This window comes from Magnolia sinica, chromosome 14 (genome assembly GCF_029962835.1).
Source record: "Magnolia sinica isolate HGM2019 chromosome 14, MsV1, whole genome shotgun sequence".
Classification (NCBI taxonomy): domain Eukaryota; kingdom Viridiplantae; phylum Streptophyta; class Magnoliopsida; order Magnoliales; family Magnoliaceae; genus Magnolia; species Magnolia sinica.
The window spans coordinates 69,674,875-69,746,963 of NC_080586.1; the positions used below are offsets into that span (position 1 = coordinate 69,674,875).

The 72,089-nt window shown below is 40.2% G+C and overlaps 2 long non-coding RNA genes and 1 other non-coding gene across 3 annotated transcripts; 2 read left to right on the forward strand and 1 right to left on the reverse strand.

Annotated features, from left to right (window-relative positions):
- The first annotated feature begins 25,768 nt into the window (after positions 1-25,768).
- Positions 25,769-26,869, forward strand: LOC131225803 (uncharacterized). Its single transcript, XR_009161549.1, has 5 exons — positions 25,769-25,896; positions 26,008-26,154; positions 26,281-26,382; positions 26,488-26,545; positions 26,629-26,869. It is a non-coding gene; the product is annotated as an uncharacterized LOC131225803 (long non-coding RNA).
- A 1,098-nt stretch (positions 26,870-27,967) lies between these two features.
- LOC131225516 (uncharacterized) lies at positions 27,968-31,630 on the forward strand. Its single transcript, XR_009161379.1, has 2 exons — positions 27,968-28,144; positions 31,243-31,630. It is a non-coding gene; the product is annotated as an uncharacterized LOC131225516 (long non-coding RNA).
- Positions 31,631-46,597: 14,967 nt separating this feature from the next.
- LOC131226493 (small nucleolar RNA R71) lies at positions 46,598-46,704 on the reverse strand. Its single transcript, XR_009161872.1, has one exon. It is a non-coding gene; the product is annotated as a small nucleolar RNA R71 (small nucleolar RNA).
- Between the last annotated feature and the right edge of the window lie 25,385 nt (positions 46,705-72,089).

Consider the following 72,089-nt stretch of genomic DNA (forward strand, 5'->3'; position numbering starts at 1 on the left):
TAAGATTGGAATATATAACTCAAAATCAAATGCAAAAAGCTAAATTAAAGATAATATTAAATGAGCACTAAATAGCTTAAGAATATCCCAAACTTATCTCTCAGAGTGGTGTCTTGATTTTGCTTGAATGACTTATCAAAATCTGAAAATCGTGCTTTATTTATAAGTGAAAAAACTGTTAACTTGACTAGCCCAGATGTCAGCTCGACTGGTCGAAGGACTAACAAACTTTTAAAATTTCAGGCGCGATAAGATAAGATAGGTCCACGACTGGTCGAGTGTCTAGCACGACCAGTCAAGCCATGCACTCGACTGGTCGAGTGAGACCCTGAAAGGTTGCTGGAGTTTGAGTCGAGCCTACTCGACTGGTCGAGTGAGACCCTGAAAGGTTGCTGGAGTTTGAGTCGAGCCTACTCGACTGGTCGAGCAGTCTCCAAGACTGGTCGAGGATTCAACAGAAAATCTGAAAAATTCATAACAAACCTTGGACTGGTCAAGAAAATTCTTAGACTGGTTGAGCCAGTACATGGACTATTCGAACATAAGCTAGGACTAGTCGAGAAAAAAGTCTATAAAATTATTATATTATGACCCAAAATAAGAATGTAATCAATATGACCTAACCTAGGGTTAATCTAGGGTCATTCATACCTTATAGGTGAGACTTGAACATTGAAACATCGTTCGCTTCGGTTGATAGTTTATCATGAAGTACTTGAAGGTTGTCATTTATTTTTGAAGATGTGCTTGAAGTAGTGACCTTGTGACTTTGAGTTTCACCTTTGAAGATATGAGCTTAAACTAGAGAAGATTACATGAGCTTTGAATTCCAAAGTAAAGCACATTGTCTTGATATAGTTGAAGCTTGAAAGCTTAATCTAGCACTTGATGTTGTACTTGAAGTTCTTGATGTAGAGACTCTTGCTCTTGTACTTGAATGTAGGCAAGGATGATATACAGTTGAGCTACACAAGATACATATTCCAAGAGGTTTTGGCACTACAAAATTTGACAAATCTAGGAGCAATATAAGACAACATTCTCATAACTGTAGCTACCGAAGGTGCCGGAGCAAGAATCGCTGCTTCTATAGATTACCTCTCTTTTGGAGGAGAGGATGGTCTGGGTAAATTTGAAACCATATTGGCGAAAGACGATGCTTCGGTCATAGTGCTTGATGCTAGGGTAGTTGGAGTTGTGACATCAGCGGACTCTATTTGGAAAACTATCCCACGAGCTACTCTGCTACTCTTCATAGGAAGTTTGAGGGGCTCCCCCACTTTCTTAACAGAATGCTTACCGGAAGCAGAAGCCAGAAGGGCAGTTTGAATCACATTTGTGGGAGCCGGAAGAGTCTTTGGAAATGCTACAACGTTGGTCAGGGAATTTGAAGGTGCCGCACATAGGAGAGGAGAATAGTTGCTGCAAAATGATAAAGTCAAGTCAGCCCAAGCTATATCATCATACTCTCCATAGTCCAAAGGTTCTTCTTCTTTGTCAGCACCCATAGCAGTGTCTGGGAGGATGTTTTCTAGTGGGATCTCTTCATTAATTTCAGTAGCTACGCCAACTCCATCATCTTCGCCTATGTCCACCTCTCCTTCTTCCGCTATTTCCTTTTCTTCGAACTCTCTTGCATTTGCAATGTGAGCTCACCCTCTTCTTTTGAGTCACTAGAGGATGACCCCCGATTAGTGGAAGCAGAGTTGCCAGAAGAGGATTTTGTCTTCCCCTTCTGTGGATTATGAAGGCGATGATGATTCCAGAGAGGATTCTTCAATAACCACTTGCTTTCCTTTCTGTATTAATTGCTTCTTTCTAGTAGAAGCAGGGTCTTCTGCAGTAGTGGTCATCGGGGACATAGAAGATCTCGCCCACGTCTGTGATCTGGTCATGGGTGATGAAGAATCTTTATGAGGAGGAGGTGGTGGAGCAGATGAAGGCACTTCTCGGGGTTCTGAAGGCCCGATGACCTCTGGAGTGGGGGTAAGGTCTATAGAAGTAAGAATATGGGGTGTTTCGGTAGCATTCGTGGGAGCATTTTCTCTGTTTGTAGGCTTTCTCTGGGACTTGAAGTGTGTTAATGGAAACTCGTGGGCGATCCAACCTTCAAGAGTGTTGGTGGGTTTGGCTTCGCGAATGTGCTCCTCCACATAAATTCTTATGTAAGCTTCAACGGGGGCAGGAGCACGGTCGTGTTCAACAATGTAGCCTATCCCTTCTATCATATCGCGTTTTCTGACTCGAGGAACAGAAATCCATATTGGTGAATCTACTTGCAGACATCGACGAATGAGAAATGCTTGGTGCGCCCACCATCGCATCCATGAGTAAGTCATGTGGAAAAAATAGCCAAAGCCTAGAATAATGAATTTTGAATTGATTCGGGCCGCAAGTAGTTGCCTCCAGATCAAGCCCTAGTTGTAGGGCTCAACACGGTAACTTCGCATGTTGCGAGTCACTTCTTAGGAATGCTCGGGAATAGTCTAGTCATATACGAACTATTGCACAAACCGATTTGGGTAGTATGGCTCCCTCCAAAACTCACTACCCTCTCACAGAGGTAGGTTGTTGGACCGAATTGATATAAAGAAGGCTTGCTTAGCCGGAGGGAGGTTGTAATCATCAACAGCTTCATGATCTATGATGTATTGAGCAAACGAGAACTGGTAGAAGTCAATAGCATTTGTTGACTCAATGGTATCGATCACCCATTCGTACATTCGTTTCGGCATTATTCTCCGTTGATAATGACATAAGGGGAGTCATGAGGGATGTACGTAGGCTTTTTCCGGATCGTCGTATGTTCACGGGAAGTATACACCCAGCCATCCCGAAAAATAATGCCATGGGGTGAATGTTGAACTAGCTCCGACAGATGGATTTTGACAGTGTGTAGGAGCATCTCTAAAGGCTCGATATAATGAACAAAGTACGGGAGGTGCTAGTGAATATTTTTGTCATTCTGCCAATCCTCCTACAACGACGTATACGGATGGTCTAATAGCATCCACCCACTTAGAACTTGGTAACACAACTACACTCAGCCAATATGCCAAGAAGGCTGCTAACTCGCCTTTGGATGAGAATTCTGATGGGTTCCTTACCCTGTGACAGACGTTTTCCAATTCATCTAAGTGGCTATTCTTAAACCTGTCAGAGGAAGAAAGGTATGAATGAGAACAATGTTAGTAAGTGCGTAAAATTACAATGAAAGGAAAGGGAATGTACCGCAGCTCTTGAGAGAAATGAGCTAGCCAAAGGAGATGTTGAATCTTTTCGGTATCGGGGAATTTAGACATCTCTTTGAAAAGTTCAACTGAAACATCCGACACCAATGCTTGTCTTTTGGAAGAGGAAAAGTGAGAGAATTCCTCGTTGGTGGGAACATACTCGTCGTATAAGCGACCTATTATGGGAAGGCCCGCCTGTCACGCCCAAAACTCGGAGACCGGGCTCACAAAATTCCCGATCGCCGAATCCGGCGCCGACAGCCTCTGTAGAACCCCATTCTCGGCTCCCAGCGCCCATTCGCCAGGTTCCGATCCTGGGATGCTACAAGGAGGATTTTCAACTTCAGTTTGATTCGTAATAAGCATAACCAAAGGCATAACCCACAAACAACAACCAAAAACTCCATCACATTTCCACTATAATAAAAAACTTTACAAGTACAATGAGCATAAGGGAAATACAATGAAGATAGACAAAAAGAGCTCCTAAAGATCAGCCACGCGTCCAAGCCTCAGCGCTGCTGCGATCCAACGTCACTTGCACGCAACGGTCGTGCATAAGCTTATAGAAAGCTTAGAGGGCGGTGAAAGTGTATGCTCAAGGTGATAATGTAGTTATGCAGTATCAGAGTAATGCGGAACATGCTGATGAATGCTAAGAATCCCATTAGCCGTACCAAGGCCATGCGGTGCAAAGAATGATGTCGGCCATACCAAGGCCATGCAATGTGAAATGCAAGTCAAGCATACAAATCCTCATCTAAGTCCACACGTCAATACGGCTCAAATCTGGAATATCACCGGGGTCTAGTACACTCCAAGCCAGATTGCCGCCCCATCGCGCGCAATAAGGTGAGTGGAAAAGACCTCACTATCCGCCTGCCAATATCGGGCTCGGCTCGTCAATAGCGGACCCATTCCTCGAGCTGGTCAGACTCAGCCTAGCATTGCCCCCTACTCTCGGGCGGGTAAGGCCGCACCCCCTTCCAACCGACCACGACACAGTGGAAAGCGCAACCGTCTGGTAATCGGCACTCGGCCTCATGCATCCACTCGGCCTAGACGTTGAGCAACCTCCTGGTACCATAAGGGTTTAGGGACTTTCACCCAGGGATATCTATCGCACCCCATGTAGAACAGTATTTCCGGTATCCAATCTTGCCAACCACGATACGTCTGTGGAGGCTACGGCCCTGATGTCGCTAGGGCGTATAGTAACCATATCACACAATGCGAATGCATGAATCACACTATCCAGTCATACAACAATCCTGCGCGTATCTTGCGCTCATGTAGGGCAACACCCCCTGTACGGGAGCCCCTAAACAATCTGCCCAAAGGCATATGCTATGATCAGTCATTTCTCATATCAAGCATACGTATGATGCATATGATCATGAATCACGGAATTAAACATGCTATATAGAATGGATGACATGCATAACGAAGGTGGGCCTAGACGACCTGCACATAACACGCATGGGCCCAACAATGGGCCCTAGGGAAAGGTATAATGCGGACATTTAACCAACATTATACTTGCAATGTGGACGTCAAACCAACATTGCTCCCAAGGCATAGCCTGTCATAAACATTATTACCCATTGCAATGGACCTTTGGTATATCCCATTGGGCCTTCAATACATCAAATGGGCCGTATCATATGGGCCTATATTCATTAAGCGGGCCGCACCAATGGGCCTTATGTACATTGCAATGGCTATAACCCGTGGGCTTTAGAACGTATCAAATAGGCCTAAGCTTATGGGCCTTACACGTGTCAAATGGGCCTCGACAGTTGGGCTCCATATGTACATCAAATGGGCCTACTCACCTGGGCCTTATATGTATCAAATGGGCCTCGCCAATTGGGCCCCATATGCACATCAAATGGGCCTCAACTCATTGGCCCCATTACATCTTAATGGGCCTCGACCCATGGGCCCCTAATACATTAAATGGGCCTCGACCCATGGGCCTTATATATACATCAAAGTGGGCCTCAACCATGGGTCACAAGTACTGAGGTGGGCCTCCCACCATCAATAAATTATATATAATATAATATATATACACACATATATATATGTAACATATAATATTATATATAATATAATATTATATATAAATATATATATACACACACCAGCACACACACGCACCCACACACACACGCACACACACACAGTGGGCTCCACCGTCCAGGCGGACGGTGGAGGTAAAACACTTACATCACTGTGGGCTCCATGTGGGGCCCACCATAATGTTTATATTCCATCCGGACCGTTGATAAGGTCCAGCAGACCTAGATGAAGGGTGAAAATAAATTTCACCCTGATCCAAAACTTCTGTGGGCCCAAAAAGGGTTCCAACGGTAGAGTCCAATTCACACTGTTTCCTTTGATGTGGGCCGCCCGAGTCTTGGATCAGCCTGATTTTTGGGGTGGGCCCATGTCAGATAGTGGCCCACCCGATGAACGGTTTAGATATCATATAAACATCAAGGTGGGGCCCACGGCTACAGCCGTGGGTGGCTGACGCTCGCCCGCTCGCCCGAGCGCTGGTGCGCAGGCAGCGTCCCTGCTGCCGTCTGACACAGCAGCGTCAGCTGCTGTGTTGCCCCCTTTTTTTTTATTTATGAAAATCCAAGGATTTTATAGGTGGGGTCCGCATCCAGTGAATCCACGCCGTCCAGTGTTCTTCCATGGCCCACCACGAGCAAAACAAGTCCAATATTGGACATATTCCAGTGTATAACCAATCAGGGAAGTTTTCAATGGTGAAAACCACCATTTGCTATGGTATGGCCCGCCTGAAGGTCTGATGGATCCCATCTTTCAGGTCAACGCCTAAAAAGGGCTTAGGGAAGGAATGGATGGTGTGGATTTAATACATACATCAAGGTGGGGCCTACATGAGTGGACAACCCCCATTGGCAAGCTAATATTTATATTTTTCCCAAAACGTCCAGCGTCCCTGGACGCTAGACCCTTGTAAATATATTAGGGGTGGGCCCTGCTTAGGTGGGCCACCTCATGGAGAATGGTGTGGATACTACACACGAAGTGGGCCCCACTTGTAGGTGATTTGGATGGAATACATACCCTATGGTGGGGTCCATTCAAGTGGGCCACACAACCTCATCATCATACAACAAAATAAAATAAAATAAAATAAAAATAAAATAAAAAAAAGGAGAGAGATAGAGAGTGAGACCGTGTGATGGAGGGACCCCGGCACTATGGGCCCTCCCTTGCACTAAATCATACATCAAGTGGGTCCCATTACATGTGGGCCTATTAAATTAAAATTCAACGGTAGAGATCCCTTCTCCACTAAATCAGACGGTCTAGATGACCCTAAATATGCAAGAAAGTAAACATCATGATGGGGTCCATGGAGAATGGCCCCATCATGGAATGATCATGATGATCCAAGTGGGCCATTGGCCACATCATAGGGTCCAAAGTGAGATCCGAACCATTGATCGGTTGGCCTCACTTGGCCCATCTTAAAAACGTCAAAAACTATCCTATCCAAACACCCACCGCTTGATCTTCTTGCTCCCTTGGCTTCCTTAGTTCCTTGTGCTCCTCTTTGATGGAGGAAGATGAGAAATGGATGGTTGAGATGAGAGATGAAGGGGTGGGAAAGGTGGGCCTCACAAATGAAATTTTCTCACCATGGGAGGACCATACGTATGGGACTTGCTATGGGAGAGTATGGAATGAGAGAGAGACTTGTAAGGGAGAGAGAGAGAGAGAGAGAGAGAGAGAGAGATGGAGTGATGGAGTGATGGGGGATGGTTTGGGTTGAAAAATTGTAAAAGGAGGTATGGTTGATGTTGAAAATGGGAAAAAGAGGAGTGGTGAGGTGGAAAGAGGGTAGACTTTTGAAAAAGGTGGAGATGGGTTGTTGTACTTAAGGTATGGGATGCTTTAATGGTTGATTGATGGGACTAATTGTAGAGATTTCCTCGAAATCCGCAACGCGCGGTGTTTCTTCGGAATAAACGCTGATCGGCATCTTCTAGCCTGGGTATCGGTTCGGTGCGCAAGTCACGGCGTTGGAACCGCGGCGACGACGCGGTCGCTATGATATAACTTTCGGACCAAGCCGACGTCGGTGCGCGGGACCTGGCTTAGGATCGTGCGCAAACACCGAATACGGTGCGAAGGTTGCCGGAATTTGACCGGAAGGACCGCGGAAGCTAATGGAACAATACGGATTAGGACACGGGGCTTACACCGCCATTCTATAAAGGTCCCACAAGGTGATATTGACTTCACCAAGAGGTAGATGGAAAGAATTCATGGTAGGGAACCAGTAACTAAGAAACCCCTTATAGACCATATGATCTTTGTAGAAATATTCAGAAGTAGCCTCAATTGCCCCATAAAGGCCAACCTCCATCAGCGTTGTAGAATGTTTGGTGAGAATGGCCTTGGCCCAGTAGGTATAATACTTGCGAGATGTTAGGAAGCCGCGCGTGCGGAATTCTTCAGTCCCCCATAATAACCTTCTATCCCTGAAGCGTTGCCGTATTGTCTCATGGAAAACTGTAGAAAACAGTGCATGAGGACTATAGCATGGAATCAGAAATCGCATTGGATGCATTTCGCCAACTTGTTGCTTCGATCCTCTCTCTGAAAGAATACCTCCAACATTCTAGGTTCTCGTATCGACCACTTGGGAGTATACATCATGCGGCTTTGTGTCGTTCGATCCATCTATTCACTTCGAAGAATAGACTGATGTCGTCGAATGTTTAGTGGGATCGTTATTAATTCATTCTTGAGAGAGCTGTTGAATTTTATGTAGCCGTCTTGAGCCTTGACAGTGTCCTAAGTATTCGAGAGCTTCCTCTTCTTATGCTCTTAGATCTTCTCTTGAAGTTCTTGCTTTTTCGATTTCTTCCGCTTCTTTTGCGAAAGTGTTGGTGGCGGTGTATCTTCTCTTGCCGGGGATCGGATGATATCAGTATGCAAATTGGCTGTTAACTTCAGTCAGGCTTCCCAATCAACCTCCCGACCTTACTTTGGAGGTCCAGATATTTCGCTAGAAATGATTGCCTGACAACTTGGCTAAGATAATGTTTTGATTTTGCTAGAGAAGTTAAGAATAGGCAAGACTGGTTCCTTTATATACGCAGGCTGTTTTGTGGTTACTTTGACTCATTTTCATTGAGGTTCTTCACATGCTGGAGGGAAAGAAATGGCTACTTGGGTTATAGATGAAGGTACAGGGGCTATAGGAGCTGGCGAGGGTTCAGGAGTTTGAGAAGAGTTAGGGAGATTTGCATGGGAAGGTTGATCTGTCGACGCTTCTATAAGGCGAAAGGTCCTCTTAGTACAGGCCATGGTTGAAGAATTTAGAGAAATTGGCTGAGTCTGGAAAAAGTTAAAAATTTTGACAGAGTTTCAGAACAGAAGTTTTTAGCACTAAGTGCTGCAGACTTGCCCGGACGAGTTGCACGCGCAAGTTGCATGGAGAAGTTGCGCGCAAGAGGGATTCGCCAGGAGAGAAATTCTTGAAGTGAAGAATGATTAGGTGGGCTGATATTTAAAGCCCAGTGGCGCTGACAGCGAGTTGCACGGGTGGGAGTTGCGCGGATCCGCGCAACTCAGGTTCTACAAGGAGAAGTTGATTCTTCAAGTTGACATAGAGAAATCAAATTTAGGATCAAGGGGGCATCTGTTGGGGTATAAAATTCGGTTAAGGAGAGAAGCTTCAATGAGGAAAGTTGGTGAAAGAAGTGAAAGATAGGTGAGTTGCACGGGACCCGAGTTGCGTGGGAACCATGTTGTGGGAAGAGGTGAGTTGCACGGGTTCACGGCACAAGATTCGAGGGACAGATTAAGAATATGAAGTGGGGTCCACAACATAGGATTCGAGGGATCACACATGCGAAAGCCTATAAATACCCCCCTACTCCCCTCATTTGAAGGATCGGATGCTTAGAATACCAGTGCCTCTGACAGGTACTGGAGACAGAGAGAAGGAGAGAGGGTGTAAAGCGCAGAAGGAGCGGACCACGCCACTCCTGACGAGTTACGCGGGTATTCTTTGAGGCACCATCATGCTACACTTTTTCAAGTTTTCGGGCCGGTTCAAGTTTTCAAAAGGATTCTGGCACTCCTCCATCATGTCAATGACGAAAGAAGTGAATGGAAAGCCCACACAACTCATCTTCTCTGGACATATGACTGATATAAGCCGAAATGCAGCCAAAATTTATATTTAAGCCGATTCGATACTTGTATTTTTGTATTTTCTAAGAAATTCTGTATCGGAATCGAGATATCAAAAGGATGTAATGAATTCAGAATGAATGAAATTGATGATTATTCTCGTTGTGCTATCTTTTGTTAATATTAAGCGAGATAATTCCCCAAATCAAATGCTTTTTATTTCTGGTCTAAACATCCATCCAATTGTGTATGGAGAAGAGTGCTTTTTTTATTTTTAGATGCAGCTTTTCCACTATTATTTTCGATACAACATTCTCACCGCTACTGACTTGGATGACCGCATTACAGACTTTTTGGTTGATAGTGCACCTCGTTCGAAAGATCTTTTGTCACCGTAAATATCTTTACATTTGGCATATACAATATCTTTCTCATGATCAAAGTGGTAGCCTTCAATTCACCTCCAGAAGTGCTCTACGAAAATCGGGATTATGTCGTGCAACGATCACGGATGGTTGAACATCGCCTTGTGCTTAGGGCGGAATTAGCACATTCACAATAAGGTCGAGGGTTACTTGCAACCCTTGCATGGTCAACTGTCTCTCCTAGTGAAAATCTTCCATTCTTTTCAATAAATAATGAATCCTTGGATCACCGTCTATATGATTTTGATTGTTGACTTTAATGTTTTTCGACTAAGATTATCGACTTTGATGTTTTTTGATAAAGATGGTCGAGTTCGACCAAGACGACTGGATTCGATGTTTTTCGAACAAGACGGTTGAATTTGATGTTTTTCGACTAAGATGGCCGAATTCGACCAAGACAACCGAATTTGATGTTTTTCGACCATAATGGCCGAGTTCAACCAAGACGGTCAAATTGGATGTTTTTCGACTGAGATGGTCGAATTTAATATTTTTGCCCAATCAAGCAGTTGCATTATTATGCCAAACAACGAACCAACATCGATGTCACCTTTTTTGCCCAAAGGTGAAGTGACATGGGGGCAATGTTGTACCCTATTTCTAACAGTTCTTAAAATAACCAATGAGGAAATGACACATGTCATTGCACGAGAAAGAAATAGTATGCGGAAGATCTTCATAGATCTTTGGAGCATGTTTTGCGAAAGTATAGTTGGTGTTGAGTTAAATGAAACACATCATCTGATGATGAGACACAACCAAGAAGCTCAAGGGACAAAGTCTTCAAGAGAAGATGAATGGTCAGAAGGACACGTGTAGGGAAGAGGTGGAAAGATCTAAAAGATTGACGTGACAACGATTCAGCTATCATAACAACTGAAGTAAAAAAAAAAAAAAAAAAAAGAAGAAGAAGAAGAAGAAGAAGAAACGGATACAGATTATCTGTGTAAAAGATACGCTTATAAATAGAAAGAGAAAATCAACAGAATAAATCGTCTCTTACCAACCAAATAAACCAATCACTTTATCTTTTCTTATTATATATGTCTTTATTTCATGAATAACGATAATCTTTAGTAGTAATCTTTAGCTGTAATGTAAGTCTATACTTTTATGTTGGACTATTTTAATACAAACAGTTATTTACTAAGAAAGGCACTTTACAATTTTGCCCTGAAGTTGATTGTGAGTATTCCCTTTATCTATGATTACTTCTAATTGCTTTGTATATCAAAAAATCTTTTCACAGTAAGGCAATCATATTTGAAGGAAGAACTCCACCCAGTTACAAGCTCTCCGACCAATGGACAATTGCATGATTATTTTATAATAATCTTTTCCGAGTGGCTGAGTAGGTGACCGATCTTCCTATTCTATCGTTTCTGGCTATTTTATACACGGGGACAAAGTTGTTTAGTTTGAATCTAGCCACATAATTAGTTTTGACATGGACGCACACACCACACGTGGCAAAATAAAAAAAATTGGCCATGACTAGTGTCCAAACATGACGAAATCAGATTGCACTAATGAGTTACTCAGTAAGCTTTTATCTTACTGAGTAAATTCAGTTGGGCCACCGTGAATGTATACTGTTTATCCAATCCGTCCATCCATTGTTTTATCTAATTTTAGACGTTGAGCCAAGAATTGAAGCATATCCAAAGCTCAAGTGGACCGTACCACGGGAAACAGTGAGAATAATGATTTTGACCGTTGAAACCTTTCTTGTGCCCAAAGTGATCTTTATTTGTCATCCAACATGTTCATAAGATCACAAAGATCTGGATGAAGTGAAAACAATAATATTAGCTTGATCGAAAACTTCCGTGGCACCTCAGAATTTTTCAACAGTAGACACTCAATTCGCACTATTTCCTGTGGTGTGGTCCACTTGATTTTTGGATATACTTTATTTTTGGGGTTGAGACCTGATATTAAATGTTAAAATGGATGGACGGGGTGGATCAAATACATAAATCACGGTGGATCCCACAGAGTTTACTCAGTGCGCAATCCGCTTCCAAACATGACAGAATCCACCGATCATACAATCAGGACAGTCGACGTTAGGATATCCAGTTGATGTGATTTCCAGGCTGTACCCACTCTTCCAATTACCCTAGAATTTATTCCTCTTTCCACAGCAAGAAAGGAGGAAAGAAAAAGGGCTGGACGGTTGTCATGATCAACCACCTTCTGAGAAAGATCATGCTATTCAAGGGTCATGACCAACTTCATTTCTTCATCTCCCAAAAGGGCGTTCTTTTCACCTCATAAATTTCTGAGGGCAGTTACAAATAGTAAAATTTCAGTGAGCTGCACCCATTATAAAAGCACTGTACGAACTCTCTCATCTACTTCATATAAATGACACCTATTGTCCCATGGCACGCATGTACCTCATTCCCAACAATTCACACCCTGGGCCCCACATGAATGGGACGTGTGAAAAAGCAACAGAAGAGATGATCCTAGCCCTCTGACAGCTGCCATCCTACGGATAGCCCAGTTGAGAAATGACCAATGGTTCAGATCCACAGGCAAATGTCCCATCAGCCACATGGTTAGAATCATCGGCATCAATTCAGCCAGTGGGTCCATTGATTTGGACGGTTCGGAATGTGGGTAGTAAAATACAACTGCATTGACTACATCCACCCGGTCCGTCTGTATTGAAAACTCATATAAGCGCATGATCGATAAAGGGAAGCAGATCCAAATATCAGATGTACCATTGTACAGGAACAATAGTAATTGACCATTAAAAACTTCCCGTGGGCCACAAAGGCTTTGGATGATATTTGTGTGGTCTCTTCATACAGACCTTTGTGTAACCTTTTCAACAGGTTGCATGGCAAATGAACATTCTGGTGGGACCCATTAAGTTTTTAATGGTGGGGATTCAATCACGACTATTTCCTGTGGTGTGGTCCAGCTAAGATTTGGGCATGCTTCATTTTTGGGATCATACACTTAAGTGAGGTTTGAAAATGGTTGGACGGTGTGGATTAAAGGCCCATACATCACCGTGAGCCCCACAGACAGGGTCTCACCTACTTCCGTGGATCCGGGGTCTCACCTAATCCCTCCCCACCATTTACACCATTCTATTTACAAAATTGTACTAACCCAATTCAAAAAGCTTTTTCGAAAGTGGTTGTAAATATCAAGCAAATGTGGCATCAATCTGATGATTAGGATCATCTGATCGATTGTGTCAGAGGGACCATTGATTTCCACGATTCGGATTGTGGGTGGTTAAATACAACTTGCACTAGATGCCACTATTTACACCCTACGAGTACTTTAAATACAAAAGTATATTAACTATGTTCATCCCTATTTTCTCCCAATTCCTACCAAAGTCAATCAGAATGGGTTTCTTGTAACATGGATGGAATTTTGTGATGTGTTTGGAGGTTTTTGGGATATACTAAGATGATTCTACGATAATATGGATGTTGCCCATTGAGCTATCTCATGTCATTCATCGAGTGATGAGTGATCATGCCAAGGAAGCAATTTAGAAATAAAGAGGGTTAAGTAGTTTTATAACAACCATAGGTGGGAAGACTTTACATGGCCGAGTAAAGACTATAAATAACAAATGATTTCAGCAAACTAAATTGTCTCGTACTAGCCCAATCAAACTAAATCTACCTTTCAATTATCCATTCAATTATCTGCCATTTATATTCCTTAGTGTAATCCCTTACTTTTTGTCTGTCAATTATATTCCATAGTATAATTCTTTACTTTTCTCTGTTATTTATATTCCTTATTGTAATCGGTAGCATTAATTAAGTAGCTATTAACTTTAACTGCAATTTAGATTTACCCTCATAAATTGAATTCAGTTAGAGCATCAATCAAAGTTCTCTATCTAGGAAAGTGTTTTGTAGCTACTTTCCGCGACCGACTGTAAGATTCCATTCTTTTTTCCTTTATCTGTATTGAAAAAGTCCTTTCGTACGAAAGAATACTGTGTACAACATTATCATAGGATGAACCCTACCCTCTAACTATCGCCTGATCATTTTAACATACTATATGAGTGGCTGAATAGGCGATCGATCTTATTCAATCTTAGTCACATACTATGTATCTGCCTATCTAGGCGCTTAGGGTCGTAGCTGTTCGGTTTGAATTGAGCCGCACATTCAATTCTGGCATGCTCGCATTTATCATGTGGTCGAATCTGTAAATCTAACCACAACAGGTTTTTGCCACGCTCGGTGGGACCTAAAAAAACTACCTGTTGTCAGAAATATTCATTGAGCACCAATCGAGCGAACCACAACATGTTTTTGGCATATCCAGTGGGACCCTATCTTTAGCTTATCGGCATGACATTACCAATTGAAAATATGAATATGAGTAATCGAATTGCTGGAGTCAAACCCTTCACACCGACCGCACTACCTCCAGCCGAGGACGTGCCTGTTCAAGAGGTCCCTGAAATGGTAAATTTGAATAGTAGTTTGACACTCAATACTGGAAATCAGGAAGAGGCCTCGACCTCTCGGACCATCTCTCCTGAAGAGATAATGGTCTCACTCCAAAATGTACAACTGAGTATTCAACACGTTCAAGAATATGGAATAGCTTAGGCGAAGTTTGCGGAGTTGGCACATGCCCAGGCCGAGAATTTTTATATCCAAACTAAGAATGCTAGCAGATACATGTCTAGCCAGACCGAGGCCATGCATCGGTTGATGGCCATGATCACCAAAAGAGTACCTGCGACAATGCAGTATAACACCGAGGGAAGTTCTATTGATAACGCGACATAGCGACCATCTATGCCTCTCCTGCGGCGGAACCACATCCAATTTCAATTTAGGAAGTGCGGAATGTTTCTCTATCCATCGAGTTCAGGCGACTAGAGCAAGAAGCTAGGAATTTTGTTCCTGAGATTCGAAGTTAGGATTTACAGATTAAGCCATATACCAAATGGATTGGCTGACATCACCCGTTGCCGATGAATTATCGACCGGATTTTGCTCTATTTTTTTATGATCCCAGTCAATCGACAATCGAGCATGTTGGTCAATTCACTATGCAGTGTGGTGAGCTGGTTAATAATGACTATTATAAGATGTAATTATTCGGTCATTCAATGACGATAGTGGCCTTTACATAGTATTCCAATTTATTGTCAAACTCAATCCATACTTGGTAAGAGATGGAAGAAAATTTTCATGCTCAATTCTATTCTAAGGACGTGAAAATGACCATGGACGATCTTGCATGTTTTCGATAGTTACTAGGAAAAATTTGCGAGAGTTACATTGCCCGGTTCAAGAGAGCGAAGAGCCGGTGTAAGGTCATCATAACTAAGGTTGTAGCATCCTGAAGTTTTGCTAATTTTGAATTTAAAAAATAAATAAATAAACCTTAAAATCTTTTGATATAACTAGCTTACATTGTCATTTAATGACCCTTAACACTCAAGGTAAGCTTATACACAAGCGATACCAGTAAAGAACTATACAAATTCGATTAATCAACCGTAGGAAGCCAACGAATCCATCCGATCACTTAAACCTTGAATATATCCTCGTGATTTGTTTATTTAGGACTCAAATCTAACCGACGTATCACCGACTAATCAAGACAACCGCAATTAAATAAAGACATGCCAAAAGCCAAGACAAGTAAGGGTCGGATCAAACCAAACTGACCTAATTACTCCTTTAGCCTAAGAACCAACAATTTAGAGTGATTATGACTAAATCATCATTTTCATTAATTACAAATAGGTAATACTATAAATTTAGCTAATATACATCTTAATCATCACGCATAAGAAATCTCGTTATCTAATCTATTCGAAAAATGCTCTGATTATCCGAATAAGCTCTAGCTAAACCCAAAACTATAAAAAGTGTTCGTCTTAGCGGGCTTGACGTCCATCATGGGACATTGAGCTGAGATTACGTCTCAAATTGCTCAACTTGGACTCATAAGGTCAGTGCATGAGATATGTGAATACCTTTAGAGTTTGTTAGGAACTCAATTTAAATGTCCATTTTCACTCTCAGCCTAATTTGTGGCTTATGAACTGTTAGATCGTGACTAAATTTAGGGAACCAACCTAAGTTAATAGCCTACATATATCCATATAACCGTGGCTCTGATCGACCGTCGGTTACCATTGAACTAACTTCTAATCATACACATCAATCGATGCATCCAAATAGCAAGCCGATCATATCCATACGTAGGTCATCACTAGGGCCAACTATCCTACGGTGTATGTCGAGCCCTATACCCCATAGTGGACCCCAAAGGTTGGAAACACTATACCATAAGGCTAATATAATGAGAACTTAACCCTTAGGGCCATTTCCACCATTTCTAGTGTTATAAATAGTGTATTTGAGAGCAACCTTTACTCCAATCTGAATTTTTTCTAGAAAGAATGAGAGAAAAGAGTATAGGAAAAGAAAGTGATGGAGATTGGCGTCTCCTTCACCAAATCCTTCCAAATGAAGCCCTAACTTCGACTATTCTCGTCCACCGAATCTACTTCACTTGTGATTGAGATGTAAGAAATAAACCTTGTTTCCCAACCTAAGTTTTTCTAGATTGAATTGCATAGATATTAATTAATTTCTTTAAAATTGGTGTAGGAATCATTTTCCCCAAAATCTTAACCCTAGGAGCTTAAAGATTAGAAATTCATTCTTAAGGTGTAAATCATTATTCATAGGTTGTCATTTATCGACCCTCGAGGGTCTCAATTAATGATTTATTGTTTGTAAATAGCTTAGCGTGCGCTAACATGTTCACATTTCGATTTACCCAATATGTGTTATTGATTGTTTATGGATACTCACATGTTTAATAAAATGCCTAAGTGATTGAATGTGTTGTTCTATTAATGCTCACATGTTTGATGGAATGCCTATATAAATGTGTATTTTATTGATGCTCATATGTTTGGTGAAATGCTCATATAAGTGTGTTGTTTGTATTGATGCTTATATGTTCGATGAAATCCCTGAATGAATAAGTTGCTAAATTTATGGTTTATACAACATCTCATCATGATTGTTTAATGAATAACTAGTCCTTAGTGATGTCTAAAACCGCTTAACATGTTGGGTCAGTCAGTAAATCGTGAGTGGCCTGAGTTAGGTGGGGCACTCTAAGCTTGTTCGTTCGACTCGGGTCGAATGTGGACGAACGACAATAGCTGAACTACACGGGATGCTTGCACCCAATGCCGGTTGTGTCAGGGTTCTCCCAGATCAATCAAATTAGTCTAACAGCCTACTAATCTTATATGTTCACAATGTATGACACAACCAAATTAATAGAATATATGATACCCCATTCCCATTGAACGACTCTACTTATAATCATTAGTAGTATGATCTACAAGACTCATAAGCTGAACATGGTGGTATGGGATACCGTGTTCAAGGTGTCGGTCTATGTTGGGGTGACAAGCTTCCATATAATGACCAATGAGTAATTAAGAAGGCTATGAGCCTATTACATCAAACTGAAATGATGTCGCGACAGCCCCATAATTGTGTTTGGGTGACGACCCTTGCATCAATTGTAGACGTCTTCCATATGTCGATGAAGTCCTTAATCATGTGCATCCAGACTGCGTTATCCAGGTCCTTTGTAATCAGTTGTACAAGTTGGTCAGGCTAGTGTTAGTCCCTCATTAGATGGGGAGTTGTTAGTTGGATGATGAACTCAAAAACAGATCAAGGGACACAAGTGAGGAGCCACTACGACTGTTCCGAGCCTTGTGATCCGGTTAAGACCATGATAAAATGGTGGTACATTAGCTTCCCTAATATGTTGGATGAACAAAATTTAATAACTACTTGGCTAGCATACACATTGATCGTATGATGTTATGATTTGGCGTTGGAGTCACGTGATGAAGGAGTGTTGACATTTGCGAAATAGGCATTTAAATCGCTTGTGAGAGAGTGCTAGATTGTGAGGATGAGTTAATGTTGCTTATCACCAGTGTTACCTCAATCACCTAGGTGCTTATAGTGCTTCTTGATACAACTGTAACTCATGCTAACGTGGTCACACTTTTTTTTGTTCTTTTTGAAGCAGGTAGTCATGGAAAGAGAGATGTTAAGGTTAGGGTTTGAGAGAGAGAGAGAGAGAGAGAGAGAGAGAGAGGGGCTAAAGAATCTTATTTGTTTATATGTTTAGGAATGATATTCAATGGGATCTGGCCACACTTTTTTCAATTTTTCTCGAAGTAGTCATAAAGATAGATATTAAGGTTAGGGTTTGAGAGAAAGAGAGATAGGTTATAGAATCTCACGTGCTTAGAAATGATATTTAATGGAATGTGGCTACACTTTTTTCAGATATTCTTGAAGCAAGTAGCCATGAGGAGTGAGGTTAAGGCTAGGGTTTAGATTGAGGTAGTCCTTTTGAACCACATACCAACAAATTCATTCCATTGGTATACTAGTGCCGATACCTACAGTCAGTACTAAAGTATACTAACTCAATTAAAAAAAGTTTTTTAAAATAAAAGTGGGTGTAAATGTTAACTTTTTAACCTAGTCAAATGTAGTGAAAAAAGCAGGAAGACTATCATTAATGGTTATGATTCAAACCCTCCTTCCTTGGCCCATCCTTAAAATAAAGATCACTTTTTTGTAGTTCCCATGATTTTCATCTCCGAGATGAGTTGGAATTATGCAAAAAAGCGGTCTCTTTCCTTAGAATATAATATTGAAAGTTGGTTTTTGTAAAGAAAATAAAAAATAAAAAAAGAAAGCTGATTTGGTTTGTGGGTTTGTGTTCGAACAAGGAGTTAATAGGATACTCAGTCTAAGCGTGAGGCTTGATACACAGTCACTTAGAAACTGCACACGTGGCATATATTAACTCAAATAAAACCAACTATATTGTGCAGCCCAGTCTCACCAAGTCACACTTCCAATATAAAATTGGTTGAACAACCCTAACCTCTGATTCTTTAGACACTTGTTTGAAGAAATAGGACTATTGAATAATTTTCATTTTTAGCCGTCCAATTGATGTCCACTAATCTAGTACTCAAATAATAAAATAAACTTGACTTTTTGGTCATTGGGTACCATAATCTGAATTGTTTAATTTGACTACTTGTATACTTCATTTGCAATTTCTAAGTGCCTGTGTATCATCCCTCACGATCTGCCAGAGTATTAAAGTTTTTCCCGTCTCCAAACAGACCAAGGCCCCCCACAGTACCGTTCTCTCACATTCCAAGCAAACCCCATGTGACCTCTTCTTACTCCACTCCACACGTGGGGCCCACTGAGATGTTGACACGAGTGAATGTGCATGTTTTTGTACGGTGAAGAAGGTACTATTTTAGAAAGGAGTGAGATTTCATGCATTGTTTAAGAGGAAAAGGTGGATATTTTGTATGGGTTAGGGAACCTATGGCATGTGTGAGGGCTAGGGTTGCAAATTGCGACTTTGAAGTGTCTGCCCAAGTTTTCGAGAAAGATGCGGGATGTACTATGTAATCTCCCATTTATTATTATTCATGGAGTGTGTTTAAGTACAACTAGTTGGATGGCAAGTTACTGCCCAAAATGCTCAATAGTACCACCCACATCTGAGACGTCCAAAAGCTGAGGTCCACTAAGAAGTCCAGGATCTATACTACCATCAACCTAGGGTATTCAAGTGACTAGATTGCTTACTTTGATCAGCCATCTCACACATATATTGAATTAGATTTTCATGGTACAAGAGGACTTCCAGTACTCGCGTTTTAAAAAGTTTGAAGTGTCATAGTCTACCGTTGTTTCACTCTTTACCATTATAAGGTTGAGGGTATTTCAATCTACAGTGCGTTCAAGTACTCCATCCTCGTGGGGTAAGTTGGTGTGTACCAGTGCCTATATCTAGCTACTCAAACTTGAGTTGTTACATAATCTTGAATACATGATGTCATTGAAAGTGGGTCTCATTCTAAGAGGATATTGAAAGAAATGCCCTAAGGTGGAGGGTTATGCTGACTGGTATCAGATGTCTTACATAGACTCTGATGGTTGTGGTTGGACTAAATTGGCAACTAGAGGACGTGTGAGAGCTAGTGATTGTTGATGTTATGTGGGGCCAGTCAGGGCGTTGGTTTCTGGGATTTACGCTTGTACAAGCCAAAGAAGCATCTCCTACATGGTCTTCAAGCATTGTGCAAGTTCTAAAATGCAGGAGATTGGTACTAGAGGTGTGTACACGAGTCGAACCGAATCGAGCTTGGCACAGCTCAACTCGGCTCGGCCATTAGCTGACCCCGACTCGAGCTTGGCTTGGCTCGGTCCTCGAGCCTGACTGGCCAGCTCGGCTCTATTCGGTCAGCAATCCGGGCCAGTTTGAGTCAAATTCGAGCCAAGATCGAGCCTGTGTGGCATTTTTATAAACACATGGAGTGCACTTTTAATTTCTTATTGTATGTAAAATAGCAGCAACTATTTACAGGTATTTCATCAAACACATTGTAAGCAACATCAAGATCAAGAAAAAATGGTATTTGTTTCATATACATACTGTTAAGGGTCAAATATTACATATTATCCCTCATTTATATTTTGGTTTTATGAACATGATAATGCTTGTTCTATTTTACTCATGTTTGTGTTGCAAAGTAAATTTAAGAGCTTGGATTGCAAAGAGTGCTAAAAGTATGGATTTAATGCTTAAGAATCACCAAGGCAAGGGATGGATCTTAGGAGACCAAGATTGAAGAATTCACATGCTAAAGATCTAAAAAAACAAAGTGAGGAATGAAGAGAATCAAATATTTGAAGTGAAGAAAAGGAAACTTGAAATCGTCCCGAAAAAGCAGATTCTGAAACTCTGGGTCATTCTGGAAATTGTGTAAAGTGAAGTCTATTTTAGGAAACTACGCACAGTGAAGTCTATTTTAACAAACTGCATAAATTTGAGGCAATTTTTAGAGTTTTCCAACTAAGTGCGAAAGTTGGAGTTTTACAACTATAAATAGGACTTCTTAGGATGTTCCTAGGTATCTTCTAGGGTTTAAGGAGTGAAGCAAAAGGATGGAGAAACAGTCGCCAAGAATTTTTCTTCTTCTTCCTTAGTTGTTTTCATGTTTTTCTTAAGAGACTTTGGTCTAATCATGTCTATGATTGACTAAACCTCTTAACTAAGGCTAAGAGGTGAAGCTTGTAGCGTGATGTGTTGTTTCTCTTGCTTTGATTCATGTTTATGTTGAACTTTTTTAATTCTAATTTGATATTTAAGGAATTCTTTCAGTTTTTAATGGTTTATTGTGACTCAAATTACAGTAAATCCAAAATAGCTTTGAGTACCGTCTTTTCCCGATTTTGAGATTGTGTGATTGGTAAATCTTGTTGTTGGTCATTGTCCCATGAGCATGGTTTGGTGATGGAATCCCTTCTAATTATCACAATTCTCTTTCATTGAAAATTAGGTCAAGGAAAGTTCAGATTTGATCTTAATTGTTATATATTCCAATTTGATAGGATGAGACTCCAATTCCAATTGTGGTATTTGAATCAATTAAGAGGGCTCCCTAATCACTGCAAGTGAATCCTTGGCAATCTAATCACTACCAAAAAAGGGGGCAAAGGATTCAAACCACGTTACCTTTTTGCTATAGATATAAACCTTAGCTATACTTGTTACGGTTTTAATCCGTAGCTAAAAAGTTGATACACCATTAATAATTAATAGTGTTGTAAGGGGCTCTATCAGGCCTAAAAAAACTATAAGTTTTAGCTAAGTCGTTTATATATTTGTAAATATTACTTTAGAGGTTAAAAAAAAAATCAGCTAGATCGAAGGCTCAAATGGACCACACGGTAGGAAACATTAATATTAAATTACAGTTACTTCTTATGGTGTGGTCCATTTGGGCCTTAAATATACCTAAAATTTGGTTTTCCAAAGTAAAATAATTTATTAAAATTATGGATAGGAATGGATTAACGAAATACATCATGATGGGTCCCATGGAGTCCCTAATCGGTCCGTCCGTCAGAAGAGCCTCAAATTTGGGCACGCGCTCAAAACAGAGCCGTGCCCAAACACTCTCTCTCGCGCTATTTCTCCCGTCTCTCTCTCGCGCACTCTCTCTCCCTATCTCTCTCTCTCTCTGTCATTTGTCTTGCAGACATGTCGTAGCTCTGTTCTACCGCAACCCAGCTGCCCTACGACAACATTGTAATGGTGCTCCGACCACACCTCATCGGCATACAAATCCAACGGATCAGGGTTTCCACTTCTGGAAGGTGATATTCTTTTGATCTTCTCAGCTTTAATATATCCATGATTGTTTGATAGTGTTAAATTCATAAAACGAAATTCTCTTTCTTTTTTATTTTCGGGATTTCTTCTTTGAAGTTTGATGACTTAGTTATTTTGATATTGATGTTGCTCACCAAGAGTTTGATGAAATGACTCAACGAAGTGTCGGCTAGTGGCAAGGAAGGTATGCACACCAAACAAATACCGTTTTTCCTTGATTTTGATGTTGCATATAAGGTGTTTAAGGAATACTTGCTACTGTTTTACAAAGAGTGAGAAACTGAAAGTGCCCTGTATGTGTTTATGAAAACGCTGCATAGGCTCAATTTTGGTTGAAACTCGACTTTACTGGCCCGACCTGCTGACCAAACCGAGCTGAGCTGAGTTCAAGCTAGGATCAGCTAGTGGCCGAGCTGAGGTCAGCTCGACTCGGTGTTCACCCCTAGTAGGACGCAATCACTCAGGTGGATACAAAATTCAGGTGGGCCTCACCACAAGAAACAGTTAGAACGGAAACATCCGCCATTGAAACCTTCCTGGAGCCAACCATTTAAATTGTTCATAGGCTTATTACCACTCAAATAAAGTATAGGTACAAATATCATTTCGATACAAAACTTTCATGGCACCCAAAAAGTTTCCAATGGTAGGCATTAAATCCCTTTTGTTTCTTGTGGTGTGGCCCACCTAAGTTTTATATCGGCCTAATTTTTTTATTCCTTTTTTGTGCATTTTTGTGGTTGTTTCAGCTTGATTCTTCGAAAATAATTTCTCTTTTATTTCTGTTCCAATGTGGTAGAAAGAATTGGGTGTTCCACTAGACTTAAATGATTTAGTCTTATTGGCTTCGGATTATGAATTTCACTAAGAAATTGGATGTGTTGCTCTTTTGCATGTATTTCAGAAAGGTGAACAAGTACCATATTTGTTTGGCAAATCATGTTTGCAACAGTAAGCAGGATTCAATTTTTTGATTTTATCTTTAATTTTCCTGTTAGACTGGGTTCACCTGTCTTTCGTCTTGGATGATTTTTGTTATGGTTCCTTGCTATTTTGAATGAATTTGTTGGGTTTTCCTAGTTTCATTTGTGGTCCACTAGATGTAATTTTCAATTATATCAATGAAATTATAGATGGTCTCTGCCCAACCCATGGATTAGGATGAAACTTGGGCCAGGCTCATCCCCATCCCAACTGGTCTAACCCAATTGTTCCATGGTGGGGATCTTTAATTGTTTATCAACACTCTTAATCATGTTTATCCAATCCAGATAAACAGGCGCTGTTGGATAAATGTTTGGGTTGCCAAGTTGCGGTAGGTCTGGAAATTGGGTCCCAGTACATGCCCAATTTTCAATCCTAACCAGTGAGCTATGGAATTGAGCTTTGGTAGGCTCACTAGCCAAATACTCACCCCTCCAAAGGACTCTTATACTGAGCTTGGAGATCTCTAGTGTACTGGAAACTTCTACTACAAATACATTATGAGGTTACAAACCAATGATCTACTGTTCTGAGCATAATGAATTATGTTATAACAGATCATTTTGTTTTCTAACTTCTTGCCTAGACCACAATGAGTCATCCAAATAGGCCCTTTGTATTTGCTTTTCTACTTTTGGTAATCGTTTGATGTAGAGATCTCACAATTTAATCAGCCAATTAGACAAAATTTCGAATAAAGTTCATTACTCATCAGTTAGATGTGTCTCCAACACACATTTATGTTGGCCCCTATGGACGAACGCCCCTTTGATCCCCAAGAATCAAGTTGGTCCATTAATCAGGTGGCAATGGATGTCTAAAGAAATGGGTGACTTGGAAAATGACAACCAATGAGTTCTAGATCTGAAGCTACAGTTCACTTCATCTTTATGCATTTCTTGTTGCCTCACTAAACTTCTGTATGTTTAGTTCTGGATTGTTGTGGATTATTCTGCAATTATCTCCTTCAAGTCTTTTAAAAGTTTTTTTTTTTTAAATACTCTTTTAAATCTCCACTATTGAACAGGTGAACTACCCCACATGTGTCAAAATGGCATGTGTGTCCAACATATGAGCCTGGTGCCAAGTCTGGCACTACATATACATGAACATGCCTTGTACCTTCTTTTCTTTTCTTTTTTTGAAATAAAAAACAAGTTAATATCCATTACCGTCATGTCTTAAACTACACTTAAAATTTCTAAAATATAAAATTAGGCCTCGATGCCTTGAATGTTGTCTTAAGCTTCCTAGTTGGTGGCCTAACCTTCTTAAACACCAACGGGAGCTTGATTTTGGAATCATGAAATTGCTTGGTATTCTCTCTCTTGCAAAGCGAGTCAGGTATGGTAGCTGTCTTGATGATCTAAATGCAAGGAGACCTTACCTTATGGCGAGAAGCCATCTCGTCATACATCTGCTCAACAACACCATTAAGAGTGGTGTCCCGGTATTCCTTGTACATATTGTGGTAACCAGTTCTGCTCTAGTACCGCAACCAAATTCCGTAGTTCTCAACAATGGTGGGATTCCTCTCAAAAATCTCATTGATGGCAAGCACTTGCCCAATACTGATGGAACATGCCTTGTACCTAAATCCAGGTTGGTCCCAACCCTTAATATGGGCAATCCATCAAATGGGTCCATCCTTGATTGCCCCTCTCTCTAAAAAAAAATCACTTTTGACTAGATGATCTTAGCTATCCAATTAATGGCTAAGGAAATTAATGGTTTATATTGTTCATACTACAAACAGTCTATTAATCTAGACTTTCCATGATGTGGGTCCTGAGCTTGATTGTCCATTCATTTTTCCATATCACCGCGGGTCATGAGCCCAAAAATGAATGGGCGTTCAATAATCTAGTTCTAGAAGCATTTGGCAATGCCAAAACTGTTAGAAACAACAACTCAAGGTAAATATCTATTTCCTTGTGGCTTTTCTTTACATCTCTAATCAGTCTGAAGTTATCGTTTCATCATGTTTGTGGTCCAGTTTTAATGTTAAGAAAACTTATTGTGCTCTACCTTTTTATTCTCTTCATGGCATTACAATGAAGTCATTTTGGTAAATTTGTGGAGATCCAATTTGACAAGAATGGAAGGATATCAGGAGTAGCTATTAGAACTTACTTACTTGAAAGATCGCGTGTTTGCCAAATTTCAAATCCTGAGAGAAACTACCATTGCTTTTACCTTCTTTGTTCAGCACCACCTAAGGTAGTTATTCTCTTCTTTCACCTTACTTACTTCCTTATCTGTCTGAGATAAACAGCTGCCGTCTCGTTTACTTTCTTTGCATCATAAGACTATATGCCATTTTTTTATACTTAAAGAGCCATGATTTTGGAATTGTTGACTCAACCTTGCAAGATATTGAGAAGTACAAATTGGGGAACCCTAAATCATTCCATTACCTCAACCAATCTAATTGTTATGATCTAAATGGAGTAAATGATGCTCATGAATATCTTGCAACCAGGAGGTCTATGGATATAGTTGGAATCAGCGAGCAAGAACAGGTCAACCTTCTCCTGTCAATCTGATGCTATGTTGGGTCCACCTCTGGGTAGAAATTATTTCTTAGATTTGGTTGCTCAATCAGATTTTTGATAGTTACTGTTCTCTTCAAGCGCTATTTTCAGGGTTGTAGCTGCTATTCTTCATATTGGTAATATTGATTTTACAAAGGGAAAGGAGATAGACTCATCTGTCGTTAAGGATGAAAAGTCTAGATTCCATCTTAAAATGACAGCTGAACTTCTCATGTATATCCCTAGAACTATGTTCCCTTTTGTTCTATATAATGGAATGTAGCTTGCTATCTATCACGATTGTTTGTTAATATCAGTTTATCTGGACTAAATCTTGTGTGGTAGGTGTGATGCCCAGAATTTGGAAGATGCTCTGATTAAACGTGTGATGGTGAGACCTGAAGAAGTCATTACGAGAACGCTAGATCCTATTAATGCAATTGTTAGCCGGGATGGTTTAGCAAAAACAATATACTCCTGCCTATTTGATTGGTAAAAGAGCTTGTATATGGTGGAGTTGTTTATGGAATTTTATACATTTAGTTGGAAAGGAATGTTTTCATGGTGTATTAATTTTAGTATCAAAGTAATTTGTTTTATTCTTTTTCTATCTTACAGACTTGTGGATAAAATCAATGTTTCAATTGGGCAAGACCCGAACTCGAAATCATTAAGTGGAGTTCTTGATATATATGGTTTTGAAAGTTTTAAGTGTAATAGGTAAGCCATTAATTAACTGAAGCACCAGCAACTTTGTTGCTGCATAACATGATTGATCAATCTCGATTTCCTTGTTGATATTTCCTTATATTTCATGGTAAATAGTTTTGAGCAGTTCTGCATTAATTTCACAAATGAGAAGCTGCAAGAGCATTTTAACCAGGTTAGCTTACTCCATGACAAGTTGTTGCCTCTATCTTGGAAACCTCTAATATCTTGATTTTTTCTTGGGTTATGTACTGGCAGCATGTCTTCAAAATGGAACAGGAAGAGTACACAAAAGAGGAAATCAATTGGAGGTACATAGAGTTTGTTGATAACCAAGATGTGCTAGATCTGATTGAGAAGGTTTTTTGTCTGCTGCCTGATGCAATCCTTTATATTCATTCATGAAGAACTGGTGCTTATTTTGGTTGCCTCATGATCAATTCTATTGAGAATGCACATAAATGATCATAAATATTGCAAAATAGTTAATTATTGTTAGTTTGAGAGTTACATAAATGACTAAGGTCTGCTAAATAATTTGGAAATGTTTTAATATAAAAACTGATCAGCAAGTTGCAACAAACATGCACTCATAAAACTCATATGTAGATGCTTGTACACAAATCTATAGATTGGCATGCAAATGGGATATTTTATTTCCTAACAGTAAAAGTATTTATGAATCACTTGATTAATGAGGCAGCCTTGGTCATAGCATCAAACTACAATTGGCAGGATTTTCTAGCCAACCATGCATGAACATGAATTGCAGGGTGATGCATAACATTGAACCGACATCAAGCAGGCTTCTGTTTCTCCTGCTTTTTCTTCCCCAAATGGAAATGGGATACATACAGGAAGGTCATGGAACCATTGCTTCCTGATGCTACTCAATTGTTGACCTTAAGAATGAGGCACTTCCAAACACATCCTTATTTCTTACAATTAACCAACTCGATGGTTTGATATTGCTAATGCCAAGGATTCTAATCTGATGGTTGACAGAACTACTGGAATAGAGCAAGTTTTATTGCCCTGATGTGATTTTCATTAAGTTCAACTGTTCAAGAGAACCACTTCAAAGTCTATTTAAAATATTTGTAGACTGACCTCTCAAACATGGACTTTTCAACGTTATGATTTCGAATCATTGTACAGAAATCCAAGGGCGAGGAAGTACATTCTTGATGAGCTCAATAATGCCGGTCGTAAACACAATGTATGTCATTGCTTTTGTAGTTCTCTAGTCAATTAATTCTATGCATGTTATGTTCTTGACTGACCCGAAAGACATTGTCACAGCTTAGAGGGTTTGAGCTGTTAAAATCAGTTCATTTGGAACTAACTCCTTTCAACATTGAGAGGGACTTGATTGCTCCCAACTTTCAAATTGAAAAGGCCACAATTACTCAAATACTATAAAGTATGTCTATAGACTCTCTATTGCTACATGCTTTTACTTATTTCGCTTTCTATGAGCATTCTCATATGCATAAAATCAATGCTAGTCTACACTATCTGTTAAGGATAGCAATGCTAGTATCACACCAAAATATCTGTACCCATATGCATTGTCGATACTTGGAAGTTAATATAATCATTTACTCTGTTTTACAATCTTTAAAATCTTTATTTGTAAATCTGTGCCCATATGCATTGTCAGAGAAACTAAAAAACTTACTCATTCTCATATTGCATTGTGGAATATGCATCCATTATTCAAAGAAATGGCGACATTCCAAGCACTCACACTCTCTCCTTGCTAGTTAAATTGGTGAGTCTTCTTTCCTTCATACTATATGATTCATTGAAGAAGTAGCCTAGTCATTTGGACAGGCCTATGTTTATATATTATCTCGAAATTGATGAAGTAGATCCGGATGTGTGTCGGAGCTATCCGGATGTTGAGCGGGAGTCCCTGGAAGGTAGGAACCACTGTTATGACCATGATGAAGCCGTCCATTCCTATGGACAGTAATAGGGGTGGCCTGGCCATTTGGACAGACCTATGTTTATATATTATCTTGAAATTGATGAAGTAGATCCGGATGTACGTCGGAGCTATCTGGATGTTGAGTGGGGATCCCTGGAAGGTGGGAACCACTGTTATGACCATGATAAAGCTGTCTATTTCTTATGGACAGCATTGGAGGGGCTTGACCATTTGGACAAGTCGTGTTTATATCTGTATTTGCAGGGACCACACCCTTAACCTAAACTACACCCTTAACCTATAACCTAAACTTTAACCTATAACGTATAACCTATAACCTAAACCTAAACCTATAACCTATAACCTATAACCTAACCTAAACCTAAACCTAAACCTGTAACCTAAACCTATAACCTATAACCTAAACCCGATCCTAAACCCGATCCCGAACCCGAACCCGATTTCCTAAACCTATAACCTATTCTCAATTCCCTAAAGCTATAACCTAAAACCTAAAACCTATAACCTAAACCTAAACCTAACCTCAACCTATAACATAAACCTAACCTAAACCTAAAATCTAAATCTAAACCTAAACCAAAACCTATAACCTTAACCTAAACCAAAATTTATAACCTATAACCTAATCTTAACCTAAACCTAAACCTATAACCTAAAGCTATAAACTAAAACCTAAACCTAAACATAAAACCTAAATGTATTCTCAAATTCCTAAACCTAAACCTACACCTAACCCTAATCTCAACTCCCTAACCTAAACCTAAACCTAAACTTGAAAACCCAAACCTAAACCCGATCTCGAACCCGAACCCGATTTCCTAAACCTAAACCTTAACCTATTCTCAATTCCTTAAAGCTATAACCTATAACCTATAACATATAACCTAAACCTAAACCTTAACCTTAACCTATAACCTAAACCTAAACCTTAACCTTAACCTATAACCTAAACCTTAATCTAAACCTATAACCTAAACCTAAACCTATAACCTTAACCTAAACCAAAACCTATAAACTAAACCATAACCTATAACCTATATATAACCTATAAACTAAACTTATAACCGATAACCTAAACCTAAAACCTAAACCTAAACCTATAACCTATAACCTAAAGCTAAACCTAAAACCTAAATGTATTCTCAAATCCCTAAACCTAAACCTACACTTAATCTTAATCTCAACTCCCTAACCTAAACCTAAACCTAAACTAAAAAACCCAAACCTAAACCCGATCTCGAACCCATATATGATTTCCTAAACCTAAACCTTAACATATTCTCAATTCCCTAAAGCTATAACCTATAACCTATAACCTATAACCTACAACTAAACCTAACCTAAACCTATAACCTTAACCTAAATCTAAAACCTAAACCTAAACCTAAAACCTAAATGTATTCTCAAATCCTTAAACCTAAACCTATCCCTAATCCTAATCTCAACTCTTTAACCTAAACCTAAACTTGAAAACCTAAACTAAACCCGATCTCAAACCCAAACCCAATTTCCTAAACCTAAACCTTAACCTATACTCAATTTCCTAAACCTATAACCTAAAACCTAAACCTAAGCCTTAACCTAAACCTAAACCTTAACCTATACTCAATTTCCTAAACCTATAACATAAAACCTAAACCTAAGCCTTAACCTAAACCTTAACCTAAACCTAAACCTATAACCTAAACCTAAACCAAAACCTATAACCTAAACCTTAACCTATAACCTATAACCTAAACTTATAACCTGTAACCTAACCTTAACCTAAACCTAAAACCTAAACCTAAACCTATTACCTAAACCTACCTAAAACCTAAACCTAAAGCTAAAACCTAAATGTTTTCTCAAATCCCTAAACCTAAACCTACACCTAATCATAATCTCAACTCCCTAACCTAAACATAAACCTAAACTTGAAAACCCAAACCTAAACCCGATCCCACACCCAAACCTAATTTCCTAAACCTAAACCTTAACCTATTCTCAATTCCCTAAAGCTATAACCTATAACCTACACCTAAACCTAACCTAAACTTATAACCTTAACCTAAACCTAAAACCTAAACCTAAACCTAAAACCTAAATGTATTCTCAAATCCTTAAACCTAAACCTATACATAATCCTAATCTCAACTCCTTAACCTAAACCTAAACTTGAAAACCCAAACTAAACCCGATCTCAAACCCAAAACTGATTTCTTAAACCTAAACCTTAACCTATTCTCAATTTCCTAAAGCTTTAACCTATAACCTATAAACTAAACCTAAACCTTAACCTAAACCTATAACTTAAACCTAAACCTAAACCTATAACCTTAACCTAAACCAAAACCTATAACCTATAACCTTAACCTAAACCAAAACCTATAACCTAAACCTTAACCTATAACCTATAACCTATAACTTAAACTTATAACCTATAACCTAACCTTAACCTAAACCTATAACCTATAATCTAAACCTATAACCTAAAACCTAAACCTAAACCTAAAACCTAAATGTATTCTCAAATTCCTAAACCTAAACCTACACCTAATCCTAATCTCAACTCCCTAACATAAATCTAAACCTAAACTTGAAAACCCAAACCTTAACCCGATCCCGAACCCGATTTCCTAAACCTAAACCTTAACTTATTCTCAATTCCCTAAAGTTATAACCTATAACCTATAACCTTAACTTAAACCTAAACCTAAAACCTAAAGCTTAACCTAAACCTAGGTTTTGAGTTTAAAAGTCCATCCTAGGTTTGAACACATTACTCATGTTAGATTTTGCCATAGTTTAGAAGATTTGTAGGTACATTTTTTATTTCTTCATATATAAGTGTTTTTTTTTTTTTTTTTGTCTTTCTTCCTTTTGAGATGTGTATAAAGGCATGCTTATTTCATTGTGTATACAAATGCTGTTTTATACAGGCTGACAAGCTAAAAAAGTCAGTGGAGGATGAAAATCATTTTCTCAAGGGAAGGGTTTCAGAACTTGAAAGTGATCTTGTGTCGAAGTCCACAGAAGTTACATCTGCAGTTTAAAGGAAAGAAGAAGCTCTATCTTCTGCATTTGCTGAAATTGATCGTTTGAAGGAAGAATATTCTGTAAAAATGTAATCATTATTGAATGCATATGGAGGGTGTTTACTGTGTTGGAGTGTATTTGTTTCTTGAACATGAGGGCATGCCTTAGTTGTAATTCTTATGATAGGTTGAGTAAAGTGAAGTATTGTTTATTTAGAAATGTGAATGTAGGATGCATTGTATGATTTGATTGCTATTTGTAATAAATGCATCATTTTTTTTTCTAATTGCATTTTATATAATATTTTTATCAGCATTAAGCTTAGATGAGTTGTCAATCACAGCAGGTTCTTGCAATGGAAATAGGTCGTATTATTACAATTTTTACAAAAATACCAACAAATATAATCCGTAGTTATAGCGATGGCTTTTGTCCGTAACTATTGGTATCTATTGCTACGGATATTGTCTGTAGCTATTGGTATCTATTGCTATGGATATAATCCATAGCTATTTGTATTTATTGTTACGGATATTATTGGTGTTATTGGTATCTATTACTACGGATAAAATCCCTTTTGCTACGGATACGATCCGTAGCACGTTCGTCGTTATTCGTAGGGTAGCTAAAGGTATTGCTACAGATATAATCTATAGCTATTGGTATCTATTGCTATGGATATAAACCGTAGCTATTGGTATCTATTGCTACGGATTATATCCATAGCTATTGCTATCTATGGCTACAGATATAATCCGTAGCTAGACCTTTAGCTACCCCACCAATAACGAAGGACGTGCTATGGATTATATCTGTAGCAAAAGGGCTTTTGATACAGTTTTTGGCCGTAGCCTTTGCCCGTTTTTCTTTTAGTGAATTCACTTTTGATATTTGATAAATCCTCACAATTACTCTCTTTTATTCCATATTTAGATTTAGATCTTTTTTTAGTTATAGTTTTAGTTCCTTTCAAAATATGTATAAGTTTAGTCCTTATGGATTCGACCTTGTTCTCACGATTTATTACCACATCGCGACCCTACACTTGGGGTTGTGAACAAGTTTTTAGACAAACTTGTTCACAACCCCAAGTGTAGGGTCGCAATATAGTAATAATCTTGGTAAGACCGAGGTCGAATCCATAGGGACTGAAACTTGTACGTTTCTGAAATTAACTAGAAGTAGAATTAGAAGAATATATAAAACTAATTCTGAAGTATTTGAGAGAGTAATTGTGAATACAGTAATTAAAACTAAGAATTTGACGGTGAGAACTAGGGTGCCAAGGATCCACTTGTAGTGATCAGAGAGCCCTCTTGCTTGATTCAAGTAACACAATTAGAATTGTCTATTCTATCCAATTGCAAAATATATTAATAAAACCAAATCTGAACTCCATTGTCCTAATTCTCAATGAAGGAGAACTATGATAATTGGCAGGGATTCCATCACTAAATCATGCCCAGGAGACAATAGCAAACAACAGGATTTACCATTCTCATAATCTCAAAGTAGGAGAATTGTGAAGATTATAAAGGATTCCATCACCCTACCATACCCAAGAGACGATAGTGAACAATAGAACTTACTATTTCACAATCTCAAATCAGAAAAAGAATATACTCAAAGTTATTGCAGATCTACTGTAATTTGAGTCACAATAAACCATTAAAAACTGAAAGTATTCCTTAAATATCAAATTAGAATCCATATAGTTCAACATAAACATAAATCAAAGCAATAGAAACATTTCATCATGCTACAAACTTCACCTCTTAGCCCTAGCTAAGAGGTTTAGCCAACCATGGACATGATTGTACCAAAGTCTCTTAAGAAAAACATGAAAATAATTAAGGAAGAAGAAGAAAAACTCTTGGCGACAGCTTCTCCACCTTTTTGCTCCGCTCTTTAAACCCTAAAAATCCCTAGGAACATTCTAGGAAGTCCTATTTATAGTTGTGGAACTCCAACTTTCGCACCTAGTTGGAAAACTCTAAAAACTACCTCAAATTTACGCAGTTTGCTAAAATAAACTTCACTCTACGTAGTTTTCCAAAATAAACTTCACTCTGCACAATTTTACAAAATGACTCAGAGTTTCAGAATATACTTTTTCAGGACGATTTCAGGATTTCTTTTCTTCACTTCAAATCTTTGATTCTCTTCATTCCTCACTTGGTTTTCTTGGATATTTAGCATGTGAATTCTTCAATCTTGGTCTCCTAAGATCCATCCATTGCCTTGGTAATTCCTAAGCATCAAATCCATGCATTTAGCACCCTTTTCAATCCAAGTTCTTAAATTCACCTTGCAATACAAACATGAGTAAAATAGAACATTAAGCATTATCATGTTTATAAAACCAAGATATAAATGGGGGATAATTTACAATATTTGACCCTCAACACAATCCCCAACCAGCATTTTACTAGTCTCGAGTAAAGTATGCAAAAAAATATTTCGAAAACCATTGTATAATTTTCATAAGCTGAAGAGGTTTCAAAAACAATCCAGATAATAGAGCTTCAAAATACATCAATGTTGAGCATTATTCTCTCCTAAACTCTAGCACTTGGTAACTTCATAATCAAGTTCAAAGAATTAATCCATCAATTAGAACAATTCCAAACATTAAGTTCCATAGGTGTATAATGAAGTCTAGACTTATCACAATCAAAGGTTCAATTCTTCATTTTCACGATAACATTGATAATCTAAAGAGCATTCAAGATAACCAAAACGTAAATCGAAACTTACCTTACAATTCATCTTTTAATTCCCTCTTTTATTCCTCCAGCTTTTGATTTTTCCATCGATGGTTTTCACGCTATGTCAACCTTTTTAAAAATCTTTAATAAGTGGCCTTTTCGAAGACAACTATTTTTTTTAGTTAGGTATTATTTATTATTATTATTTTTTAAACATGATGGACAAATTCCCCAGGTTGGTTCCTTTCATGCTAAATATTCACCAAGTTAATAATTCAATGCTGACTGAAGCTTTAATGTGAAAGTTAAATGTGACACATGAAATCATAACTCAACCATTGTTTAAAACTCCTAATCATGGATTAATAATTCGAACTGATTTTGAAATCTCTAAACAACTAAATTCAAGAAACAAATCATCAACATTAAGCATCTTATACTTCATTTTAAAAAAAAAAAAGAATTTTCGTAAATTTTGCTCAAAGACTAAGAAAACAACTGATTTGTCTGTCGAATCACATAAGCAACCAATCAAGTAAATTCTAAGAAAACAACTGATTTGTCTACCAAACCACATAAGCAACCAATCAAGTAAATTCTTTGTCCATTAAATCGACCATAATTTGCATATCAAAATTTTCAATGTTTCAAGTTGAAATCGGTTTGGGAAGCGATTAATTGTGTACTTAAGAATGCGTTAGGTATGATAAAAATAGAGATTGAATTTTGGATTATTAGAGTTTGATCAACTGTGTAATCTATCACCTAAGTTCTTGCGCTCAATTGATTAAGAGATGGTGTGAATATCATGCTAATCTAAATCACAAGACACATTCAATTTGTCTTCTGTAAGACATGTTAGAAGTTCTGATTATTAGTATGTGAATCATTTATAGATGGTGAGAATCGAGTCTGGAGAATTTTATGCACCTTAAAAGAAGAAAAGAACCAGTTGAAAAAACAGATATCGACAAAGAGGTCATGAAAGAGAATAAAAAGAATGAAAAATATGGAAAAGAATGTAAAAATATAAAGAATGAATAAAAAATTAACTGTCAATATAAAAACAAAGACTGGAAAAAGAAGGAAAATGAGATAAGTTAAAAATCAGTACTTGAGTTTCAAACTGATCTTGAAGTGATGAGTATGGCTAACATGATGAACTAATAGTATTCATATAGGAAGTAAGTTGATTTTCACTGAGCACATTTAAAAACTTGATATGCAAATTATGTTCGATTTAATAGACAATGAATTTACTTCATTGGTTGCTTATGTGGTTCGAATCTAAGTTTTCAAAACCCCACTTTCATATCTTAATTCTACCCATTCATACTTAGGTGTACAAAAGATTGTTTTCCTAGAGAGGTTTTGGAGATTAAGCATTGAGATTTATTTCACGTATACTTTGCTCGGGACTAGAAAAATGCGGGTTAGGGATTGTATTGAGGGTCAAATATTGCATATTATCCCTCATTTATATCTTGGTTTTATAAACATGATAATGCTTAATGTTCTATTTTACTCATGTTTGTATTGCAAGGTGAATTTAAGAGCTTAGATTGAAAAGGGTGTTAAAAGCATGGATTTGATGCTCAAGAATCACCGAGGCAATTGATGGATCTTAGGAGATGAAGATTGAAGAATTTGAAAAAGCCGACCTATATGTCCTAGAGGGGGGGTGAATAGGACTATGCCAAATTAAAATGATAACAGCAAAATTTAATCAATTAAAGGAAAGATAGCACTTTAAACAATCACAATACGGAAATGTAAAGCAACCTCAAAATTCTAGTATTGAGAGGTTGATACCAATGTTGTTCTAAGGACAACCTTACACCATAAAAACCAAAGGTTTATGGTAGGACAACCTTACTAGAACAGTTTGTGTATCAAAAACTCAAACTGAAGAGGAATAAAAAGGAAATAGCCTGAAAGGAAATATAAGCTATTACAACATTCACCACAATGCTTGAAATGTAAACGATTACAACATTCACATCCACAAATACCATCCCACAAACTTGAATGATAAAAGATATAGAAAATAAACCACACATCCAAACACAAAGAATTATAGTGGTTCGCTTGTGTGTACACTAACTGCTAAACAACAGCGACACAGCTACTCCACTCTTAATATCCTCACACAGTGGATATTAGTGTTCACTATCAAAATAGGTTTTTCCAGGTCCACCTAAAACTCTCACAATTGTGTCTTTCAAATGGGCTTACACAATTTAAAAACCCCATACTCTAAGTTTTCTGGATCTCCTCAGATAACCAACACAATGAGATTTTTCTAGCTCAATCTCAAAAGAAACCAAAAATAGAAGATTTACACAAATGTAAACTATATAATATTCTCCTTTTGTTGCAGCCTGGAAGAACCAAATCGGCGTAGAAGTTCGAATAGAATTTCAATGTCCACACTCATAATTGAAATGGTTCTAGATTCTAAAGTGATTTTAAATTAAATCAAGTTAGGCTAGCTCTATTTGATTTTGATTCCAAGAAGTGGGAACTCATTATTCCCTCTTTCAAACCAGATTGGAATGCAGAATACAAAATTAAATATAAAAAGCTAATAAAAGAGAATATTAAATGAGCACAATATAGCTCAAGAAATTTATAAACTTATCTCTCAGAGTGATCCCTTGATTTTACTTGAATTGAATATCAAACTCTGAAAATCGTGCCCTATTTATAAGTGCAAAAGTCACGTTCACGACTAGTCCTGTGGACACCATGACTGGTCATAGGACCAACAAATTTTTGAAATTTTGAGCGCGATCGGATAAAACCATTCCACGACCGGTCGAGGGACCACCACAACTGGTCGTGACCTATCCACGACTGGTCATGCAGTGCTGAAATGGTCGTTGGAGTTCGAATCGTAGCTGCAAGACTAGTTGAGGATGAGTCATGCACTGTTCACACGACCGGTCGTGCAATCTCCAGGACTGGTCGTGGCTCAACAAAAAATTTTAAAAATTTGCAACAAACTTAGGACTAGTCTTGAAATTTCTTGAACTGGTCGAGCCAGTGCTAGGACTAGTCAAACAGTGTCCAGGACTAGTCTAAGAACAAATCAAACACTTATAAAATGATTCAATTTGAGTTATATATCTGAAATGACCTACCCTAAAGTCAATCTAAGGTCTTTCATGCCTTGAACATGACGTATGAACATTGAACCTTCTTTTCTTCAGATGATAGATGATCTTTGAAGTTCATGAAGCTTGATATCGTGACACATAATGAAGCTTAAACTTGTGATCTTTTGAAGCTTGATTTTGTAGTGCTTGAGTTGTACTTCAAAAGCACTAGCACGTTACATGACTGATCGTGGGACGTCCTTAACCAGTCATGCCACGACTAGCTGAGTACGTCCTCGACTAGTCATGCACAGACAAAAACATGCATTTTTCTCATAAATTCAAAATTTAAACAAATAAATTAACAAATATATAAACTATAATACAAAAATGCATGAATAATCAATTTAAATTGAACATTCCAAGATCAAATTTCAATTTATTAAACTTGTGTGAAAATGTCAGCAAGTTGAGTCTCGGTCAGAATGTATTCCAATGAAATTATCTTTTCTTCCACTAATTCACGAATGTAGTGATATCTAATGTCAATGTGCTTGGTTTGTGAATGCTGAATTGGATTTTTAGATATATTAATTACATTGGAATTATCACAATATAAAACCATTGAATGCTGTGCAATTCTGTAATTGCTTAACATTCTATTTATCCATACACGCTGAGTACATGCATTTCCAGCTACGATGTATTCAGCCTCAGCAGTTGAGAGTGATACGAAATTTTATTTCTTACTAAGCCAAGATACTAAATAGTTTTCAAAATAGAAACAATCACCACTGGTTAATTTTCTATCATCAATATTACCAGCCCAATCAGCATCTATATAACTAGTCAATTGAACACTAGTATCATGTGGGTACCAAAGACTCAGATTAGATGAACTTGCGACATATCGTATAATCTGCTAAACAACAGTTAAATGAGACTCTTTAGGGTTAGATTGATATCTAGCACAAATTCCAACGCTAAAAACAATATTAAGTCTACTTGTAGTTAAATAAAGTAAATTGTCAATCATACTACGATATAATTTAGAATCCACACTTTTACCTGTAGAGTCTTTTGAGAGTCTTAATGTTGTACTCATAGGAGTATTAAAATTTTTCTCATTCTCAAATCCAAACTTTTTAATTAAGTTTAGAGCATATTTGGTTTGAGAAATAAAGATACCATTAGGTTATTGTTTTACTTGCAACCCTAGGAAATAATTCAACTCCCCAACCATGCCCATTTCGAATTTAGATTTTATAAGATCTGCAAACTCAATAGTCAGTTAGTATAGGTAAATCCATAAATAATATCATCAACATAGATCTGCACCATTAAAATATGATCGTTATGTTTCTTAATAAAAAGAGTCTTATCAACACTTCCCATTAGAAAATTACGACTTAGTAGAAACTTAGTCAATTTTTCATACCATGCCCTGGGAGCATGTTTCAAACCATAGAGAGCCTTTTTTAGGTGATAGACATGATCAGTATTTTTAGGGTCTTCAAAACCCGTTGGTTGTTCAACATATACTTCTTCATTTAGATCGTCATTTAAGAAAGCACTCTTCCATTTGATATATTTTGATCTTTCTAAAGCACGCAATGGATATAAATAGTCTGATTGATTCAAGACGAGCTATTGGGGAAAAGGTTTCATCATAATCGATGCCTTCAATTTGAGTGTACCCTTGTACAACCAATCTAGCCTCGTTTCGAATTATATTAGCAAGTTCATCAAACTAATTTTTAAAAATTCACTTAGTTCTGATAATATGTTTATTTTTAGGTCTAGGAACAAGATACCATACATCATTTCTAAGAAATTGATTAAGCTCATCTTGCATCGCAACTATCCAGTTTTCATCAGTAAGAGCTTATTTTACATTTGCCGTTTCGATCTAAGATATAAAGCACACGTAATTACATATATCTTTTAGTTGTCTACGAGTGCGCACACCAGTGAGAGGGTTTCCAAGAATCTGAGTAGTTGGATGATCTTTGACAGTCCTCAGTTCAGAGTTATTTTAACTTGATGAAGTATTTAGTTTGTAATTAGAAGAACTTCATCATTATCTAAACTTGAGGCAGGTGTATTCAAGTGATCGTCAATGACCACATTGATGGACTCTTGAATTACATCGATCCTCTTATTCAGTACTCGATACGCTCGACTATTCAAAGCATATCCTAAAAAGATCCCTTCATCACTTTTGGTGTCAAACTTACCTAGATTTTCACGGTCACATAAAATATAGCACTTGCTGCCAAAAACTCGAAAGTATTTGACAGTAGCCCTCTTATCAAACCACATATCATAAGCCATTTTATTGTTTGACTTACTTGCATAAACCCGGTTGATTATATAACAGGCAGTATTTACGGCTTCAGCCCATAGATTTTTAGGGAGCTTCATACTATTCAACATTACATTTGCCATTTCTTGAAGCACTCTATTTTTTCTTTCAACAATTCCATTTTATTGTGGTGTTTTGGGTGCAGAGAATTCATGTAGTATTCCCTAATCACAACAGAATTTATCAAAACTGTTATTCTCAAATTCTGATCTATGATCACTATGGATCTTACTGACTTGAGAAACGTTTGAATCTGTTTGACATCCTTTTTCCTTCATCAAGGGTTTCTGATTTATCCCTTAAAAAGGCTACCAAAATGAATCTGGTAAAATCATCCACAATTATCGGTATGTATTTTTTGCCACCTTGACTCTCCATCCTCGTTGGTCCTATAAGATCCATGTGGATGAGTTCGAGCGATTTTGATGTGGCATTGGAGTCCACCTTTTTGTGAGTACTCCTAGTTTGCTTGCCAATCTGGCATTCGACACATATTTTGTCTACTTTCTGTAATTTAGGTAGACCTCTTATCAGTTCTCTTTTGCTCAATCTATACAAATTGCGGTAGTGTACATGTCCAAGGCGTTTATGCCATAACATAGTTTCATCGGTATAGACCATGTAACACGATTGATTAGATGAGCTAGAATCACTTACGATGCAGTAGTTTTCAGAAGTTCTATGACCAGTTAATATTATTACACCATTTTTATTTAAAATTTCACACCCTAGGTTAGAAAATATTACGCTATGATTTTTATCGCATATTTGAGAAATGCTTAACAAGTTGTGTTTTAACCCTTCTACATATAAGACATTCTCAAATAAAGGGAGGTTAGAAAGTTGAACAGTATCTTGGCCAATAATTCTGCAGTTGCTACCATCACCAAATGTAACTGATCCATCAGTCATGCCTTTAAGAGTGGTGAACAGACATTTCTCACCAGTCATGTACCTGGAGCATCCACTGTCTAGGTACCACTTTGAATGGCTTAATGCTTTGAAAGTGGTGTGGGCAACCAAGCAAGTAACCTTAGGAACCCATTTCATAACTGTTTTGAGTTTAAGAGTATAGTTGGTCTTCTTGTATTTGTAGTTGTTGAAAGAGTGACCTACTGAGTTAGATTTTAAGAGCTCTTTAAGTAATTCAACTATTTTCTCAGCTAAAGGGTTTCGGTTCTAATTTTTACAGTTGATATGGTTGCATTCGGGTTTTAAAGATTGAAAAGTTTTAGCATTTTTAGAAACATTTTGATTTGAACTATTCCTTTTTGAGTTTGAAGATTCTCCTTTCACAAACTTAGGAGGAGTACACTTCTATTTAGGAGGAACATTTTTATCGTAGCCCAAACCGGATTGGTCGCCACATTTTCTTGATCCAGAAAAAAGCTTTTCTAACTTTGGATCACCTTGGGCATACCTCCATGTATCCTTTAAACCCAAAAGTGAAGAGACTTCAAGTTTAAGTTTTCATTTTCAGATTTAAGACTTTCAATAAGGGAGGTTTTGAAATCTAAATCGCATTTCGATTTTTCGAAACAATCTGAAATGTGGGATTTTTCTAAAATAAGAGAATCAAAATTTTCTTTAAGTTTTAAAAACTTTTCTTTTTGAAGTTTTAGTTTAATAGCAATTTAACAACTTTCCTTCTATAGGGTATTGTAAGCGTCTTGAAGATCTTCTTCATTTTTATGATCACTATTCAGATTTTCTTCACTAGTTGAATCATCATGATCTGAAAAAGTGAACTTGGCTAGAGTCATAAGGGCTTTGACTTCATTACCCAACTCGGTTTCAGAATCTTCTGATTCAGAAGAGGCTTCAGTGCCAGAAGATTCATCCCAAGTAGCCAACATACATTTTCTTTTAGGTTTGCCCTTATTAGGACACTTATTAGCTAAATGCCCATATTCTTGGCAGTTGTAACATTGACTATCTTTTAAAGATTTTCAAGTTTTAGATTTGGATCTTTTCTTATCATTAGATTTTTGAAAATCAACCCTCTTTTTACTTTTGAAAATTTTGTAAAAATTTTTAGTTAAAAGGGCCATATCATCTTCAGAATTTTCTAAATCAGAATTACTACTATTTTCTTGAGAAAAATATTTAGAAGATTAAAGGGCGACAAATTTACCTTTAGGAGCTTTAAAAGTTAACTCATAAGTCTGTAAAGAGCCAACTAATTCTTTTACCCTCATATTGTCTGTATCACGAAGTTCCTAGATCGCAGTTACCTTAGAATTGAACTGTTTAGGTTGTGAGCATAGTATCTTTGCACACACTTTACTTTAGGGGATTTTACCACCAAGACCCCACATAGAGTTCACAATGTCATTTAATCTTGTATAGAAGTCCATAAACATTTCATTTTCTTCCATATGTATTTCCTCAAATTTGGTTGTGAGGATTTGGACTTTAGATTTCTTGACAATTGATGTACCCTCATGTGTCATTTCTAAAATATCCCAAGCTTGCTTTACAGTATCATAGGATATAATTCTTTTGAATTCATCCGGTGATAGTGTGCAAGTGATTGCATTTAGTGCTTTTACATTGGCACTACTCTCATTTTTCTGAAGAGTGGTACATGAGAAATAACGTGTTACTCTCATAGATTTTGATCCATCGATACCAGTCACTTCAGTGGTAGGAGGGGTCCATTCAGTCATTGTGGCTTGCCACACACTCTCATCCATGGATTTTAAGAAAATTCTCATCCTGGCTTTCCAATAGGCATAATTGGAGCCATCAAATGGTGAGGCTTAGTGAATGAAAGGCTATCAAAATTTGACATCTTATATAAAGCTTAGATCGATTAGTTTAGGAAATTAATCCAAAAAGAAATAACAGTTAAAATGAGCTATTAGGCTCTTATACCACTTGAAAAGGCTGAGCTATATGTCCTAGAGGGAGGGGGGTGAATAGGACTATGCCAAATTAAAATGATACAGTGGAATTTAATCAATTAAAGGAAAGATAAAACTTTAAACAATCACAATACGGAAATGTAAAGCAACCTCAAAACTCTAGTATTGAGAGGTTGATACCAATGTTATTCTAAGGACAATCTTACACCATAAAAACTAAGGATTTATGGTAGGGCAACCTTACTAGAACAGTTTGTGTATCAAAAACTCAAACTGAAGAGGAATAAAAAGGAAATAGCTTGAAAGGAAATATAAGTTATTGCAACATTCACCACAATGCTTGAAATGTAACCGATTACAACATTCACATCCACAAATACATCCCATAAACTTGAATGATAAAAGATATAGAAAATAAACCACACATTCAAACACAAAGAATTATAATGGTTCCCCTGTGTGTACACCAACTGCTAAACAATAGCTACACAGCTACTCCACTCCTAATATCCTCTCACAGTGGATATTAGCATTCACTATAAAAATAGGTTTTTCCAGGTTCACCTAAAACCCTCATAATTGTGTCTTTCAAATGAGCTTACACAATTTAAAAACCCCACACTCTGAGTTTTCTAGATCTCCTCAGATAACCAAAAGAATGAGATTTTTCTAGCTCAATCTCAAAAGAAACCAAAAACAGAAGATTTACACAAATATAAAATACCTGGATATTCTCCTTTTGTTGCAGCCTAAAAGAACCAAATCAGAGTAGAAGTTCAAATAGAATTTCAATGTCCACACTCACAATTAAAATGGTTCTAGATTCTAAATTGATTTTAAATTAAATCAAGTTGGGCTAGCTCTATTTGATTTTGATTCCAAGAAGTGGGAACTCTTCAATCCCTCTTTCAAATCAGATTGGAATGCAGAATACAAAATCAAAAATAAAAAATTAATAAAAGAGAATATTAAATGAGCACAATATAGCTTAAGAAGTTTACAAACTTATCTCTCAGAGTGATGCCTTGATTTTACTTGAATTGAATATCAAACTCTGAAAATTGTGCTCTATTTATAAGTGCAGAAGTCACGTTCACGACTGGTCCTGTGGACACCACGACTGGTCGTAGGACCAACAAATTTTTGAAATTTTGAGCGCGATCGGATAAAACCATTCCACGACTGGTTTTAGGCCATCCACGACCGGTCGAGGGACCTCCACGACTGGTCGTGACCTGTCCACGATTGGTCGTGCGGTGCTGAAATAGTCGTGGAGTTCGAGTCGTAGCTGCAAGACTGGTCGAGGATAAGTCGTGCACTGTTCATACGACAGGTCGAGTAGTCTCCAAGACTGGTCGTGGCTCAACAAAAAATTCTAAAAATTTACAACAAACTTAGGACTAGTCTTGAAATTTCTTGGACTGGTCGAGCCAATGTTAGGACTAGTCGAACAATGTCCAGGACTAGTCTAAGACCAGACCAAACACTTATAAAATGATTCAATTTGAGTTATGTATCCGAGATGACCTACCCTAAGGTCAATCTAAGGTCTTTCATACCTTGAACATGACGTATGAATATTGAACCTTCTTTTCTTCAGATGATAGACGATCTTTAAAGTTCATGAAGCTTGATATCGTGACACATAATGAAGCTTGAACTTGTGATCTTTTGAAGCTTGATTTTATAGTACTTAAGTTGTACTTCATCTTGAGTCTTGAGTATGAATAGTTCACTTATCTTTCGATGTCGCTTTAAGACATTGAGCTTTGAAGCTTAAAGGTGTGAACAATGTACTTAATCTTGCATTTCTTTGAAGTAGATCTTGTTTTTTGTCTTGAAGCATTGTCCTTGTACATGTGATGCATTGCCTTGAACATATATATCAATGTGCTACACAAGACACAGATTGTGGTTTTGGCACTACAAAATTTGACAATCAGAGGAGCATGAGACCATAGCACTTACAAAATTCATATGTTAAAGATCAAAGAAAACTAAGTGAGGAATAAAGAGAATCAAAGATTTGAAGTGAAGAAAAGGAATCCAAAAATCATCCTGAAAAAGTATATTCTGAAACTCTAGGTCATTCTGTAAAATTCTGAAAAGTGAAGTCTATTTTAGCAAACTGCATAAATTTGAGGCAGTTTCTAGAGTTTTCCAACTAGGTGTGGAAGTTAGAGTTCCACAACTATAAATAAGAGTCACTAAGATGTTATTAGGCATCTTTTAGGGTTTAAGGAGTATAGCAAAATGGTGGAAAAGCCATCGCCAAGAGTTTTTCTTTTTCTTCCTTAGTTGTTTTCATATTTTTCTTAAGAGATTTTGGTCCAATCATGTCTATGGTTGGCTAAACCTCTTAAGTAGAGCTAAGAGGTGAAGCTTGTAGTGTGATTGGATGTTTCTCTTGCTTTGATTCATGTTTATCTTAAACCTTCTTTTATTCTAATTTGATATTTAAGGAATACTTTTAATTTTCAATGGTTTATTGTAACTCAAATTACAGTAGATTTACAATAGCTTTGAGTATTTTCTTTTGCTGATTTTGAGATTGTAGGATTGGTAAATCTTGTTGTTGGCCATCGTCCCATAGGCATGGTTTGGTGATGGAATCCCTTCCAATTATCACAATTCTCCCCCATTGAGAATTATGTCATGGAAAGTTCAGATTTGAACTTAATTATTATATCTTCTAATTGGATAGGATAAGACTCCAATTCTAATTGTGTTACTTGAATCAAGCAAGAGGGCTCCTTAATCACTACAACTGGATCTTTGGGACCCTAGTTCCTACCTTTAAATTCTTAGTTTTAATTACTCTATTCATAATTACTCTTTCAAATACTTCAGAATTAGTTTCACATCTTCTTCTAGTTCTACTTCTAGTTAATTTCAGAAACATATAAGTTTTAGTCTCTGTGGATTCAACCTCGGTCTTACCGAGATTATTACTACATCGCGACCTTACACTTGGGGTTGTAAGCAAGTTTTTACCGGCATTGCCGAGGATTAACAGTTGCATTTTCTGAATTTGATAAGTTTTGGAATTAGGTTAAGATTAGGATTTATTTACTTTCTATTTTTATATTAGGGTTCTTTCTAGTTTGTTTTTAGAAACTAACTTTTTTTCTATTTTCATATTTAGAAACTTTCCTAATTTGTTTTTAGAAACTAACTTTTGTTTCTATTTCCAAATTTAGAAACTTTCTTAATTTATTTTAGAAACTAACTTTTCTTTCTATTTCTAGATTTAGAAACTTTCCTAATTTGTTTTTAGAAACTTTTTTTTAGAAACTTTTCTTTCTTTTTTTTTAGAAATTAACTTAACTTTCCTTTTTCTAGGTTTAAAATTCTTCCTAATTTATTTTTAGAAACTTTCCTTTTTCATTTTTGAAAACTTGGTTGTTTTCTTAAAAACTTTCCTAATTTGTTTTTAGAAACTAACTCATCTTTCTATTTTTAGAAACTTTTTATTTATATTTTTAGAAACTAATTCACTTCCCTTTTTCTTTTGCAGGATCCTAACATAGAGACTTCTAATTTGGTAACTTCTTTCTAATTCTCTCTCTTTCTATTTCTAGATTTCTATTTTCCTTTTTGTTTTTAGGTTTAGGTTAGATTCTGAAATTAAGGGTTGAGAGTGTTTCATGCCCAAGTGGGTCCGTGACAACACTCGACGTCTCTTAAGTGAAGGAAGATTGGTTGAGGAGTTATCTATCCATCACAGGATTAGACACCACTCGAGATCCAGAGAGTTAACCGAAGTTATAGCTGCAAATCAACAAGCCAATCAACCTCCATATCCACCCCAACCTAGGGTGGAGGAAATCCAGGATGAGAACGAGGTGCATCGAGCACCCCCGCTTCGTACTTTACAAGACTATTTACAACCGGCGGGGGTGAGCACCCTTTCCTGTATGGTTTATCCAGAAAATACAGAAAACATAGACATTAAGCCAAGAGTGATCCAACTCCTTCTAAAGTTCCTTGGGCTTGAATCTAAAAATCCATATTTACACTTGAAAGAGTTTGATGAGATCATAGTCACTTTATACTTTCCTAATGTGTCTGAGGACACAATCTGGCTGAAACTCTTCCCTTTCTCCCTGAAAGAAAAGGCTAAGACGTGGTTACATTCACTATGACCATGATCTATTGGCAAATGGAATGACATGACAAGGGAGTTCATAAAGAAATTCTTCTCATATCATAAAACGAACACCATCAGAAAGTCGATCATGAACTTTGCCCAAAGGGAAGATGAAAAATTCTTCCAATGTTGAGAGCGGTTCAAGGATCTTGTCAGTTTATGCCCACAACACGGTTTTAAAATGTGGTGCATAACAAATTTCTTCCATGAAGAACTGACATCTTTCATGCGCCAATTTTTCAAGACAATGTGCAGTGGGAAATTCTTGAACAAAGATGTTGATGAAGTGTGGGATTACTTTGATAAACTTGCTGAAACCGCACAATCATGGGACATCTCTCTAAGAACGAGCATCACATCTAAGTCTACTCAATCAAATGAGAGAGGTGGAATATATCTTTTGAAGAGGAGGATGATATCAATGCTAAAGTGGCCAGTCCAAGGAAACTTAAGGCCATGGAACTTAGGAAGGATAAGGATAAGGAAGTTGTCCACAGTATTTGTGCTTGTAACATTCATACAACTGAAAATTTGCCCAACAATACCTGCGCTTCAAGAAATATTAAATGAGCAATCAAATGTCGTAAATAACTACCAAAGGCCTTTCAAGGGACTCACTTCGAACACATACAACTCCTGCTGAAGAAATCATCCAACTTTCAGTTAGAGGAATGGACAATCTGTTACACCTCAAGGAGTTCCTACCAATTATTATAGTTCTCCTTTATTGAGAATTAGATCAATGGAAATTCTGATTTGGTTTTATTGATATATTTTTCAGTTTGCTAAGATAGGACTCCAATTCTAATTGTGTTACTTGAATCAAGCAAGAGGGCTCCCTAATCAATACAAGTGGATCCTTGGCACCCGAATTCCCACCTTTAAATTCTTAGTTTTAATTACTCTATTCACAATTACTCTCTCAAATACTTCAAAATTAGTTTCACATCTTCTTCTAATTCTACTTCTAGTTAATTTCATAAACGTACAAGTTTTAGTCCCTGTGGATTCGACCTCAGTCTTACTGACATTATTACTACATCGTGACCCTACACTTGGGGATGTGAACACATACATTCCTTGCCACCAGCCAATACTTTGTTGAGTCATTTCATAAAACACTTGGTGAGCAACATCAATATCAAAGTAACCGAGTCACTGAACTGGTTTGATCCAAGTTCGATTCGAGTTAGGGTTCAATCTGAGTCGAGTCGAGCTCGAGCAAGCTCGAACTCGATTCAAAATCTTTTCAAGCTAAAAAATCAGCAAATCGAGTTTTTTCGAATCGAGTTGAGAGAGCTAACCGAGCTAACTCGATTCGTGTACAGCCCAAATTGGAACAAGCTCTGTTAAGCTTACTTATGGTAAAAGGACTTCGGGCGTCTCAAGTGCTGGGAAGGGAAGAGCTCCTCTATTGTTGGCCATGGTTGTTGTAGATTTAATATGGATTAGGCTATGGTATTTCTCGAGAATGCCTTGCTCGGACAGACGGAATGGTTTTGGATTTTTTATGGTTTTTTATTTTTCTTCTTTTTCGTAGGCTAGGATGAATGCAAAATGTTGCTGTATATGCTATGTGTAAGGTCTATAATCCCTTGGATTTTGTAATGACATGTTTTTCAAGTCAAGTTGTGACTGGTGGAATTAGAAAATTTTCAGTGGAGTCGTCATTCTATGGACACCAGATCGTAGGTAGATCACATTCGCAGGTGCCTTTTTAGGCTTTTATGTAAGGTTACCATATCACACAGGAGCACTCACATTTTTCAACTTGCTTAGATGCATATTAGCACAATGGCTTTCATACTAGCTGTTCCTTATTGGATGCGCACGCTAGCGCACAATGGCTTTTCAGTCGTTGCTTAGTGGATGGGCATTTTCACAACGACTTTCGTGTGCAAGCGCTCATTCTGTTGCTTGTTGCTTCTCGAGGGCTGCGAGGATTCTCTCTCTTAAACAAAGTATGCTCTAGAATTCTTGTCCAAAATGAAGATGGCTAAATACAAACCGATTAGGACACCTCTTGCTCTCAAGCACGAAAACAACATCCAACCACAACCCCTAAGGAAGAACAACCACTCTCAACAATAAGTAAAAGATTGCGATCACTCCATAAATCCCACTTCGCCAGTAGTAGGGGGACTTTCAACAACCATGATGACATGCCACTTGTGTTTCTTTCAATGGCTTAGGGTGTTGTATATTTGACTTGGGGTAGCCACTAGCCAGTTACTCAAATTTTCATAGTCAATTAGACCATGTAAAAACCTTAAGCTAGAGAATCAGAGGATTCCCAGCTTTAAAATGACTCCTGATCTGCGACCTGGGATTCTAGATAAAGGGCCACAGCAACAAAGAGGGAAGGTGTTAGGCACCCTCTCTGTCTATATAAAAGTATGGTCTCTACTCACAGGACTCAACAAAACACAAGGGATGAGGTTAGTTCTTGTGCACAAATGATACAATGTAGTGTGCAATGCAGTGTGGAGATACGATACCTACTTCAAGCAATGGAAATCCAGTTGAACTAAGCTTTTATGGGCAGGATTAGGTATCCCAACAAGCTGTAGAGCATACACTCGAGTCGACTAGATGAGCATGAGGGTTTAGAGTGGAAATGATGATGAACAATGCTGATACAAATGTGAATGAAACTAATATAAGCTAGCTAAGTGGGTGAACGAGTTGTCACAAAGATTGATTGGAGTGAGTTGGATCATCCTTTCTAATGGCTCAGGTGGCTAAGATTTAAGCTTGGCCGCGCTGACCTAAAGCTAAGAAGGCTACCTCTCTTTCACTTTTCTTCTCTTTTTGGTGGATGGATGGGCTAGACCCACTCTCCCTTCTTCTCTTTCTTGGGTGTAACTTGGTGAATGGTGAGTGAAGGTGGAAGCGAGGTGAGATGGGGGTTTTGTAAGTGCTAAGGTGACATTTTTGTAGTTTTTAGGAAGTTTAGGAGTTAAATAAGGTTTCCAGCATTGTGATTGGTTGTTGGATTCGTGCGGCATGTGGCGCATTGTGGTTGGTTAGATCAGATGGCAAGAGGTGTAATTCATGAAAAACTAAGGGCAAAAGGGTCACTCCCATGAGGTTTGATTTTTCTCCCCTTCTTAACAAACGTGGGATAAAATATCACAAAATTCAACATGGTCGGATGTGCATGGTGCATTGCCAGACATGTGGATGGGTCCCGATTTTGGCCGAGAGCCGAGGTGAGGTCTGAGTTCCCCTCTAGTCTGTGTCCCTTTGCTTAATTATGGACCTAACACTAATGGGCCTAGGCTTGGGCTTTGACTAGGTTTAGCCTTGGGCATAGTTTTGGGCTAAGTTTGGAGAATCCCACCTGCTAATCAACCCTTGGTGGCGTGTCTACACTACTACAATCATCGTGGTGATCAATCATACATACAACATGGAGAGTCTCACAATTCTTAAGACCAAGAATAAATACACTATTTTCCCCTTTTTGCAAATGATTGTGGCCTAGTTATTACTCATATGAAGGTCCAGTCATACATCCTGTGGTTGGCAACATGCATTGAGGCATGAAAAGGGCTCATTAATATAATAAATGAATCAAGTTATGTATTGCCTCCTACTTTGATATCAATTATAGGCGAAAACACCAAAAATATACCAATTTTAAAATTGGTAGGAACTATTACCTTAAATGTGTAATCATGTTTGTTTTATTTACTGCTTAAAAACACACACAAAGGTGAAGGAAAGCCTACCAAAGATGCAGATTCTCTACCACAAGAAAAGAGAACAATATAACATGATATCATATCCAGGGGTGTACATTGAGTCGAACCCAGTGAGCTGGCCTCAACTCGACTAGGCTCGACCAGCTGACCTCAGCTCGAACTCAACTCGGCTTGGTCCTCGAGCTTGACTGGCCAGCTTAACTCAGTTCAGTTAGCAGCTCAGGCCAGTTCGAGCTAAGATCGTGTCAAGTTCACCATTGCAGTATTTTCACAAACAACTGGACTGCACCTTCAAAATCTCACTGTATTTGAGACATCAACAATGGTTTTACAAGTATTTTATTAAACACCTTCTAAGCAACATAAAAATCAAGAAAAAAAAAGGTGTTGGTTTCATATACATACCTTCCTTGCCACCATCCACACTTCTTTAAGGCATTTCATCAAACACTTGGTGAGCAACATTAATATCAAAGTAACTGAGTCACCCAGCTCAAACTCATTTTCGAGCTCAAAAAATCAACCCAACTCGGCTCGAACTCAGCATCAAACTGAGTCAAATAGAGCTTTTTCGAGTCAGTTGAGTGAGCTAACTGAGCTAGCTCAATTCGTGTACACCTCCAATCATATCTCTAGATTTGGTGCACTAAGGTTGTTATTACCAAAATCTGGGTGAATAGATGTGATTAGTTACATAGGTGAGTCTACCAATAAACCTGCAAAGACAAGATGAATAAGACAATGGGGGTGCTGATAACTATTGTGGACCCTCTAACCCCTAAGTTAGGCAGGTGGACTCGGGTTGAAAAAGGCTTGAGCTAGGATTTATTTTTTTTTGCTTACCTTCCTTCAATTACAGTAGGAGTACTTATAGAGTCCATTGGGTAGTGTCGAGATGACGTCTTGTGGGATTCATCGGATGTGCTGGAAGATCTTATCTGGATATGGATCTCCCTCCAAATATATTGTCGATCCCGCCTTAGACAGCGTGATCTTTGGACATTGCGTGATCTTCGGATCTTATCTCTTGATCTGGGGCACGATATTCTCCAAGATCCTCACCCCGCTTTAGTGGTGGTCGACCTGCTCAGATCAGGAAATGATTTTTGCAACTAAGCTCTGCCTTTAAGGATCATTGAGCTCTACTCGGTTCGGGGCTGATCTCTCCATCAAGAGGATCATTAACAGTGTCTTCCAAGCTCTTTGGGTCTTATGCCTTGTCAGTTTGGGACGCTCTAGCGTTCTTCTTATGGCCAGTTACGCTTTTTGCATAGTAGATCAGTTTAGTTTTTCCCACAATAGTTGCACCCCACTTCCAAGCTTGTCTTACACGTGCTTAAAAAGTAAGAGTCCAGACTGGTCTAGAAGTGTGAGAGTCAAAATTTGAATTTCAAGTAACCCGATCTTATTGAAATTTTAAATTGAGCCTAGGTTTGTCAATTGTTAGCTAATTAAAGAGCTAAAAAGGCGACGCCCGACGTGAAATCTAAAATAGTTATGATAATCAGTCATGAGATATAAGGGGACATGCATTAATAGCTAGATGTCATTTAGACTTTAGATGAATCGGTATTGACAATTGTCACTTAAGTTGTCATGTGTTTGTTGGGGCAACCTTGCATTGCCACACGGAAGGGCATGGTAACCGAAGCATTACCTCATGCCCACGTAGCACCGCGTAGGAATAAATGTGTTGCCAAGGGGATTTTATAAATAATATCATCCCCTTCATTCCCTCGTTCATCAGTTTTGCGAAGCCCGAGCTCTTCCAACCTACGTCTAGCCTCTACTTCAGTTCGAGAGTTCTCTCCTTTGGTCTTTGCCAATTCAAGGTCCTCATGCTGGAGATTTTTTCGATACGCTTAGAGTCTATCTCTTTCTTTCCCTCTATTTTTTATGTCTTCCGATGGGGATTCTAGGGCTGCCAATATCTCCAGTGCTTTTCATGAAGAGTCAATGGGTAGTAGCTCGGATTCTCAGTCTACTCTGTCTTCATGGTCCGGGTCCCAGGAGCCCACCCCTTCTCATAGGGCAGAACCACCATCAAAGGTGGAGCCACGAATAGGGGAGGCCTCATCACGACAACCAGAGGCGACCTCCTCATCTTCTAGGGATATGGCCCATACGGCCAATATTTTTATATCTAGGCTAAAGATGACCAACCAACAGGCCCTTAGGTCAAAATATGTGATTCCCAGCTCAATGGGGCTTAGGCTTCCTTAGTTTAGAGAGCAACTCGGCTAACCTCTCGCAAGGGAGGTTACCATACACCTGATCTTTTTTGCTTGCAGTCTTCGCTTGCCTTTTCATCTAGTGGTGAAAGAAATGCTCCACCGGCTTAAGGTCACCCCGGGGCAGTTGAACCCCAATGTGTGGCGAGCTATCTTTGGTTGTTGCATTCTCTGGCAATAGATCAGCAACTCCAAGCTCATCATAAATGAGCTCTTCTTCCTGTACTAGGCCACCAAGAGTAGCCATGACTCTCGAGGCTGGTATTATTTTTCTTCATTGTCGAGCAAGGCCAGGCCATTATCACCAATAACCCGTCCTCTAACAAAGGCTGGAAGGACAAGTAGTTTTTTATTACTGGAGAATAGGAGGCCCTTGCAGAAGAGACAGAGAGATTATATGCTCAAGTTCCTACATCCTTTAGCCTCCCAAGTCGGAGCACATGCCTAGCTGGTGTATATGGTTTTTTTACTTTTTCTTGCTCATTCCGTGTGGGCATCTAAACTTTTCTTCTCTTTTTGTAGCCTTTCCCAAGTCTCAACCTAGCCTCTCCGTCTCTCTCCTGTGTCAGATTAAGATTGTCAGAGAGCAACCAGCGGCTCAACGAGACTATAGGAGGTTAGTCATGCCACAGCTCCTGTGGCAGTTTAGCCTCACTCTAGTAGCTCCAGGGGAGAATTTCTTCCACCTTTGCCCATACTTGGTCGATAGTCATATATATAGGTTTTTATACTGACTTTTCTCTATTGATTTTATAACGATGTCAAAACGCCCTCCATCTCAAAAGAGGAATCTCCAATCTAGGGACAAACTAGAGAGGTTGAAGAGCGTGGGGAGGAGGACAACCCCATCAACTTCTCTCACCACCCCACCCAAGCTGTTTCCCCTACCACCATCCCTCAAGTGAGCGAGGCCCAGCTGACATCAACTCTATTATGGTCCTAGCTGAGCCCGAGAGTGGAGCTACTGATGCTTGACCCCTAAAGTGGTCAACCTTCATGCACCCTCATCAAGGTCTGAGGGGGCTCGAGCCGAGGAGGCCTCAGGTATTGTTGGTGCATCTGAGTGCCAGGAGTCAACCACCGAGGTGGCTTTCATAAGGGGGCCATCCTCTTCCTCTCATTTGATCCTCAAGAACTTGGTTGTACTCCTAAGCTAGGGACAAGACCATATGCTTAAGAAGGAGGTGAATTCTTTGTTGTCTTTGCATCCGGAGCAGCTATTTTCAACGGTGGCAACCTCGGCCATCAAGTTGTGTTAGTAGTCTATAACTTTTTTATTTTATCATTCTTTTTCCCTTTGGTAGACTGACCTTGGTCCTTTTCACATTACAGGAGGCTGTTGGGGTCATTGCTCAATGCCAATTTACCCTAGACCTGATGGCTAGGTTCAACGAAGCCAAGTGCCTGTTGAACACCACTCACATCAACCTTAAGGCAAAGGCCCAAGAGATTACATCGGTTGTGTCTGACCTGGGAGAGCTTCAAGGTGTTATCCATGCATCTGTGGGAGCAAGGGAAGCTTCCCTCGCTTAGCTAATGGAGGAGCATCAGTGTTGTGTTGCACTGCTAGCCAGGGGGGCCAAGTTGGAGGCTGAGGTGGAGAGAGTGAAGACATTGGCAACTGAGGTCAAGGCTAGCATCCCAGTCAAGAAGGTGAATAGCGGTGAAAGCATACAAAGCCTCTACAGCTCATCAAGCGGAGTTGGAGGAGGTCTTCAATGCCGACTTCACTAACTGCTAGAAGGAAGTTCAAGGCCATTTCCCAGGGCTCAGCTTAACATGGCTGGATGAGGAAGTGAGTTCTGGGGAGACTGTTGTTGCTACTGCCGATGTTGTTCCCATCCCTGAGCCTGAGAGTCCTCCACCAGCTTAAACGTTATATGTATTTTTTCCATTTTTTAAAAAAGATTTTAAAAAAGATAGCTCCGTAAATTTTTCATCAAATTTAATGCAAAAGGAATTTTTGCTCATAACTTTTTTCTTATTCATGTTTGGGATGTTGTGTTGCTTACTGCCTTATTGGCTTCCCTACTTACTCTTGAGCTTGATCCATCCAAGCTTGGGAGTGGGGTAGTAAAAATGATTAAGGATTGGGTCTTTTAGTAGTCTCCTCGGGAACGTTCCATCCTGAGCACTTGTGCTGACATAGAGTGTTTACACCCGGGTTGTGCCCCTTAGGTTGGTTACCTTATTAGGGTAATGAGCTTAGTCAGAGGGTGCCTTACTTAGCCTCCCCCTAGTCTCGGCCACTTTTTGGCCACCAGGCTTTATGTAGTCGGAAGGGTACCTGCTTGGGTTTAGTTCCTTCTTGAGCTCTTTATCCATTGCGTCAGTCACTTAGGGATGGTATATTCTTAATGTAAGGGAAACATGTTTTTCTTCTTCTTTATTTATAAAGGAGGTTACAAGTAGTAGACAGTTGAGGAGTATCGTCGACCATGTGCGCCTGATGTCCCTATACAACTCCTCGGGTCAGTTGCTACTGATAGTAGAATTTCAAAAGTTCAGTATTTCATGGATGAGGCAGGGTCCGCCCCTACATGTCCTCCAACCAGAATGTCCCTGGTCGGTCTATTTCGATGACCTTGTAGGGTCCTTCCTAGCTCAGTCCCAAGGATCATGAACCGGACTCCTTAGTACTAAGGAAAACTTCTCGAAGTACCAAATCTCCTACCCTGAATCTTCATTACTTAACCCTTGAATTGTAATACCGAGGAGCTCTCCATTGGTAGGCGATGACTCTTATTTGTGCAGTCCCTAAGTTCCTTAAGCAAGTCGAGACTCAGTAATAGTTACACGTCGTTCTCCTCTAGTGAAAATAGTTCAGTTCGTCCTGATGGGATCCCAATTTTCACTGGGACCACTACATCTACGACGAAGACTAGAGAAAGGAGTCTCTCCGATAGTTGAACGAGTAGTGGTCTGATATGCCATAAAACATGTGGCAGATCATCCAACCAAGCCCCTTTAAATCTCTCGAACTTGGTTTTAATGTGGCCTTTGACAATCTTATTAATTGCCTCCACCTAGCCGTTAGTTTGGGGGTACCAAGGTGAGGTAAAAGCATTACGAATATCGAGTTTTTCGCACAATCCTCGAAACCTGGAATTGTCAAATTGCATACCATTATCAATAATGATAGTGTGGGGATGTCGAATGTGCAAATAAATACTTTTCTCGATGAAGTCGATCATCTTCTTCTCGGTGATTCGAGCTAAAGGCTTAGCCTCAGCCTACTTGGTGAAGTAGTTGATGGTAACAATAGCGAACTTGGTATGTCCCTTACCGATCAGTAAGGGTCCAATGATGTCGACTCCCCACTGTGTAAAGGACTAAGGTCCACTCATCGAGGTCATCTACTCGAGTGGTTTTCATGGCATTGATGCGAAGTGCTGACACTTGTCACATTTCCTTGCAAACCACCTAGCATCCTCATGCATTGTGGGCCAGTTATAACCTACTCTGATTACTTTATGTACCATGGCTTTCCCGCTTGAGTGATTTTCGCAGATGCCTTCATGGATTTTTCTCAAAATGTATTCAATTTCATTTGGTTGTAGGCACCTTAGGTAGACCAATCAAAACCCCTTATTGTATAGGACATCTCCCAATATTGTGTACCAAGCAGATCGATACCTGATCTTCTGAGCTCCGACCTGTCCTCAGGTAGCTCACCCTGTCGTAGGTAACGTATGATAGGATCTATCCAATTCAGTATGTGATCAATTGGGAGAGCTTCTTTCTGATCAAGTTGACTAATGCTCGGCTCAGGCAGGAATTTGATTGGGACGGTCCTGGTGAGGTCAGTGTTGATGGTTGACGCTAGCATTAAATAACTGCAAAGAAAGTGTTGCGCTACCTGCAAAGAACAAAGGACTTCAAACTCACATATAGAATATCTGATCCTTTAGAGGTGGTTAGATACTCAAACGCAGATTATGTTGGCTATGTTAATACAAAGAAGTCAACCTCTGGCTACATCTTAATGATAGTTGGTGGGGTTGTATCTTAGAAAAGTGTAAAACAGTCAACCACAGCTTCATCCACTATGAAAATTGAATTCATTACTTTTCATGAAGCATTTAATCAGGCATTATGATTACAATATTTCTTCCCAAGTTTGTAGATACTGGAGCATATCCCAAAACCATGGAAAATATTTTACGATAATTCAGTCGATTTCCTTTTCTAGTAACAATAAGCATTCATCAAGGTGAGGCATATCGACATCAAATATCTTTTTGTAAAGAAAATAGTTCAGAATCATCAAGTGTCTGTGGACTTCAATGGCACTAAGAAAATGATTACAGATTCGCTCACTAAAGAGCTCCCTATTACGTCATTTTACGAGTATGTAACATCCATATGATTCATTAATCCTAAATATGCTTTCAGTTAGTGGGAGTTGAGCATGTTTTATTTTCATAAACAATGAAGAGATCTCATTTAATAAAGTTTTGATGATTTTGATATAAAGTTTATTTATGCTTCTCTCTAAGTATGCACAAACTGTTTTGAGTAAGTAGAACTACAGTCGTGTCTCGTTGAAGACATTTGAAAGCTTCAAGACCTCTTAAGGATAGGCACATATCATCACACTACATGTGTAAACTTTATACCACACTTTCTACTTCCCAATCTATGTCGTTAAGACTAATAGTATCTGTGACTGCTCTTATTCTTACTTTGCTTAGATTAAATGGTGTGATGGTTACCGTGATCCGATACTAGTGGTCTTAATGTACCAAATTGCAATAGCATTGAACGTATTATCCAACAATTATATTAGTTAACTAATTGAATATTTTTTAAAATTAAAACATATTTTCAAAATTATTTTCATAGATTAATCATTGACATTAATCAATATAGCCCAAGTGGGAGAGTGTAAGAATTCTATAAGGTGGGCCTTATTGATCAACAGTCTAGATTGTCCCAAGTGTTGGAAAGTGTAATCGGGTGTACCAGTGGACCCCACTAAGTAGCGATGCATCTAAAAAATCATGTAAGGGATGGTCTGTTACAACTGTGATTCACACATGGTGATATAATTGAACTGGGATTACCAAATTCATGTGGAGCCATAGGGAGAGGAGCTTCGATGGGTTTCAAACTTCTCTACCCTCTATAACTATAAAACAAAGATGCATCCTCAATCCAACACATACAAAGAAGCTAAAATGCCGATCCCAGGGCTTCTCTAAGGGCATAAGGAGAGGAAGACTATAGCATCAAGCCTACAACGATAGCGTCTCAATAAGGTATGATATCTACTTCATCTCATCTCCATATCTAATGCATAGCACGGTCCTTGCAATTCCGCATATAGATTACACAACTGACATCAAAAATCGAGCTAATGTGCAATCAATTGGATCTTCATAATGAGATTAACATTTTGCACGGCTATCTCCTACGTGCATGAAATATGATCCCACATAACATGTCTGTATCATGAGCTGCCCAAAGAAAGTTACACAATAGTATCTGGGTCTTTTAATTGTGAAAGTGGGCCCATGGTTTAGTGGTCCCAAAGAGGCCAATTACAAATGCTACTAGTGTGGGTAGAGCTATACATGAACCATGTTAGCTTGGTTAACTCGCTCGGCTCAGCTTGGAAAAGCTCGATTCTACTCGGCTTGAAAGTGAATTTGAGTCGAGTCGAGATGATTTTTTGAACTTGAAAAAATTTTGAGTTGAGTCTGAGTTAGACCGAACTTGACTCAATTCGGCTTGGAACTTGACTTGAACTTAACTTAGTTCGAACCATTTCTACTCAAATCGGGTTCACTTAATATAAACATTTTGTATATATTCATATATTTAAATAAATTTTATATATATATAACACTAAAACCTAAACTCGAACTCAGCTCATAGGCTCGAACTCGAACTTGGCTCGAGCTCGGCTTAAGTAGACGTGAGATATTGATCGAGTCTAGCTGAGCCGAGCCGAGCTAAGTTCAAGCTGGGGTAGCCTGCTGGCCGAGCTGAGATGAGGTGGGCCAAGCTTAACTCGGTTCAACTCCAGTATGGCTCTAAGTGTGGGAACCATTGATATGATGGGTCTACTGGAAGAATCCACTCTATGAAATCTCTCAAATTAGAAGATCACCGTGACTAGATTATGTATGTTGAATGTGAGGCATTGCTGTTGGTCCTTCTTAACCGTCTACTCGTTGGGACGGAGTCAAGGATTGGGACTCTTCCAATCTGATGTGTTTTTGGTCAATGGGCCAACCACAGCTGGGCTCATAATACCTAAATTGTTGATGCAAAAATATGGTTCACCCTTCACCAAGCTCCGAGCACTTGAGCCTAGCCTTTTGTGCCTGCATAAGAGAAGGACAAAGGAGACCCTGGCTAGAGCAGGGGACCCTCTGATGCCAAAGTTAGGCTAGGAATCTGGGTTTAAGTAGTGTAGTTGGGGTTTAGGGTGTGAGTTGTTCCTGACTATCGGATGGTCTGGGTCCGTTAATCTCGGCTCGATTCACTCAATTAGGAGGCTCTTCAGATCGTGGAGATATTGTGCATAATCCAGGGATCATGTAGCGTATCAATGGGCGAAGTTGGCGGGCACGTCCACTTAAGGCAGTTTCTTAGTTTAGCATCTGAGATGTTCCGCCGTAGTCTCGGCTCGGGACATTCTTCTCCGGATGACGATGAAGATGAGGACAAGGACAATCCCCTAGCTCGGATGTCCTTCTTTGCGTAAGTATGAGCCCTAGGCTCAGAGGTTGTTCCCTCGGCTTAGGTGCTTTGATGTTACTCTCTTCATCAGTGTTCATTATTTCGGGTGATCTTTCACCCGATCGGACTACAAAGACGCAGGTCCTCGGAACTATAACAAGCTCGGATCTTCCCATAACAGAAGCCCCCTACTCTTCGAGGTCGGCTACGGACTCGGAGAGTAAGCACACGGAAGATCAACCGCCTCATCTGCTGAACCTTCTGTGCATGCCGATATTCTTATGATTCTGGAATTTTAAAGTGTTGTACCCTCAGGGTTTCCTGCTTATGGGCTAACATTCAGAGGACGCGTGGTGACGGTTGGGATTTCGAATCGTCGTTTAGCTTATGGCTAATCGCCACGTATACCCTGGGAGACATTTGAGTGACGCTCCCTCTGCTCGAGCGCCGTTTCTGCTACCTGCAGCTCATCGTTCGATGTCAGGCGCACGGGGCTAGGTAGAGGTTAAACCAGTGACCTGTAGCCACGTGTGCTCGTGAAGTCGGCTTGCGACGGTTCAGCGGCAGCCATCATGCTTACCATTAATGCAAAGATTCTCTTCGTGCTATATAATTCCCTTCAGAACCACTCTCCCCACTTGCATTCTGAATTTGAAAGTGTACCAGAGAGGCCGATTTTCGGTGAGTGCGATTTTGACCATTTTCAAGTTCTCGACTAGGCGATTCTGGCTGATCAAGCATTTTCGTCAGAAGTAATTCCCAACGATCGTCCGGTGAGTCCTTTTCCCTGTGCCTCTTTTCATTCCTTCCTTTCGAGATGTCATCTGACTTGGAAACCGTTCGGAATTATGATGATGACTCTAAATCGGAGAGTTCTGATAATGGAAGGGGGGCCTCGGAGGGACCCTTTGAAGATGTTCCCTTGTTCCCCCCACCTCGAAGATAGAAGGAGGCGGGGGCTCAGACTCTTCGGGCTAGCAAGAAGAAAGCCACCCGAGCCCCCTAGGCCAGAACCACCGAGGTCGCCGAGATGCCAGTTAGTGGGCGGGCCTCGGAGGTAGTCCCCGGAAGCTCTCTACTATCAGAGTCTCAAATGGGGTAGATCCGCTTAGAGTTTCAAATCCCAGACTCCATACGGATAAGGACCCGAGAGCCTCTTAATACTTCTAGCATGCCCACTGAGGGAGAAGTTGCCATTTTTCTCTGTGCACTGCAATGTGGAGTCCGACTTCCTTTGCATCCCTTCGTCCGACCCATCACCGCCTACCTCAAACTAGCACCTGCGCAGTTCACTCCCAACACTTGGAGGGTGTTAATTTCTTCCTTCATTATCTGGTGTCAAGTTGAAAATCCAGAGTTGACTCCAAAAGAGCTGATAAGCTTGTACCTGGTCAAGCACAACAGTCAAGAACCATGGTACTACTTCACGACCCGAGGCGGCAAAGGGTCGGGGTTGGTGATGAACCTTCCATCTTCCAACAAGGACTGGAAGAACAAGTGGTTATGGGCTGCGGGCAAGTGAGAGGCTCCAGAGGCGGAGGTCGGGACTCTGATGACTCGGGTCCCCACCCGATTCTCAAAACCAGGTCCAACTTTAAGCATTTTTCCTCCCTTCACCCCTTTTACTTACTCCAATCTGACTGAAGTTCTCTTTTATCCTTTTAAATTTCCCAAGGGGCATGCCACTCCTCACCTTAGACCAGAAGAATCGTGCTGCTAAGGCTAAGGCACGATCGGGAGAGCTTCACTCTTGGTCGGACTTGATCACCGCCACCAACCTTCACTGGTCTGGGCTTTGCAAGTCTCCGCCTCTCCTAATATCCTTCAGTAAGTTTCTCTTCCATCTCCTTCTGGAGAGGCCAAACTTATACATTTCGTTAGCTAAGTAATTATCCTCTATGCAGGCATGGCCGAGGCATCTGGTTCCCAGAGGAGGAAAGCTGCCCCGACAGCGGAGGAGATGTTGAGGGCCGAGCCCCGGATGAAGACTACCATTCGGAGACGACAGACTGCTTCGTACGAAGAGGGCCCCTCCGATCCCGCTCCTGTATTTACAACTCCGACCGCAGCCCCCGCTGTGGTGCCCGTCGAGACCCGGGTCCCAGCAATCATTATTCCAACTCCAGCAACCATAACTCCTTCAGCAGCAATCATAAATCCTTCCCTTCCTCCTATCGCCGTTCTCCCCACTACAGAGGCCCGTCTTGTAGCCCCCTGCATAGCCGTCCCTTCGTCATTCGAATGAGAGGCGACCGTCCGGATCGCCGATGGCATGATCTCCCCCCTAAAGCCGGGAATGATGTCGGGGCCGAGGCTCAGGCCTCGGTTGGTAGTTGGACTGGAGCCGAGGAGGCTACAGGCTCAGTCCAAGTGAGGACGAGGGTGGGAGGTTTGAACCGGGCTACCACCTATCTTGCATGACGCCTTGGGCTACCAAACATGCCCCATACGAAGATATAGCCCGCCTCCTTAGCAAGTCGGACAGCTCCTTGAATGACATGACTTCTGTATTTTATATGGTATTTATATCAACTTTCCTTGCCTTTTTGCACTTACTGCTTCCGAGTGCTTATTCTCTTATTTTTGTTCAATCTGTCTCGAAGCTCCTTCGGCTCGAGAGAGGGCGCGGGAGTTGGAAAAGAGAGAAGCTGAGGTGGAGGCCCTCAAGACTGAAGTGGGGATCTTGCAGGATGAAGCCACTTTTCTCTGACTTAAGTAGGGCAAGCTGCATAGGCAGCTTGAGGACGGGAAGGTTAAGGAGCTTCGGCTGCAGAAAATCACAGATAACTTCAAAGCCCAATGTGACGCTACAATCGTCGAGCTGACACGTACCAGGGCTCACGCAGATTCCCTGGCCATGGAGAACACCCAATTGGGTGAAGTCCTTGAGTGGACTAAGGCTAAGGCGGCAGAAGAGCAAAGCCGAGCTGTCTCTCAAGTGATGGAGGCTCAGCGGGCTGAAGACGACGCCTCCCTGGCTGTAGTGGTGGCAGTAACGGTGGACGCCTTCAAGGCCTCAAAGGAGAGTGAAGCTAAAGCCACCAAGTTTTACAACTGTGGCTTTAATGCTTGTAATGAGGTGGTCCAGGACTTGTATCCGGACCTTAACCTTGAACCCCTGTGGTCTGAAGACACTGGAGAGAAACCCGCAGAGGACGTCCGCCCGGACCAAGCCCCCGATTCCCAAGCCCCTCCGATTGCATAGTTTTCAATATATCTTCTTCATGACTAACATGAACTTAATTACTTTTTGTGAATGTTGTGGTGGATTTATTTTTCGACTCTTTGGATGATGATGATTTTTGACCCTTTAGAAAGGGCGCTCGGATGATTGCTTTTATACATGCTAATTTGTAGTTACTTTCTCGATGTTAGATGTTGATTGTTGATTGTTAAACCGATCCGTTGACAGGTCGATTTATTTCTAGGCATGGTCGAGCCGACCCCTTAAATGGGCAGGCCTTTCCAATGCCGTCTCATAGAATTCACAAGCCTTTATGGCCTGGTCATTGTTTGAGTCCGAACCCCTAGGGGGTCGGATCGTCCCACGAATGGCGAGAGACCTCCGCTCCAATCGTTAGTCGGGTGATGGGCCGACTCCTCCATTGGGGAGTCGGGTCATCTTTTAGCTTTTCCCCTTACTTAGAGGGGATGCCTTGTCTAGTTTTCGTGGGGTTACGCTCTAACCCCTTCTTTAAGGGATCAGCTCGTCCAGTCTGCCTCTGCATATGAGAGGCGACTTTTTCTTTAGAAGATAATATGGCTGTGGAAGAAGCCATGAATTTCATTAAGAGCCTTAAAGGCTAGTTGTTCAAAGACGTACATTTATTTGAGAGCCTTAAAGGATAGTTGCTCGGAGGCGCACACTTATTTGAGAGCCTTAAAGGTTATTTCATAATGAATAGTAGACCTTTAAATGCTCGGCATTCCAGGAATGGGGGAGCTGGCGGCCCTCGAGATCTTCTAAGTGGTAGGAGCCTGCTTTAGTCGATCGAACCACACGATACGGCCCTTCCCAGTTAGGTCTGAGCGCCCCAGCCCCTGGCTTAGCAATGCTCTGGGAGACCCAGCGAAGGACCAAGTCTCCTGGGGGGAACCGCCTGACCTTGACTTTGGAATTATAGAATCGTACCACCTGTTGATGCCGAGCAGCTACTCGGAGTGCCGAGATGTCTCTGATTTCTTCAAGAAAATCTAGGTTAGCTACGATCTGCTCGGAGTTTTGGTTCTCTTGATAGTTTCTCACCCGAGTAGTGGGAAGGCTGATTTCTACTGGCACCATTACTTCCGAGCCGTAGGAGAGCAAAAATGGTGTTTTCCTAGTAGAGGACTGGATTGTGGTCCTGTTAGCCTAAAAGGATGAATGGAAGCTCCTCGGCCCAATTACCTTTCACTTTTTCCAATCTTATTTTGAGATAGTGTTTGATAACCTTATTAACCGCTTCCACCTGTCCATTGGACTGTGGGTGTCGAGGCAAGGAATAAGCATTTATGATGCCAAGCCCTCGACACATGTTTCGAAACTTGTCATTGTCGAATTGCCCACCATTGTCTGATACGATGACGCTCGGAATCCCAAACCGGCATATGATGTTTTTCCAGACGAAGTCAATCGTTCTCTGTACCGTGATCTTGGAAACCAGCTTGGCCTCAGCTCATTTGGTGAAATAGTTGACTGCGATGATGGCGAACTTGACCTGCCCCTTCCCTGTGGGTAAGAGGCCGATGATATCGATCCCCCACTGAGTGAACGGCCATGAACCGCTCATGGGAGTCATTTTCTATGCGAGTTGTCTCAGCATAGCTGAAAAGCATTGGCATTTATTGCATTTTTTAACGTAATCTTTTGAGTCTCACTTGAGGGTCGGCCAAAAGTACCCTTGCCAAAGTATCTTCAGGGCCAAGGTTCAGCTGTCAGAATGGTTTCTGTAGATTCCTTCATGAATCTCCCAGATAACATAGTCTGCCTCGTCGGGTCGAAGGCACCTGAGGTAGGGTTGAGAGTGACCTTTCTTGTATAGGATACCATCGAGGACAATGTACCTCATAGCTCAGACTCTCAGGCGCTTGGCCTCCTGTTTATCTGAGGGTATCTCACTAGATGTGAGGTAGTTAAAGATTGGGTCCATCCAGTTTGGAGTAACGTGTACTGGATTGACTTCCCTCTTTTCTTCCTGGTCGATGCTCAGACGTTCTATGAATTCAAAGGGGATGATTCGTGGGATTTTCCCTTCTGTAGCTAAGGCGAGCCTTGCTAGGGCGTCGGGCCACGAATTTTCTGCTCTAGGGATCTGATGGATAATGCAACTCCAAAATCTTTCAATTAATTTCCTTGCTTCATCTAGATAGGCGATCATCCTCATCTCCTTGGCTTCGTACTTAGTGAATATGTGGTTTACTACTAGCTGAGAGTCGCATCGGACCTAAAGAGACTGGACACCTAGACTCGCTACTAATCTGAGTCCAGCAAGCAAAGCCTCATACTCCGCCTCTTTGTTCGAGGCCTTAAAGCGGAGTCTGATCGCGTACTGGATGGACGTGGAGTCAGGTGCGACCAGAACGATTCCTATTCTGGCCTGCTTAGCGTTAGGCGATCCGTCTACATAGAGAACCCATCTTGGTTCCGACATTGCCTTCTAATCACTCAGAGGAACAGGTGGAGTCGTTTCGACTTGAGCGTTAATTTCTTCTACACTCGGGAGGGTAAGTTCGGCGATGAAGTCGGCCACAGCTTGGCCCTTGATTGCCGTCCTTGGACGAAACGGGATGTCGAATTCACCAAGTTCGATGGCCCACTTGGTTAGTTGACCCGAGACTTCAGGTCTCTGGAGGACTTGTTTGAGAGGGGAATCAGTCAACACAATGACCGAGTGGGCTTGGAAGTACGAACGTAACCTCCGAGCTGAAATGATGAGGTTGAGCACTACTTCTCCAGGGGCGGATATCTCGTCTCTGCAGGTACCATAGCCTTACTCACGTAATGTACAGGATGTTGCTTGCCTCCGACCTCTCTAATCAGGGCTGAGCTGACGGCCGAGGCTAAGACTGCCAGATATAGGAATAGAGGCTCGCCTTCCTCAGGCTTGGACAGCAGGAGGGCATGCTCAGATACTATTTCAATTGCTAGAAGGCTTGTTCGAATTCTGATGTCCATTCTGCCTTCTTATGACCCTTCAACTGTTGGAAGAAAGGGAGGCACTTGTCTGTTGCTCTGAATATGAAGCGTCCGAGCGCTACGACTCGCCCTGTGAGGCATTGTATTTCTTTGATGGTCCAAGGCAAACTCATGTTTAGGAGTGCTTTGATTTTGTCAGGATTTGCTTCAATGCCTCTCTAGCTGACCTGAAACCCAGAAATTTTCCTAAACCGACTCCGAAAGCGCACTTTACAGGATTCAGCTTCATCTGATACTCTTGGAGGATGGTAAATGTTTTCTCAAGATCCATCAGGTGATCGGATGCCTTGATACTTTTTACTAGCATATCGTCGACGTACACCTCCATAGCGCATCCGATCTGTTTGAAAAATATCTGATTTACCAATCTCTGATATGTAGCCCCAGCATTTTTCAGGCCAAATGGCATGACCCGGTAACAGTAGAGTCCCTTGTTTGTGACGAAGGTAGTCTTCTGCCTATCTGGGGGATGCATTACGATCTGGTTATACCGGGAATAGGCATTCAGGAAAGAGAGTAATTCATAGTCGGTCGTACTGTCTACCAACTGGTCAATTCGAGGCAATAGGAAGCTATCCTTAGGACACACCTTATTCAGATCTGAGTAGTCTACGCAGACCTGCCACCTCCCATTGGATTTTTTGACAAGTACCACATTTGTGATCCAGTCAGGGTAATACACTTCTTCTATGAAGTTAGCATCGAGTAGGACAGAGAACTCTTCGGCAATGGCCTCGTACCGCTCGGCATCAAATGGTCTTCTCTTTTGTTTTACGGGTTTATGGTCTGGGTCCACGTTCAGCCTATGGACCAAGATGTCAGGAGAGATTCCTGGCATGTCCGCATGCGACCATGCAAAGACGTCCCTGTGTTGTCACAGAAAGGCGAGCATTTTGGACCGTTGTTCAGAACTTAGTGATGTTCCAAGCTGGATGGTCTTGCTTGGGTCCACTTCATCGAGGGGCACTTTCTCCAAATCTTCCACAGATGAATTCTCTATGGATCCTCGGGGATCCAAGACGTTGATAGCAAGCATTTGCTTCACGAATCCCTTTTTTACTGCTATGGCATAACACCTCCGAACCTTGAGCTGATCGCCTCAGAGGTAACCTATTCCCCCCTCGGCCGGGAACTTTATCATCAGGTGATAAGTGGAGACGACTGCCCTCATTGCGTTGAGCAAGGGTCTGCCCAAAATGATATTGTGTATGGATAGTACATTGACAACAAGGAAGTCTACCATTAGGGTGACTTGATGCTGTCCTTCTCCAGCAGTTACTGGGAGGGAAATGGCCCCTCCGGAGATCACCCTCTCCCCAGTAAAGCCATGCAGGGGGGGTCTTCATAAGTTGAAGGCATGACCTTGGAATCCCCATTCTTTCGAAAGCCTCAGAGTAGACAACGTCGGCCGAGTTGCCTGTGTCAACCAGAATGCGATATACTTTGTGGTTAGTTATGGTCATGGTAACTACCAGGGCATCGTCGTGCGGTTGCTGAATCCCGCGGGCATCGTCCTCAATGAAGGTAAGGCTGCATGGGCTGACCCGAAGTTCTTTGCTAAGCCGCTCAATCAAGTGGATGTAATGTTCTGGATCAGGCTTCCGAGAGTGGGCTTTTCGAGCCCTGTTTGAATCTCCCCCACCAAACAAGCCCCCAAAAATGGTGCGGATTTCAGCTGGCTCTTCCGTAGGGTTATTCGGTCGTTCTTGTCTTTGCTCTTCATTCCAAGCGGTCCTTTCTCTCTTGGTGTATCGGCGCAGATATTCCTTTCGGATAAAGGGCTCGATCTCATCCTTGAGAGCCACGCAATCATCTGTATTGTGGTCGTGGTCCAGATGAAAGCGGCAGAACTTGCGTTTATCCCGGTGTTCCAGGTCGGCCTTCATACAAACAAGCCAATTCAGAAGTTTCTCTCCTCGGATATCCAGAAGGATCTGCTCGGCGGTCGTGTTGAGAGGGGTGTAGGAACGAAATCTCCCTTCTGGCTTCCTGCTCAGACGACGATCGTGGGGAGTGAGATCATCGAACCCTTTGTTGGGAGGCTGGGATTCCTCGTTCTTAAGCCTCTTCCCTTTACCATTTGGCTCTTACACTTGGATATTTTTGCAAGCATTGGAGAATTTCTCGGCATTAGTGTATTTCTGAGCTCTAGCAATGAGTTCCACCAACGTCTTTGGTGGGTTCTTTCCAATGGAGAACGTGAATTTCTCTTCTTTCAGGCCGCTGAACACGGCTGCAAGTGTCATCTTGTCGTCGTAATCTTCTATCAACAATGCTTCCTCATTGAACCGAACAATATAATCTTTCAATGACTCCTTTGGCTCTTGCTTGACAGCAAACAGGTGAGTGTTGGATTTTCGACTTCTCTTAACACTTATGAATTAGGTAAGGAATAGTCGACTCAACTCTGCAAAGGAACTAATGAAATTTGGCTTGAGCTGCCGATACTAACTCCGGGTGGATCCTATGAGCGTGATTGAGAATCCTCGGCACATCATTACATATGTTGTCATCTGGATCTGCATCCACGATCGATAAACTTTCACGTGCTCAGATGGGTCTCCGGACCCAGAGTATTGGATGACAAGAGGAATCCGGAACCTCTGGGGCATCACCTCGTTCATAATGTCCAAGGTGAAGGGAGGTTCGGTCTCTTCCATCATCACTTGAACTACGGTGGGAATTGACGTTGGCTGTTGTTTCTTTTCCAGCGCTAGAAACTTGTCGTTGAGGTCCGCAAACCGTTTTCCCAAGGGTCTTTGTTTTCCACAACGATCTCTTCAGTGTCTTCCCTCTCTGGAGTTCTCCTTCCCCTCCTCCGTTCTAACCGATGATGGAGTTCCGTTGGTGCTAGGGCCAAAGTGACCAAAGCATTGGTCGGAGCTCGAGTGGCTGTGTTTCGAGTCGAGACTCGGACTTGGGTCGGAGGAGGATTCTGACCCGAAACCCGCATCTGGGGGTGTTGAGGCACCTCATGCCTTGCACTCCTTGGCGCGGAGTGAGCTTCCACAACAAGACCGATCGGCTCGGGAGCAGGGTTTTCCTAAGTCGGGCACAGTTGCAGCTCCTGTTGTTGCTTCATCCGGTTTACTTCATCGTGCAGGGCCTCTATCTCGTTCTGCATGGCTCGATACTTACTAACCCGATTACGAGAACGCTGGGAAGGCCTTGGAGGAGGAGCGAGTCTGTTCATTTAGCTTTGGTCCGCGGCTACTACTTTCTTCTTTCCTCTAACCATTATGCTCGAAATAGGAACCTGACCTTTTGTATCAGATTCCCACAGACGGCGCTAAAAATGTTGACGCAAAAATCTGGTTCACCCTTCGCCGAGCTCCGAGCACTTGAGCCTAGCCCTGTGTGCCTGCACAAGAGAAGGACAAAGGAGACCCTGGCTAGAGCAGGGGACCCTCCGATGCCAAAGTCAGGCTAGGAATCTGGGTCTAAGTAGTGTAGCTGGGGTTTAGGGTGTGAGTTGTTCCTGACTGCCGGATGGTCTGGGTCCGTTAATCTCGGCACGATTCACTCAATCAGGAGGATTTTCAGATCGTGGAGATATCGTGCGTAATCCAGGGATCGTGTAGCGTATCAATGGGCGAAGTTGGCAAGCACGTCCACTTAAGGCAATTTCTTAGTTTAGCATCTGAGATGTTCCGCCCTGGTCTCGGCTCGGGACATTCTTCTCCGGATGACGATGAAGATGAGGACAAGGACGATCCCTTGGTTCGGATGTCCTTCTTCGCGTGAGTATGAGCCCTGGGCTCGAAGGTTATTCCCTTGGCTCAGGTGCTTTGATGTTGCTCTCCTCATCAGTGTTCATTATTTTGGGTGATCTTTCGCTCGATCGGACTACAAAGACGCAAGTCCTTGGAACTATAACAGGCTCGGATCTTCCCATAACAAAAATATCAACCGCTTAGATCACACAACCATTACAAAATAAAAACCCCAACCACCACATGTACAACCTTTCAGCCTACCATTTGGAACTTCAGTTTGTACAACTGGTTGGATGGTACAAGTAGGGTTTTTTGATTTAGGGAGATTTATTTGTTACTCTGGCTGTGTATGACACTTACAATGCGGCCACTTGGAAAATGGTACAAACGGCATGTATCAACTCAAAACAAAACCATCTAAATTGTCGACTTGACTGTCGCTAAGCTACATTCCAAAACTTAGATCGGTTAAACAATCCTAATCTCTAATTCTTGGACGCTTGTTCATTAAAATACGACCAATCTGATGGTCAAATTATAAGACAAGCTTCATTTTTCTTCATGGTACATTTAAATTTGATACATATAATTTTGACGGTTTAGTTTGAATTACTTGTACAATGCTTGCCAGATGGGGAAAGAAAATGAGGAAGAAAAAATGAGAGAGGCATATGAAAAGATAGGCTATATTAGAAATGTTTTTTTACAGAAAGGGAAAATGGAACACTGAGGCTATTTCAAACACCTGATTAGGTGGTATTGAATTGCATTAGATGGAATTAACATCATTATTATATGTCTGGAAATTCAATCTTATACTTGAGATTGAATGCTTCCTCAAAAAAAAAAAAAACTATTTTGCATGTAATTAACTTTTGGTGGGCTCTGGAATTGTAATTAACGGACCAAATTTCACAACGGGTGTCGGTCACTTATATACATATACAACTCAAGTGTCATAGGTAGAGGTGTACATGAGCCGAACCGAGTCACTAGTGTCAGTCACTTATATACATATACAACTCAAGCGTCATAGGTAGAGGTGTACACGAGTTGAACCGAGTCGAGCTTGGCACAGCTCGACTCAGCTCGGCCACTAGCTGGCCTCAGTTTGAACTCAGCTTGTCTTGGTCCTCGAGCTTAACTAGCCAGCTCGACTCGGTTCAGTCAGCAGCTCGGGACTGTTCGAGCTGAGTTCGAGCCGAGTTTGCCTATATAGCATTTTCATAAACACATGGACTGTACCTTCAAATTCTCACTGTATGTAAAACACCAGCAATGGTTTTACAGATATTTCATCAAACACCTTGTAGGCAACATCAAAATCAAGAAAAAATAGTATTTGTTTGATAAAACATACCTTCCTTGCCACCAGCTAACACTTCGTTGAGTCATTTCATCAAACACTTCTTGAGCAACATTAATATCAAAGTAGCCGAGTCACCGACCTGGTTCGATCCGAGTTCGATTCGAGTTGGGTTCGATCCGAGTCAAGCTCGGGCAAGCTCGAACTTAGTTCAAAATTATTTCAAGCTCAAAAATTAGCTCAACTCGGCTCGAACTCAATTTCGAACCGAGTCGAATTGGGCTTTTTCGAGTCGAGTCGAGTCGAGTGAGCTAACCGAGCAAACTCGGTTCATGCACAGCCCTAGTCACATGTATAGGGTGCGTATGGATGGACAGCGTGGTAAAAACACATTCATCAATGTGGGGCCCATAAATATAACTGATTTCAAAATCTGCTTCTATTTTCTTTCAAGATGGGGAATGTCAAATACCTATATTAATATAACTGTTCCATGATTCTCAAAATTTATATTTATATTGAACCAAATGCAATTCTATCACTTAATAGTGTTGAGAGTGACTTGAAATTTATATTTATGTTAAACCAAATGCAATTCTATCACTTAATAGTGTTGAGAGTGACGTGTTCGCACTATTTCCGTTTTCCGTTGAGAGTGACTCGTTCTCACCGTTTCTCTTGTTGTGACCCCTCACCGAACTCCTTTATCCACTTAATGTCAAAGCTGATGTCATAGCATCAGACACACAACAAATGCTTAAAGCGAATGTCATGCTGTCATCCAAGGAGCCACATGGAACCTTTGTGGATAGTCACTTCGCCTTGATGGAATTGGTCCAGCATAGGTTCCATGGAGCCCACCCTGATATATGGATTTTACCAACACCATTATCCATTTTCATATGAGCCTAAAAATGAGACAAATACAAGGTTCAAGTGGACAACACCGTGAGGATTGAATGTGTATCATTAAAAACTTCTTAGGAGTTAGGAGTTACATATATTTTGGATGAAGCTGACATTTGTGTTTTCCCTTCATTAGTTTCTATATAATTTTATGAATTGATTGGATGGCAAATAAACATTATGATAAGCCTTACAAATGTTTCAACCGCGTGCATCATCATCACTAGTGGTTCTTGTGGTGCGGTCTTGTGGTGCGGTCCATTTAAGCTCAACGATCTGCCTCATTTTTTGGCTCATACCCTATAACGATTTGGAAAAATGGATGAGCAACCTAGATAAAACCCATACACCAGGGTATTACCCATGTAAAACACATACATCACAACAGGCCCTATAGAACTTTACATAGACCGATTCCATACAGGCGAAAGCAGAAGCATCCAACCAAATTTATGTGCAGACACAATGTGATGTATTTGTTTATCCATGTCATTCATCTCTTTTTTAATATTATGTTAAGGTATGGATCAAAAAATAGGCAGATCTAGCGCTATAGTGGATCACACTAGATATAACTATTGCATTTAATGCTTTGTATATTTAATATAACTCAAGTTTACTATTTGGTTTTGTCGGCTAGAGTGTTGTATCTACCTTATTTTTGGGCTGATACTCTGAGATAATCTTAGAAGAGAGAGAGAGAGAGAGAGAGAGAGAGCATTATGATGGGCCCCACAGATCTAGTTGACATGTAAATTACTTCCCATTAGATATGTACACGAGTCCAATTAGCTAGGTCAGCTCGCTACCTTTAACTCGGAAAAGGTCAAC